Below are 72089 nucleotides of genomic sequence, written 5' to 3'. Positions count from 1 at the left end.
TGTCATTATAAATAACGCGTGGATGAACGTTGTAAAGAAGTTTTTTCCCCTTATGTAAATTCTGAACTGTTGTATTGTCACCCCACTATTTATACATGTTGCTGTTTTAATATATGAGAAGACTTTTCTGAGCTTATTCGTGTGACTACTTGTTGACCGGCTGAAGTGGCAGAGGGCCCCTGCACGCTGAAGCCTTGTAAAGTTTTCATTTGGTTTTATTATGTTCTTGTATCATTAGCTTGTACATAACACACTGTTTGATGTTTCTTAACTTACTGTTGTTTAGATTTTCACCTTTGTTTTCTTATAACTGTCAACTGATCAGTGCTTTTCTGTAGGTTTTCTTAGGCAGCCCGGGCAAATTTTCATCTTTTTGATAACTATTGGCATATGAGATCATCTTGTCCTTCCTGCTAACTTTCATTTTCTGAAGTTTAATTTTAGCACTGTCTTTTTCAAGTTGTGATTTACTTATTTTTTTTTGTTATTTAGATATCATACTGCTCATCAATTTATGGTTTCTTTCTATAGTGAAGTGACTCTATTAGCAAGAAATCACTAACTGTAGTGTGATTTAGTTATCATATTGCTTAAAATTATTCATGATTACTTCCCACAAGGTAGATTGAGTTGAAGGGTAAAGGATCAGAGAGTTGAAGTAGTGTGATTAGTTTCCTTTCTGCAATTTAATTTCTTGCAATTTAGTTATCATATTGCTTAAACTTATTCATGATTTCTTCCCACAAGGTAGATTGCGTTGAAGGGTAAAGGATCAGAAGAGTTGAAGTAGTGTGATTAGTTTCCTTTCTGCAATTTAATTTCTTGCAACTTAGTTATCATATTGCTTAAACTTATTCATGGTTGCTTCCCACAAGGTAGATTGAGTTGAAGGGTAAAGGACCAGAAGAGTTAAAGTAGTGTGACTAGTTTCTTTTATGCAATTTAACTTCTTGCCATTTAGATAGCATATTGCTTGACTTATTCATGATTACTTCCCACAAGGTAGATTGAGCTAAAGGGTAAAGGATCTGAAGAGTTTAAGTAGTGTGAATTAGTTGCTTTGCTTTTGGTTTGAGTTGCTTTAAGTTCAGTTTTTACTTTCTTTTCATTCAGCAGCAAGGATACTGGGCCATTGTCATTAGTTCACTTTTTGATGCATTTACTTTCTCTTAAGAATTGATTTCAGTTTAGTTGTTTTAAAGCTTTCTTCTTGAGAACTTTCAAGTTTGAGAAAATCACCGTAGAAACCACCATCACCATCCATACTTCATACTTCACTTTCACTCTCACCAACACACATTAGGGAAAGATAAATCAAAAAATAAACTAAAAACTCAAAAACGACAAAAGATTAAGAAAATGGTTATCTAGTACATATAGTACACTTCACTTCCTCAGTTTACGAACCCCGGGTTGACATTTTAAATAGCAATTTAGATCACACTAAATTGACCAAACATTTTGGCGCCGTTGCCGGGGAAGTGAAACTAGGTAGCCAATTTCTTTATAAAAAAAACAACAAAATTTCAAGGAAGGAAAATTGATAACCTCTCAAAGTATGCTCTCCTCTTGCACTTAGTGTGATCTGGAGGATCAGAAAAGGGAAAGTTATTGGTTTAATAGTTTCTTGAGTATGCTCTCTTCTTGCACCTAGAGTGACCTGGAAGATCAGAAAGAGAATTATTAGCCCGACTTGAAGAAAAATAAAAAATGACATGCATAGAGCAAGAGATTCTAGGGGAAGGTTTTTAGCTAGAGCCAAGAGTTCGATTTTTACAACTCCATCTACTTCAAGGAATAGACAAGAGACACCTCCATCATCTCCAACTTACACTCCTAGCCCTAGGATTCCTGGAATTCAAGAGGCAGTAGTTGACTCTCCCACACCTTCCATCGAATCTGAACTAGAAAGAGATCCTTTCCTTCCTTCTACAGAGAGACAAATTATAATTGAAGAAGTAGAATCATCTGAAGAAGAAGAGGGAGAAATTCCTTCTCGTTCACCCTTAGTAGAGGAACCAGGGGACTCTGAAGTCTCCAGGGAAACTACCATGACAGAGGAAGGAGCAAGTGGATTTGGTAGAGGAGGAGGAGGAAATAATGGAGGAGGTAGAGGTAACATTGGGGGAAATAGGGATGGAGATAACTCATTCGGATTTCCTATAGTCGATGAGGACTCCCGAGCCACAATGAAAAACATCTCACCATCTGTCCTCCCAAACTTCCATGGGTTAAGAAATGAGGACCCTGAAACATTTCTATTTGAGTTTGAGGTCGTGTGTCGAACTTATGATTATTTGGAAGACTCTCAAAAACTCAAACTGTTTCCTTCAACATTGAAAGGAGCAGCCTTGAAATTGTTCATGGGATTACTCACTCAATCCATTAGGACTTGGAATGATATGAAACAAAAATTTTTGGATATGTACCTGGACTATTGTATGCCCACCAATCACAAGGATGAGGTATTCAAAATGGTGCAAAGAGAAGATGAAAACTTGGAGGATTTACTTGAAAGATTCCAATACAATCTGAAAAGAGCAAAGATGAGTAACTTAGATGAGGAGACCCTGAAAACCCTTCTATTAAAAGCCATTAGAGATGAATGGATAGATATTTTGAAGATGATGGGGAAAGGAGACATATCTCAACTTCCACTTCATGATATAGCAGAACTATGTGTCCATCTCTCAAGGGGGAAGTCTAAAACTCAAAAGGGGCCTAGAGATCCTTCTCTCATCAGAGAAAATAAATCTGCAACTGGATCAGTAAGTAGGGCTGAGATTGGCAACATGCTTGATGAATTCAAGAATGACATCTTAGGGAGTCTTAGTGAGCAACTAGACACTCTTAAGATTCACAATAAGCAGAAAGCAGAAGCCGAAGCTTTGGCCATATTTTGCCCAAACTGTAGAAAGAAACATGCTCTAAGGGAATGTCCCTTGGATGCAAAAGTTGTAGAAACATGTGTAATTTGTTCAGAGAATCATGAGACCAAGGATTGTCCTTCAATTCCTGGGCTCAAAGCTGTCTTTCAAGAAGATCCAAATACAATCGAGTCTCTCTATTTTGTTGCAAGGAGACCTTGGCAGGGGCAACAAAATCAAGGGTTTAACAACTCTATGAATTTTCAACCCCCACCAAATTGGAATCCTTGGCAACAACCTTGGTCCCAACCTCAAAATCCTTTTCAATCATGGGTACAAGGTATGCAAAATCCTTATGGGAGATTTGCTCAATTTTATCAATATCCTCCATCTTTTCAAAACCAACAAGCTCCACAACTTCCAAATCAAAACCCACAACTATCATTGCCATTTCCACAACAACAACAACCTTCTCAACAGAATCCAAATTCTCAACTCTTGCTTCCATTCCAAGTTACAAAAGTCAAATCAACTTCCTTCTCAGCCATTGCCAAACCCCAATAACAAAAACCCTCAAAATGCTTACATGATGGAAGGTTAACAATTTCCTGCCTATATGATTGTTCCTCTCAATGATGTACAACTCAGATCAAGTAGAGTCCTAGATAAGCCTTCTATAGATGCTCAAAAGCAAAGCATTTCTGAGGAAGATTCTCTTGAAGCCAATAAGGGTTCTGAAGCATCTCTTCAAAACCCAAGCACTCAAAAAGAAAAAGAAAAAGAGTTAACCCCCACAACTCCTATAGTTGAGCAACCTGCATCTTCATTCACACCTCCTTTTCCTAAAAGATTACAAATTGACAAAGGGGTAGAAAAACAAATCTTGTTGCCTAACTATGATTTTCTAGATGAATTGAAGAATGTTTGTATCAAGATTCCCTTGTTACAAGCCATTAAAGAGATTCCTATTCTAGCAAAAACAATAAAGGAGTTGAGTCTTAAAAGACTAGGAAGGAAACAAAGAGATACAAGAAGAATCCACCTGGTAGGAAAAATTGCAGATATCATGATGGGAAAAATTACTATGCAGAAGTATGTAGATCCCGGTAGTCCAATTGTCAAAACACATATCAATGGGGTAGAAATACCAAATACTTTGATTGATTTAGGGGCTGCTATCAACATCATGAGTAGACAGACTATGGAACAGCTAAAACTTCCTAATCTTCTTTTTACACCTACTTTATTGCAACTTGCAGATCGATCAATTATTAAACCAGATGGTGTATTAGAAGACATCTCAGTCTCCTTAGACTCTTGGGAATATCCAGTAGATTTCATGATTTTAACTCCCAAGAGTAATTTAGGAGGACATCCTCTCATCTTAGGAAGACCTTGGCTAGCCACAGCTGATGCTTTTATCAGTTGTAGGTCTGGGGATATGTATATTTCTGATGGTAATTCGACAAAGAAGTTCAATATGTATCCTCCAGCAAAAGCAATTACAGAAATAGGAGATAATGAGTGGGTTGATTATGAAGATACTAGACAACCTGTCTTTACCATTTCTGAGATCAGTGAAGATAGTCAAATTCTGAACACATTAGAAAACTTTGAACCATCTTCAGAATATGACCACACACAATTTCAGTTGGATTCTGACATTGAGTGTCTATCATCTAGACAAATGTCTCTTTTCTCTATGGAAGAGTTTGGTAGTTCCACCATTGAGATTTTTCCAGGAAAAACGTTGAATATCAACAAAAACTTGGAAAAATCACAACAGGAAGAGCTAACCAAAATCTTGCAAAAACATTCTACTGCATTTGCATGGGAGTATACCGATATGAAAGGTATTGACCCTAAGACTTCCATTCATCACATCTACATTGAGGAAAACAGTAAACCAATCAGACAACCTCAAAGAAGGATGAATCCAAACCTTAGGGAGATAGTGAAAGAAGAGCTCCAAAAGTTACTTAATGTAAACTTCATTTACCCAATTTCAGATAGCCGGTGGGTTTCTCCTTTGGTTATAGTACCTAAAAAGAATGGTAAATGGAGGGTTTGCATTGATTACAGAGAATTGAACAAAGCAACTTTGAAGGATCACTTTCCTTCACCCTTTATTGATCAGGTATTAGATACTTTAGCAGGCAAAAAGTATTTCTCATTTTTGGATGGTTTTAGTGGTTACACTCAGTTCAGGTAGCACCTGAAGATCAGGACAAGACCACATTTACTTGTCCATGGGGAACTTTTTCTTACCGAGTACTTCCTTTTGGATTATGTAATGCACCCGCAACATTTCAAAGGGCAATACTAGGAATCTTTTCTGATCTAATTCATGATTGTGTAGAGGTTTATATGGATGATTTTACAGTTTATGGTAATTCATTTGAAGAGGCATTAGAGAATTTGGAAAAAGTCCTTATAAGATATAAAGAAACAAACCTTTCATTAAGTCATGAGAAATGCTTTATGATGTTTACTGAAGGGATTGTTTTAGGACATCATATTTCAGGAGATGGGATTAAAGTTGATAGATCAAAAGTTGAAGTCGTCTCCAAGTTGCCTATTCCAAATTGTGAAAAAGATGTTAGAAGTTTTCTTGGATTTACTGGATATTATAGAAGATTTATTGAAAACTTCACCAAAATAGCATCTCCACTCTTCAAATTACTTACAAAAGACTGTGAATTCAAATGGGATCCTGATTGTCAATTTGCATTTGAAACTTTAAAAACAAGAATATCTGAAGCACCCATTTTGAGAGGGCCAAATTGGAAACTTCCTTTCCATATTTCTACAGATGCTTCAGATACAGCTCTAGGAGCTGTGTTGGGTCAAAAGGATTTAGTTCCTTATGCCATTTACTACACCAGTAAAAATTTAACTCCCACTGAGTTAAATTATACTGTGACTGAGAAAGAGTTCTTAGCTGTTGTTCATGCAATCAACAAGTTTAGACATTATATAACAGGCTATGAAACTTTTGTCCATACTGATCATTCTGCAATTAGATATCTCATGAACAAACCTGTTACTAATGGCAGAGTTACAAGATGGCTTTTACTTTTACAAGAATTCAATATTACTGTGTTAGATAGACCAGGGAAACAAAATACAGTAGCTGATTTCTTGTCTAGAATCCAAAATACTAACGAAGATTCTCCTGTAGAGGATAAGTTTCCAGATGAATATTTGTTTACAGTAACTACTAAGACTCCTTGATATGTAGATATTGCTAACTATTTGGTTATAGGGAAGCTACCTCCACACTTATTTCCTAATGAGAAAAGGAAAATTATTCAGGAGAGTTCAAATTATTCATGGATTTCTAATGAATTGTTTAAGACAGGGCTAGATTGTGTGATCAGAAGATGTGTTCGGGAAGATGAAATACCTGACATCCTAAAGGAATGTCATGGTGAACCATGTGGTGGACACTTTGCTGACAAGAGGACGGGCTATAAAATCCTTTCTTTAGGATATTATTGGTCTTCTCTCTTCAAAGATGCAAAACAATATGTCAGAAGGTGTGACAGCTGCCAGAGAGTTGGGAGACCGACTCTTTCAAATGAAATGCCATTACAACCACAGGTACTCATCGAACCCTTTGAAAAATGGGCTTTAGATTTCATTGGACCCATTAATCCACCATCTAGACAAAAGAAATATATATTGGTTTGCACTGATTATGTCACTAAATGGGTAGAAGCCAAGGCATTGCCTTCTGCCACTGAAAATTCAGTTGTTCAATTTCTTTTTGAGGATATTTTTACTCGTTTTGGTGTCCCAAGAGAAATTGTGACAGATCAGGGAAGTCAATTCACATCTAACTTGATGGAGAAGCTGATGGAAGAATACAAAATCAAGCACAGAAAATCTACTCCTTACCATCCTCAAGCAAATGGTCACGTGGAATCCACAAACAAAGTTCTTGAGAGCATCATCACCAAAATTGTTCATCTCCACAGAAGAGATTGGGCAGAAAGGCTCCCTGAAGCCTTATGGGCCTACAGAACTACATGGAGGAACACAACATGACATTCTCCCTATGAACTTGTTTATGGGAAAGAAGTCCTGCTCCCCATTGAGTTTCAAGTCAAGACTTTCAAGATGGCAGTTCAGTTGGGGATGAATCTATCAGAAGCCCAAAAGCACAGAATGAAGCAACTGAATGAGCTAGAAGAGATCAGACAAGATGCAATTTTAAGGACTGATCTAGTTCAACATCAAAGAGCTAAGTGGCATGACAGATATATTAAAGAGAGAAAGTTTCAAGAGGGAGATTGGGCTTTACTGTTTGATTCCAAGTTCAAAGACTTCAAAGGGAAGTTTCAGACTCATTGGCTTGGGCCATATGAGATTGATAAAGTCTTTAACAATGGAGCAGTAAGAATCAAGACCATTGATGAATTTCAGACTCCTCTTATTGTGAATGGCCACCGATTGAAAATTTATCATAAGCCACTTTCAAAAGAGGAGTTTGTCAAAATGTTCCAAGAGAATTCTGCAATAAGGCTGGTGGAGAAGAATCCTTCTCTCCCACCAGCCTAATCTTGTTTCTTTCAGTTTTTGAGCTAAAAAAAAAAAAAAAAAAAAAGAGAGAAAAAAAATGTGTATAAGCCTGAAAACCAATCCCAGATTGGCGGTCTTATGCAGAAAATATAGAGTGAAAATTAGGGACACCTGACACTCTATATTTTCCAAAAAAAAATCTCCTCTCCTTCTCTTTCCATATTCACTTCATCTCACTTGTCATTTCACTTCACCTCCATCTCATTTTCATCTCCATTTCACCTCATTCCACTTCATTCCATTCATTCCATCTCATTTCATTAATAAAAACCCCTTTCAGGACTATTTTCATTCAGTTAGTTCTTCTCTAACTATCTTTGTGCAGTTAAAGGGGTGCTGTCTCAGTTTCCGCAGCTGGGAACCGTTTCCGCAGCCAGAAGCAGTTTCCGCAGCCAGAAACGATTTCCGCAGCCAACATCACTCTGTTTTCAAAAATACAATCAACTGTTAGTGCCATAATCATGAAATGCAGGTGTAATTGAGCTAAAGACATGGGGCATCTCCAAGATATCAAAGAAGAGCAACTGGTTAGAAGCCTTGAGCAAGAATTGACAAAGTTTCCAAAGGTATGATCAAAAATCTTTATCAAATGACAATTCAAGTCATAATTACGTATAGTTATTAAACCATAACAGGCTCTCCTATGTGCAATGATTTGATATATTAGCCCACTATCACTCTTATTCCGCGATGTCACTCCACACACCTCGCATTTATCTCCCTAACGGTCTCATGATTACTCCGAGTTTGAACTCAAATGTGACTGCACTTCTAGTTATTACCCGTACTCTTGAGACGTGACCTATTGTGCTACGGCTCTTCCCAGCTGTAATTTCCGCAGCCGTCTGTTGAGACGTGTAAGATCTCATACGCAGTCATCCAACTCGAAAGAATCCTGCCGTTACTCCACCGCTTATCACTCCACTCATACTCCACTTATATCATACTCCTTGCATGCATCCACATTTCATTTTATGAACTCGTTTATCGCTGCTCACTCACTGTTCCTCCCGTAATTCAGGTATTTCCACTCACTGTTCTCTATTTCCAACTGTCGTCACTACAGTTTGCTCTAAACCCTGACTACCGTCATTACAGTCTATCCAAAACCCTGAACAGAGCTATTTTTTCCTTAACCCTCACACGCAGAAGAACTCTCAGTGGAATTTAAAACAGAAGATGGGAAAATTACTGAGAGTTGAGCCGGAAGGACCGAAATACTTGGAGGGTTATCCTCAAGTTAAGGAATTGCTAAAGAAAGTCATATGGCTACGATTTATCCAGAATTTTAAAGGCTATAACAAGGAGGTGACCAAAGCTTTTGCAAGGTCGTTTAATGGACAAACAGTGGAGGTTGGAGATTTAAAATTCACAGTGACCGAGGCCACAGTAGCAGCTGCCACAGGCCTACCTCAAGAGGGTGAAAGGTGGTTTAAAAATAGAAGTGTGGAAGATCAAATATGGAGAACCATGCTACAAAACCAAGGTATGGATACCACCGTATTCACAAGAGGTATCCATGTTAATGTATTAAAATAGGAATGGTCTAGTCTATTGTTAGTCATTCAGAAATTTATCACATGTGAAGGTCGTTTTGGCTCTATGTATATGTATCATGTCAAACTAATGATGAATTTCATAGACGGTCACACTCTTAATTTACCTCATTTTCTGCTATCAAGTTTGAAAAAGATGAGTTTTACAGTTCAAAAACATGTAGGCAATATTGAACCTCATCTTTACCACCATGGGCTCATCAAAATTCTTATTGAGGATCAGTTGAAGAAAACTAAGGATACATGGGAGCAATTCTTAACAAGAAACTACTTCCAAGAGCCGTCTGAGGCCTCTGGAAGCAGTCCACGAAAAGTTCCAAGGAAAAGTAGGAGGAAATAAAAAAGCATTACAATCCAAGACTCCCCTACAATATAAATTCAAGAAACAGTCCAAAAAGGAAAAGAAGATAGAGCCAGAAGTAAGGAACAGAAAAAGGAAAAAGGCAAAAGAACTATCCAAGAAGTCTATCCATCCCCTGAGAAATCCATAGAAGAGGATTATCAACCTCTGTCAGAAAGATTAATAGAACTTCAAGCTGCTTCCATAGCCAAGAAAAAGCAAAAAGGAAAACAGAGTGCACAAGAGAAGAGTACTAGTTCATGCTTAAGAAGGAGCACTAGGCTAAAAGGGAAGGGGAATAAAACCAAAGAAAAACAGTCTCACTTTATTGATTTAGATAAAGAGACACTTGAGAAATCTCCAACTTAGCCAAGCATTGAGTTAAGTCCTCCACGTGAGGAAAGCCCTTTTCGGCCAGAAAGAGAGAGCAATCCTCCTTCACCAGAATTTGAGTTTAGGCCAAGAAAGACACCTGAGGTAGATTCTAATCAGCAAGAGGCATACAATTACCTGGAAACCTTAGAACAATCAGCTGCAGGACCAAGTACCTCTCTGCCACCTGATGCACAAGTTCAGTCTTTGAAACAGGAAATATTTGAGTTAGAAGTCCCAAATAGGCACATCATACAAGAAAATGAAGCACTCAAAGAGCAGAGTAAAGTAGACAAGATTTTCCATGATAATACTATGCTCCATTTAGGACTGTGGCAAAAGAAAAACAGAAAACTGAAGAAGAAGTGCAAAAAGTTAAGCAGAGCATTGATTAACCTCAAGTTTAAATGCCTAGTCAGGAAGCCAAGGATGATGATAGCATCAAGGAAGAAGAAAAGAGGGCTAGATGTCCTTGCAGAAGCATCAGAACACATGGATTAGAGGGAAATAACTCAATTTTGGTTGCATGAGGACATGCAACACCTTCACAGTGGGGGTATGTTGAGCCTCAAACCTGCACCTTCCTATACACCCTCTCAGCCTTCCTTTTCTACTTATTGCATCCACCCAGCTGTTAAATCATTGCATTATAGTTTAAAAAGAGCTCTTTACATGGTTTTCTGACTATACTTATGACTGTTGTTTGGTTTAGTTTTTTTGTTCATGCAGCTGCGGAAACTTGTCAATTTCCGCAGCCAGCACAGGTTTCCGCAGCCAGCACAGGATTCCGCAGCTATTTTGTTAAAAGCTGTGCTACAGGTGTCCTATGAAGAAACGAGCCACATGGGCAAGCTCCAGGTGACGGATACATGGAACGTGTCCCTTCGAAGCAGCCAAATCATCCATGGAAGGTCACGGTCAACGAAGGTCAAAGGTAGAGCCAACCAAAGAGTTCAGTGGTGGCACGTCTCTGTTTTGAGCACGTGAACGTTACGTGGCATAGTCCTCAGCTCACGAAGACACCAGCACACCTGGAGATCACCTCTGTAACCAGAATCTAACAGCAACCACTCCAGAGATTTAATAAACATGATGACAGTTACGCTAGATTTCGGCTCAAGGGATCTACGTGCCCTTGGCAATACAGTCAATAGCGTAGGAGTTAGTTAGACAGTTTCAATATTTTGTCATTATAAATAACGCGTCGATGAACGCTGTAAAGAAGTTTTTTTCCCCTTATGTAAATTCTAAACTGTTGTATTGTCACCACACTGTTTATACATGTTGTTGTTTTAATATATGAGAAGACTTTTCTGAGCTTATTCATGTGACTACTTGTTGACCGACTGAAGTGGCAGAGGGCCCCTGCACGCTGAAGCCTTGTAAAGTTTCCATTTGGTTTTATTATGTTCTTGTATCATTAGCTTGTACATAACACACTGTTTGATGTTTCTTAACTTACTGCTGTTTAGATTTTCACCTTTGTTTTCTTATAACTGTCAACTGATCAGTGCTTTTCTGCAGGTTTTCTTAGGCAGTCCGGGCAAATTTTCATCTTTTTGATAACTATTGGCATATGAGATCATCTTGTCCTTCCTGCTAACTTTCATTTTCTGAAGTTTAATTTCAGCACTGTCTTTTTCAAGTTGTGATTTACTTACTTATTTTTTTTTGTTATTTAGATATCATACTGCTCATTAATTTATGGTTTCTTTCTATAGTGAAGTGACTCTATTAGCAAGAAATCACTAACTGTAGTGTGATTTAGTTATCATATTGCTTAAACTTATTCATGATTACTTCCCACAAGGTAGATTGAGCTGAAGGGTAAAGGATCAGAAGAGTTGAAGTAGTGTGATTAGTTTCCCTTCTATAATTTAATTTCTTGCAATTTAGTTATCATATTGCTTAAACTTATTCATGATTGCTTCCCACAAGGTAGATTGCGCTGAAGGGTAAAGGATCAGAAGAGTTGAAGTAGTGTGATTAGTTTCCTTTCTGCAATTTAATTTCTTGAAACTTAGTTATCATATTGCTTAAACTTATTCATGGTTGCTTCCCACAAGGTAGATTGAGCTGAAGGGTAAAGGACCAGAAGAGTTAAAGTAGTGTGACTAGTTTCTTTTATGCAATTTAACTTCTTGCCATTTAGATAGCATATTGCTTGACTTATTCATGATTACTTCCCACAAGGTAGATTGAGCTGAAGGGTAAAGGATCTGAAGAGTTTAAGTAGTGTGAATTAGTTGCTTTGCTTTCGGTTTGAGTTGATTTAAGTTCAGTTTTTTACTTTCTTTTCATTCAGCAGCAAGGATACTGGGCCATTGTCATTAGTTCACTTTTTGATGCATTTACTTTCTCTTAAGAATTGATTTCAGTTTAGTTGTTTTAAAGCTTTCTTCTTGAGCACTTTCAAGTTTGAGAAAATCACCGTAGAAACCACCATCACCATCCATACTTCATACTTCACTTTCACTCTCACCAACACACATTAGGGAAATATAAATCCAAAAATAAACTAAAAACTCAAAAACGACAAAAGATTAAGGAAATGGTTATCTAGTACATATAGTACACTTCACTTCGTCAGTTTACGAACCCCGAGTTGACATTTTAAATAGCAATTTAGATCACACTAAATTGACCAAACACTAGCACAATCATATTAATAAATGTAATTGATATACACCGAAAGCATATAATTATAATTAATAATTAATATTACTACTATTATAAATTAATAATATTATTAAATATTGTTATTAAATATTATTATTAAATAATAAATGTTGTTTTATTTAATAGTATTATTAATTAATAAATATTAATATTAGTAATTAATTAATTCATTTCTATTTTATTTATTATTAATAAATTCATTGAATAATTAAGTAGTTATTCATTAAATAATAAATTCATTCATTCATTTTTATTCCATTCATTATTACTTCATTCATTCAATAATTCATTAATAACTAAGGAATTGATAAAACAATTCATTAATTCAAGAATAAAAAGATATTCATGATTAGTTTTGAAAAATATGCATTAAAACACATCACAGCATTAAAAAACAGTTGTTTTGATAATGCAATCAAGAAATAAGGAAGAATGAAAGAGTGATGTGACTTGACTCTTGATTGGAACCATCTTACAATAAGGCCATGAAATTCCTGATTCTTTTGTTGGTTTAGATCACATTGAATATCTTCCTTTAATGGTTTCTCCCCGTCAAAAGCATTACATGATTGTTTAATATCTTCAACAGATTTGCAAGAGGAATCCAATGAAACTTGAAGATCTTCTTGTGGAGGTGGAGAGATAGACAAGTTTATGTATGTAGTTAAAATAAACTCTTCCTGAGAGGCATATATCCCAACTATTGCTAAGATTCGAGAAAGTTCTTGGAATGACATTCTTCAAACCCTAAATTATTTGTGTATTACTCCAACTGGTTGATAATTCCTGTCGTCCACACAGATTAGTACAAAGTATTAAAAAAATATTGAAATCTAATATGCATCCTAAATGGTTTTATTATGCTTTTAATCATTCATCTAAGAATGAATGCAACTATAATGAGTTGTCTAAACTTTAAAATAAACACCTATGTATACCTCTTGACAACGACGCCAAAATGTTGGGTGATTTAATTGTGAGTTAAATCCTGTAATTAATTGTCAACCTGTGGTTCGTAGAACTAACAAGGTATACCTGTACTATATGTACTAGGTAGTTATTTATCAAAATAGATTAATCTAATGAAGTTAAAACTAATTACCAAACAAGTTAAATCAATTTAATCCAAACCAAAAATAAAGAAATTTAAATCACACTTGCATAAAGGAAATCACACTTGCTTGAAATTGAAATCACACATGCAAAATTGAAATCACACCACACTTGCATAAATGAAATCACACTTGCATAATTGAAATCACACCACACTTGCATAAATGAAATCACACTTGCTGAATTGAAATCAAAACACACCCGCTGAAATGAAATGAAATAAAATAACTACACTATGTTACCAATATGTACAAAGGAGTGCAAACTGTGGTTGATAGGGGCCCTCCATTCCTCATCAAGCACACTAAACAAAATATCACATCTTGGAGATCAAAATGGAAGTATGCATTTCATAAAATGAGTTACAATATATTACAAGAATTATCTATCCTCACTTTAAAAATCACATCTTGGATAGAACTTGGAACCTCCAACTAACAACTAGCAACTAGCTACTAATGACTAATTAATTAACAACCCTTTGTATGAAGGGTGCACTCCTAATTATACAAAAGTTGAGGATAACTATACAATAAATATATATCTTTAGATCTCTCATAAATCCACATTTATCTCTTGTGGTTACAACCAATCTCCTAAAAATGTAAGATACAAATGCTCTCAAAAATCCTCTCATCCATGATTCTTCTCCTTTGAATGTGCATAGTTAATGATCCATGTCTTCTACAATTATTCCACAAATCTTCATGAGTTGGAATTTAAAATTCGAATTTTTGGCTAGGTGGCCAAGTAGGACCCTTCTAGAATCTCCAAGTAGGCCTACAATATCACAAAAGTCATAAGATTTTTAGATATATATGAAAACATGTTAATTTCCTAATATTTAATCACAAATTCACTTAAAATACTTAAAATTAATGACTTGGAAAATAATAATAATAATAAACCCATATGATTATGAAAATGGTTACTAAATGTAGAGTTATGGAGTTACAGAGTTACAGAATGAGGGTAAAATGATGGAAATGAAGGTGAAAGTGGATGATATTTTGGAGACCCAACAATAATATAATGAAGCCTTGAAATCATAGACCTTATGTAATTTAGCTAAAACTAAGTTTCAACCACACTAGGATGGAATTTCAAAACAAGACAACCAATTAAATTTGATGGTTTTGACATATTTGTTAAATATTTTGCCAATTTTTTAAAAAATAATGTTAATGACTCAACAATTCTAACCATATTCAATGACCAAATCATCTGGTAACTAATGATTTTCCCATTCAATTCCATCAATACCACCCCAGGGATGGAATTTTAAATTTTGACACACTTAACATTTGTCTTTCACAACTTAAAAAAGACATTGACAATCATAAACACTTTTTAACCATATTTAATGAAGAAATAACTCCTGACCGACAATTTAACCATCCAATTTGATTCTCACAATGACTTATGATAACAATGAATAAAATTGTTTAACCAAACTAGCAATACAACTAATTAAATGAAAACCAAACTTCCCACAATTATCATTTTATAGAATTGGATATTTATGAAATAATAAAGGTTTAAATGGACTTCATTGCGAGTGTACCAAGGGCTAAATTTTAATATTCTATTACCATAAACGTTATTTTTTTTTTGGAAAATCAAATTTTTATTATTATTTTATTATTTAATTTTGATTATTGTGTTATTTAATTTTTTCTAAGTTTTATTTTTCTTTTTATTTTTTTCAAACTTTTCTATTCATATTTACTATCATCATTCTCATCTTACAAAGTTATTATCATGTTTTATAAATTGATACTAAGACAAAAATTAACATTTATAAATTTGATATGTTTTCTAAGATATTTAAAGAAATCTTTTTTTTTTTGCAAGTTGAAGACTTTTTATTAATCAAAAGGCATATAGAAGGATTTCAAAATGCATATAGTCTCTCCCCAACCAAGTTTGTTGACCAATGTGATAACCATACAACATACAAAAAGAAAAATCGTCAACTAAGAGGTCCAAATCTTGAGAGATCTAACATTCCAAAAGACTAAAAGAACAAGAAACACACCAGTGTACATAGTTACTGATCAGAGGTAATTGAAGTAGGGTTGTCTGGACCAATACCTGGGGGAGGAAGAGATTGATACATGTCGTTGACATGTTGCTCAAAGTGAGCAAAGAAAGTTTCTAGTTTTTCAAGTTTTTCCATCATCAAATGATGCCTATGCTAGACCAATACCATCCTTTTGCGAACATGGCATTGGAAGTATTGAAGCTGCTCTAATTTGGGCGTGATGGCCTTGTGCTACTCCCTACGAGCTTTATCAAGGTCTTCCAGTCGAGAAGAGATGTTGCACCAATTTAAGGATCGCCAAGGAGAGGCCTCACCTCCTAGAAGGTGCCTAACCTTAAGTCCCCGTATGTCCTTGGTTGTTGCGGCCCCAAGATGTCATAAAACATTAACATTCCTTCCCATGTCCACCTACACGTGTGCCATTAACAAGCTGAGAAACCATTTGATGATGGCTGCCCACCATGGAAGCAACTGAAGAGTTATGACCCCCATGGATTCCACAAACCCCACGACCAAAGCCTCTCGAAGGACCCGTGCCCCACCTATAATTCCCACCTCTAACGAATGTGGCACCAGCCCGAGACCTAGTGAGGGCGGGAGAGACTTCAGGCTTCACCATGACAAGGACACACAAGGAGTGGGGGATGGGCTTCATGATGGTGCTTGGAGGGAATCCACGAATTCAGAAGAAAGAGTCACCCATAACATTATCACCTACCACCTGGAACCAAATAGGACCTGGCATAGACCTTAGGAAAGACGATAACCAACACAAAAATTCCCACCACTGAGAATACACTAACCGAATAGAGACAAGCCAGACCAGAGTGGAAGTGAAAGAACCGAGAGGAGAGAGCCATATATAAAATATCAGACACCCAAAACCAAATTGAAAGGCAATGCCCCGAATTTGATACCGACACTGGAGTCGTAGTAGAACATGTTGGGTTGTGTCATATTCTTTCCACGACTAGCCTCCCTAGTTAACTGGGGGAGTTAGAGGGGGGGCAGAGCCCCCTTTTGTTGTGTTGACTACATAGCGGGGGGGTCATAGGAGGTTTGAGGGGGGAGGTTAGTCCCCCTCTACGGGGTCTGGGGAAGTGCCCCAGAGAATTTTTTTTTGAACCCTGTATTAGGTTGGGCAGACCTATCTATGGTTTTGTGCATGGTTTTCGCACATGGTTTTGGACGTGATGGTTTTCGGTCTATGGTATTGGATTCTTCAACATGTATAAATATGTATTGTAACATTGAAATGAACATAATGAAAAATCAAGCTAGTAGTCTCGGTTTGGGATCCAAGGGAAAATGTATGTGTATATGTGTTTTATGTGTTATGCTCTCGCATTGTTTATTTTCTATGTTTTAGAATTCGTATGCATGTAATTTATGTATGGGCTTAAAACCTACATTTGGTATCAGAGTTATTTTGGCTTCAAGGGTATGCCTTTGTTGCTGAGGGGTTTTGCTCGGGCCTATGGTAGACGCTGTTCAATGGGATATCTGCGGGACCGATTCTAGTGGTGAATGAAGATGACAAGAAGTGGAAAGATAGAGATTGAGAAATTTAATGTTCAGAGTCTTGAGTTATGCAAACTCAATTTGGAAGATCTGTTAGTGGATAAGGATCAGTGTATCACAGTAGATCCAGGTACTAAACCAATGGGAGTGTCCGATGAAGAATGGAAGAAGTTGGATCGGAAGGCAAAGAGCACAATACGATTGTGTGTCTCAGATTCATTATTGTTGAATGTATTAGGGGAAGCTACGGTGAAGGCTTTGTGGGACAAGTTAGGGAATTTGTACCAATCTAATTCTTTGGTGAATAAATTGTTCCTACGGAAAAAGCTATATAGCTTAAGGATCAAATATGGAGACTCGGTGATAGAGCATATGAACTCATTTAATATTGTTGTAGGTCAGTTATTATTTGTTGATATTAAAATTTCAGATGAAGATAATTGCATTAGTTTTTTGTGTTCTCTACCAGATTCGTGGGATAGTCTGGTTATTGCAATAGGTAGCAATGCAACTGCCTTGCAGTTTGATGAAATAGTCTCATCTTTTTTGACGGAGGAGATGAGACGGAAAAATATGGAGAGCGAGAATGGTGATGCCTTGTATGTACGAGGACGGTCCTAGAACAGAAACAAAAATAAGTCATTGAGTTGGAGATCTAAATCTAGAGGGAGATCTGAATCTCCAGGAAAACCTGTAAAGGTGGTGTGCCAGAAATGCGGAAAGGAAGGGCATTGCAAACGCGACTGTAAATCTATAGCTCTTGACAAAGGAAAGGGATCTGATGATGCTACTTCTGCAAAGGTGAAAACCACCTCCGATGAAGGTGGGGATGTGGACTTATCTTCTTCAAGTACACATGTAGATCATGAGGCATGGTTGATTGACTCAGGTGTATCCTTTCACTTCACTCTCGATAGAGAGTGGTTCTGCGAGTATGAGAAATATGATGGTGGTGATGTATTCTTGGGGGATGACAGGAAGGCTAGAATCGTTGGTTGCAGAAAAGCAAATTTGAATTTGCAAGGTGGAAGGGTTAGAAAACTTCCGGGTGTTCTGCATATTCCTACATTGGCCATAAATCTACTTTCTGTAAGGAAGTTGGATGATGTAGGTGTAAAAATAGTGTTCGAGAAGGATACCTGCAAGATGGTTCGGGGACCACTGGTATTGATGTGGGGAGTTCGGATTGGAACTCTGTACAAGATGCAAGGTAGCACTGTTGTTGATGGGTTAAATAGTTTTGTGGTTCCTTAAAGTGGATCAGAAAATCTAGTGGTCTTTGGAGAGAAGACCATGTTGTGGCATCAAAGGTTTGGACATATTTGAGAGAACGGCCTTTGAATACTTCATGGAAAAGGTATGGTAGAAGGTATGAGTAATAGCTCTCTAGATTTTGATTTCTGTGAAAATTGTGTATATGGGAAGCAGAATCAGGTGAGTTTCCTCTCTGGTGGTAAGAGGGCAAAACATATATTAGAACTTGTGCACAGTGGTGTGTTTGGACCTGTGAAGGTTCCATCACTGGGTAAGTCTGTGTATTATGTATCATTTATAATTGACTTCTCAAGGAATACATGGATATATTTCCTTAAGAAGAAATCTAAAGTCTTTGACATGTTTAAAGAATTTAAGGCTCTGGTGGAAAACTAGATAGAGAAGAAGATAAAGGTGTTGAGGACAGATAACAGTGGAGAGTTTTGCAGTGAGGAATTTGAAAAATTCTATAAGAAGTGTGGTATAGCACGACAGAAGACTACTCCATACACACCTAAGCAAAATGGAGTTAAAAAAATAATGAACAAGACGTTGATGGAAAGGGCAAGAAGCATGATCAGTGGTGCTGGGTTAGGACAAAGATTTTGGGCAAAGGCGGTGGAGACAGCATGTTACCTGGTCAACATATCACCCTCATCAGCGTTGGAGGATAAGACTCCACAAGAGGTATGGACTGGTAAGAAACCTTCTCTTTCACATCTGAGGGTATTTGGATGTGATGCATATGTACATGTTCCAAAGGAGAAAAGAACCAAGTTGGATAGTAAATCTGAAAAGTGCATCTTTATTGGGTATAAGGATGGTTTAAAGGGTTATAAGCTTTGGAACCCAGTAACAAGGAAGGTCGTGTACAGCTGAGATGTGGTGTTCAGATAGGTGAAAGATATTATTAAACATGAAGTCCAACCAAACGAACCTGAGAAGATAGATTTTGAGCCTAAGGAGGAAGAATCAGAGTATATAGTAGAGGAGGAATCAGAAGATGAAGAGCCGCAAACTCCGGGTGTGAGAAGATTAGTTCAAGAAAGAAGGTAGCTAGAAAGGTATAGTCCATCTGCTTTATGTTCAAATTTTGCTTTATCTGTTAATGAGAATGATCCCAAAACTATGAAGGCAACAATAGATTCAGAGGATGGAAAACTCTCGAAAGAGGCCATGGTTGATGAAATGGCATCTTTGCACAAAAATGAGGCTTGGGATCTGGTGGAGTTGCTGGTTGGAAGGAAACCCATTGGCAGCAAATGGGTGTTCAAGAAGAAGGAAAATGCATAAGGAAAGGTGGAGAAACATAAAGCTCGGTTTGTAGAGAAAGGTTACTCCTAGGTGCAGGGAATTGATATTGGTGATATTTTTTCTCCTGTTGCCAAGATAACTTCTATTAGATTACTTTTATCTGTTGTTTCTTCTTTTGATTTTAAGGTAGAACAGATGGATGTGAAGACATAATTTCTTCGCGGGGATCTGGAAGAGGAGATATACATGAAGTAACCTGAAGGCTTTACAGTGAAGAGTAAGAAATAACCGGTATGCAAGTTAAAGAAGTCTTTGTATGGGTTAAAACAGTCACCAAGGATGTGGTATCAGAAATTTGATACATTTATACGAGGACTTGGCTTCACTAGAAGCAACACAGATCACTGCGTGTATTTTAAATTAATTGGGGACTGTGTTATTTATCTGGTCCTGTATGTGGATGATATGTTGCTAGTTGGAAATGACAAAGAAATTATACAAGATTTGAAGACCCAGTTGTCCTCCAAATTCGACATGAAAGATCTTGGTGCTACAAACTATATTTTTGGCATGGAAATTAAAAGAGATCAGGCAAAGAGGAAGCTCTAGTTAAACTAGAGCAAGTGTGTCGAGACAATACTGAAAAGGTTTAATATGCAGGATAGTAAACCGGTGAAGGTCCCTATTATTATAGGTGTGAATTTATCTGCTGAAGAGTGTCCCAAGACACAAGAAGAGGAAGAAGACATGTCCCATGTTCCATATGCAAGTGCAATCAGTAGCCTGATGTATGAAATGGTCTGTTCTAAAATAGACATTACACATGCAGTGGGAGTATTGAGTAGGTTTATGTCAAAACCAGGAAAGGATCATTGGATAACAGTGAAGAAGGTTTTCAGGTATTTGCGTGGCACTAGTGATTATGGTTTGTGCTACCAAGGAAGACCAGGATTGGACAAAGTTTTGGATATCCCTGGCTTTGTTGATGCAAACTGGGCTGGAGATCTGGATCATAGAATATCTACAAGTGGGTATGTGTTTAACCTATTTGGAGGTGCATTCAGCTGGATGAGTAGGAAACAATCTATAGTGGCATTATCAACTATAGAGGGAGAATACATGGCAGCCAATCATGCAAGAAAGGAAGCAGTTTGGTTGCAGAGATTGTGTTCAAATATGGGGTTAGTATAAGGAGCTATAAGGATAGACTGTGATAGCCAAAGTGCAATTTTCTTGGCAAAGAAACCTGCTTATCATTCAAAGACAAAGCACATTTATGTTCAGTATCACTTTGTGAGGGATATGATAGAAGACAAAGAGGTGTTGCTAGTAAAGGTGGACACTTTGAAGAATATTGTAGATGCATTGAAAAAATATGTGAGCTCTGAGAAGTTCTCTTGGTGTAGAGAAACAATGGGCGTTTCAGGGTTGGATAAATGACTAAGCTCTCCTATGCCCCCCTATGGAAAGAACACAACAAGTGGGAGAATGTTGGGTTGTGTTATGTTATTTCCACAACTAGCCTCCCTAGTTAACTGGGGGTTAGAGGGGGGCCAGAGCCCTCCCTTCGTTGTGCCGATTGTGTAGCAGGGGGGTCACATGGGGTTTGAGGAGGGCGATTAGCCCCCCTCTACGGGGTCCATGGCAGCGCCCCGGGGAAATTTTTGTTTCCAGACCCTATATTAGGTTGGGCAAACCTACCTATGGTTTTGTGCATGGTTTTCGCACATGGTTTTGGATGCGATGGTTTTTGGTCTATGGTATCGGATGCTTCGACATGTATAAATATGTATTGTAACATTGAAAGGAACATAATGAAAAATCAAGTTGGTAGTCCTTGTTTTGGGATCCAGTGAAATATCTGTGTATATGTTTTTTATTTGTTATGCTCTCGCATTGTTTATTTTCTATGTTTTAGAATTTGTATGCAGGTAATCTCAATATGGTTTTAAAACCTATAGAGCATAAAAGGGTAAATTGACACCAAGGACCATAGAAAGGAAAACCAGGATGTGAGAAGACTCTAAGTCCAGTGCCACCTTGAGACTAAAACCACCACCGCGAGAGCTATAACACCTCCAGCGGACCTAGAACTAAGAATACAAGAACCAGAAGTCCAACACAAAGCACTCCAAAAGCCGCCCCTAAGAGGCCAAGGTGAGAAACCTGGGAGTAGAAGGAAATTGAAGCTAAAGCCAGAAAGAACTGAAGAAGGTGTTTCCTACAAAGAAGTTCTGAGAGGGAAAGTGTCTTAATTAGCAAGAGAAAGTGAGAGAACATCGCTAGAAGCACGCCTGAGGCACATAGGATGAACCACCACCATAGAACAGGAGAAAGAGAAGATCCAAGTAGGGATGGGAGCACATTACGTAGAAATACATTAGATAGCTAGAGAGTTTTATGATGGACGAAATAAAACTAGAGGAGGAGCAACTCCATCACATCGATGTGATTACACACATGTGAAGTTGAATAGTTTGAACATGTGAGGGAAATGATATTAATTATGGTGTGGTGGAGGGGTTATGTCATGCCCTACCCTGCCTTAAAAAATGCACAATTGGCATCCATCATGTGACGGGTGGCTTCCACAACCCGACACCCCCATCGAGGAATTTAAAGCAATCTTTTATTATGGCTTTTATCTTAAAAAATCATTATCATAGTATATAAATCAATATTTTTTTTTTCACTTGTGGTTCACGGATATCCGTGGTCACTGGGTAGCTGCTACGTCAACAGATCAACACTAGGGTGGACCCCACCTGAAGGGTGTCACACCCCTCGGTGTATTTACTGACCTGACCCCAAGAGATTTCAGGAATTGACCCTGTGACCTCCTGATTGGTGAGGCATTGATTTGACCAATTGAGCTAACTCTTGGGGCTATAATATATAATTCAATATTATTTAAATAAAAGTAATTTATAGATTTGAATTACTTTTTGGAATATTAAATTGTTTATAAATTTAATAATAATGATAAATTGCTATTATTTAGAAAGAAAAAACACTAAATATCTAAATAATTCTTTTATTATGGTTATTATCTTAAAAATTCATTATCATATTTTATAGATAGATATTATTTAATAAATAAAAATTATAAATTTGATTTATTTTTTGAAATATTTAAAATATTTATAAATTTGAAAATAAACATTATCTCATGGGACATTTGAATGGTTAGCATAATGGGATGTTATTCCGTCCACCCAAATCCAAATCCAATGGGGAGCATCTTTGGCCATTTTTGATAAGGCTCAAGGAGTAGGCTCCAAATCTTGGGCCTCCCTGAGTTTACTCTAATGAAATACTAATTCATCATAATAAAATAAATGTACAAATAAATACACAATTAGATTCATCTTATCCTTCCTCTATCATATTCATCATATCCTTCCTTTATGCTAGCGTCAAGTCTTCTTGTACTTATTTATCTCAAACCTAGATACATAGTTTCAAGGTAAATGAAAGCATACAAGTCATTAGTGATTTTAGTTAATGAAGAAAAATTTGAATGAGTTTTCTTTTTTATTTATTAAAGAAGATAAAGTTGATTTGTAAACAAGTACATTTCTTGAAGTGTTATTATTTTGGTTAAATCAATAGAAATGCTAAAGAAGGAATGAAGTGGGAATGGATAGAGTGAGCAATAACAAACTAGTTAAATAATCATCTATGTTGTTTTATGGAATAGGATCATGAAATAATTATAATAAGAGGAAATTGCATAATATAATGAAGCATTGGAATCATACAGTTTATGTGATTTAATTTGAACTGAGTTTTTTTTCTCAAGAAAAATCACAATTTTCTATTAATAAAAATAAAAAGTTATATCAATCTGTGCACAAGTGCATTTGCTTATTGTCCCAAAACACCATTTGTATATGGATGCAGCACTCATCGTAGCCTAACTACCAAAAATAACATTTACCCAGCTAAACTTGGTTTCTCTTTTTCTCCTTTTTTTCTTTGAATTTTGTGTCAAACCCTAGAATTTGGAGTGGCCATTACAATTTCCAAATATTCTCCTTTTGATTTTCCTGGCACTTCCATATTTGAATCCAAATTCATAGAAGCATGTATTCACTCTATTCCAACTATTCCTTGGCTATTTTTGTTTTCTTCATGCTGAATTCCAAGAGTCTAGATCACTACTAAATCGGTGGCTTTCTCAACATTTTTGGTAGGATGTACTTCTACTTCTCTTCTCCCTCCCCCACTTGGGAACCTTGTTGATTTTTTGCTTTTGGTTTCTAATAAATCTCGTCCATTTCTTAATATTCATCATTCGAAGAAGGAAAATCCATAAATTTCCACTGCTTTGGATTTTTAGATCTTTTCTTTGTCCTTTTTTTTCTTGAGATCATGAGTTTTGCAAGTGCCCTGTTTCATGATAGATTCAACACCTGAAAATGATTTTTTAAAAATATAACCATTGTGTCCACTTCAAGTCTTAATGAGTTAGATGGGTTCAACCTCGTAGGCATGTGCTTAGGTCTATCTCTACACAAATGCGGGAAAAGGTAAATATATCTTTGTCCATTATTTTCGATCCATGTTTAGAAATATCCCTAATGAATTTCCAATGCCTTCTAAAACTTGGTGGTGCCAAAAGGAAGAGGGAGATTATGTAACCTTACCCATACCGACATTTTCGTAACCACTAATGTTGTGGCATAAAAATCTAGAAAACATGGATTTACGAAGAGACCCAACCTTCCCTAAACCATGGTCCTTCATTTATGACATATTCCACATCTTTTTTATTGTTGAATTAAACCACAAAAATTCCCTTCACACATAGATAAATATCACAATTGTTAGTCTAGTTGAGGTATATCCACTGATGTAAATCTTCATACTTGGGCCACAAGGCATTAAATCAACATATAAGAGTTTTGGCTTGGAGAATAGTTACAACACCACTCACTTCTGGCAATTTTATTGAAAAATATGGTGCTTTCTCCACCTTCTCAACCGGGTAAGGACCTGCGATTATCGGATTTGGGGTTTGTCCATATGGTGTGACATCTTTCCCTCCCACTACATCCTTAAAAGAACTTGGACCCTTAAGAGTGCAAGTTGATCCAAGTGAAATGCTCATTCTTGGGGCTGAACCCCATAACCTCAAATTTATAATGATTTTAGAATTATGTTCAATGTCGTACTCTTTCAATTTCATGACATCTTTCAATAATTTACCCTAAAACTTTAGGTTTTGTATATTGGTCAGTATACCCAATTTTTTATGCACATTATTTTTCAAATTTGATACTAGATCCACTAACCGAGCCCCTATAAGGATTTCATTTCCATTTATGGTCTTCAATTTTTTTTTTTAAATATTCATCATAATTTGGATCTGAAACCCCATGATAACGTAGGTTTTAACCATATTTAGAAATTACCTGCAAACAAATTATTCATACAGAAAAATAAATAATGGCAAGAATATAAAAAAATATACACAAATATTTTCCTCTAGATCCCAAAATCAAGACTACCAGATTGATTTTTCAATATATTCCTTTCAATGTTACAATACATATATATACATTTCGAATCGTTCATAAACCCTAATCCATAACCCTGGATTAGAACATAATTGTAGTTCCCTTGAGCAAATCTACAAAATGTCATTGGAAGAAAACCATCATGCCAAAAACCATGTGCAAAACCCATGCACAAAACCATGGGTAGGTCTACCCACCATCCTTGGGTCCACCCCCATCCTTGGGTCCACCCAACTATTATTGAGTCTATATAATTTTTATTTTTCCCGGGGCGCTACCTCAGAGTTGTGCAAGGGGGCGGTAAACCCATAATAGGGGGGGTTTCCACTCCATTTGTGAACCCTTACTGTGCTCGACACAATGTAAAACATGTGGAGATAGTCATGGAAATATTATAACACACACCCAAAATTATCCCACTTATTGTTTTCTTTCCACACAAGGGGTCACAAGAGAGCTTCATCATTGGTCCAAGCCTGTGATGCCCATTGTTTCTCTACACCAAGAAAACTTCTCAGTCCTTACAAACTTCTTCAATGCATCTACAATATTATTGAAAGTGTCCATCTTTACCAGCAACACCTTTTTGTCCTCAACCATATCCCTCACAAATTGATAATAAATATCAATGTTCTTTGTCTTTGAATGATAAGCAAAGTTCGTTGCCAAGAAAATTGCACTTTGGCTATCAGAGTCTCTCCTTATATCTCGTTGTACCAACCCCATACTTGAAAAAAACCTCTACAACCAAACTTCTTCTTTGCTTCCATGAGTGGCTACCATGTACTCTACCTTTATAGTTGAAAATGCCACTACAAACTGTCTCTTTCTCATCCAATTGACTACTCCTCCAAATAGGTTAAACACATACTCACTTGTAGATCTTCACTGAACTAGATATCCAACCGAGTATGCAGCAACAAAGCCATGAATGTCCAAAAATATTTCCAATCAGGGTCTTCCTTGAAAACCCACTTCACTGATGTCCAATGGTCCTTCCTTGGTTTTGAAAAAAGCTTGCTCAATACTCCCACTACATGAGCAATGTCTAGTCTAGTACAAACCATTTCATACATTAGGCTACCAATTACACTCGCGTATGGAACATGATACATGTCCTCTTCCTCTTCTTGTGTCTTGGGACACTATTCAACATATAACTTCACACCTACATGAATATGAACCTTCACCGCTTTGCTATCCTACGTATTAAACATTTGCAATATTGTCTCGACATACATCCTTTATTTCAACTAGAGTTTCCTCTTTTCCCGATATTGTTTAATTTCCATGCCCAAAATGTAGTTTGCAGCACTAAGATCCTTCATATTGAAGTTGGAGGACAATTGGGTATTCAAATCCTGGATGATTTCTTTGTTATTCCAATCAACAACATATCATCCACATACAAGACCAAATAAATAACATGGTCACCAATTAATTTAAAATACACAAGTTGATCCATTATGCTCCTTCTGAAGCCAAGTCCCCATATATATGTATCAAATTTCTAACACCACATCCTTGGTGACTTTTTTAACCCATACAAAGACTATTTTAACCTGCATACACGTTCTTTCTTACCCTTCTCCGAAAAGCCTTCAAGTTTCTTCCATATCCCCGTGAAGAAATGTTGTCTTCGCATCCATATATTCTACCTCAAAATCAAACATAATAGAAACATATACAAGTAATCTAACAGAAGCTAACTTGGCAACAAGAGAAAATATATCACCAAAATCAATTCGCGACACCTAGGAATAAGCTTTTTTCTACCAACTGAGATTTGTATTTCTCCATCTTGCCTTCTGCATTCATCTTCTTCTTAAATACCCATTTGCTTCCAATGGGTTTCCTTCCAGCTGACAACTCCACTAGATCCCATGCCTCTTTTTCTCCCATAAATGTCATTTCATCAACCATGGCCTCTTTCCAGAGTTTTCTATCCTCTAAATCCACTGCCTCCCTGATAGTTATGGGATCATCATGAGTAATAGATAAAGACAATTTAAAAAAAAAAAGCATATGGACTATACCTCTCTAGCTTCCTTCTCTCTTGAACTGGTCTTCTCAAAATTGGAGTCTGTGGCTCTTCCTCTTCGTATTCTTGTTCTTCTATAGACTCTAATTCTTCCTCCTTTAGTTCAAACTCTATCTTCTCAGGTTCCTTTGGCAGGACTTCATGTTTAATAACATATTTCACCTCTCTAAACACCACATCTTGGTTGTACACAACCTTCCTTGTTTCTTGGTTTCAAAACTTATAACCTTTTAAACCATCCTTATACCCAATAAAGATGCACCTTTCATATTTACTATCCAACTTGGTTATTTTCTCCTTTGGAGCATGTACATATGCATCACAACAAATTACCCTCACATGTGAAAGAGAGGGTTTCTTACCAATCCATAGCTCATGTGGAGTCTTATCCTCCAACACTGATGAAGGCGATTTGTTAAATAGGTATCATGTAGTATCCACTTCCTCTTCCCAAAATTCTTGCCCTTTTCCAACACCACTGAGCATGCTTCTTACCTTTCCCATCAACACCATGTTCATTCTTTTTGCAACACAATTTTACTGAGGTGTGTATGGAGTAGTCTTCTATCATGTTATACCACACTTTTTACATAACTCTTCAAATTCCTTCTTGTAAAAATCTCCACCATTATCTATCCTCAACACCTTAATCTTCTTCTCTACCTGATTTTCCATCACAACTTTAAATTATTTAAACCTATCAAAGACTTCAGATTTCTTCCTAAGGAAATATAACCCTGTATTCCTAAAGAAGTCATCTATAAATGAGACATGGTACACATAAACAATGATGGAACCGACACAGATCCATACACATCACTGTGCACAAGCTCTAATGTCGTTTTCTCCCTCTTAGCACCCGAGGGAAAACTCAGCCAATTATGCTTCCCATATACACAATTTTCACCTAAATCAAAATTCAAAGAGAAGTTAGATATACCTGCTATCATATCATTACCATGAAGTATTCAAATTCCCTTCTCTCCATTATGTTTAAGCTTTTGATGCCATAACATGGTATTTTCTCCAGAGACCAATAGATTTTCTACTCTACTTTCAATAACCATAGAGTTGTTGCAACCATCAATAACAATACTACCGAGAAGCTTGTACAAACTTCCAATCCAAACTACTTGTGTCAATACTAGTGCTCCCTGAACCATCTTGTAGGTATCATTCTCAAACACTATTTTTAAACCTACATCATCCATATTTATTAAATAAATCATATTTCTAGCCAATGTAGGAATATGCAGAACACTAGGAAGTGTTCTAATAATTCCACCTTTCAAATTCAGCTTGACTTTTCCACATCCCATGATTTTCTCCTTACTTTCATCCCCTAAAAATACATCACCACCATCATATTTCTCGTACTCGTAGAACCACTCTCAATGGGGAGTGAAGTTAAAGGATGCACCTAAGTCAATCAACCATGCCTCATGATCTACATGTGTAATTGAAGATGAAACATGTACACATATCCACCTTCATATGAGGGGGTTTTCACCTCTGTAAAAGGAGCATCATTAAATAACTTTCCTTTCTCAAGAGCTTTATATATACAATAGTTTTTGTAGTTCCCTTCCTTTCTACATTTCCACCACACCTTACAGGTTTTCCTAGAGATTTATATCTCCCTCTAGATTTAGATCTCCCACTCGAGGAAATTTTTTTTGTTTCTTTTCTGGGATCATCCTTGTACAGACAAGACATCTCCATTTTGGTTCTCCATATTTTTTCGTCTCATCTCCTTCGACGAGAAGAATGAGATTATTTCATCAAACATAAATGTAGTTGTATTGCTACCTATAGCAACAACCAGAGTATCCCACGAATTTGGTAGGGAACAAAACAAACTAATGCACTTATCTTTGTCTGAAATTTTTATATCAATAGATAAAAACCGACTTAACACAGTGTTAAAGACATTCAGATGCTCTGTTACCGACTCTCCATCCTTCATCCTCAATTTATACAACTTTTTCCACAGGAACAGTTTGTTCACCAGAGACTTAGTTTGGTACAAAGTCCATAACCTTTCCCACAAATCCTTCATCATAGCTTCCCCTAATACATTCAACAATATTGAATCCGAGACACATAACTATATTGTGTCGATCTAACTTTGCCCAATCTTCTGCTCACATTGTAGTTGATTTAGTACCCAGATCTCACATAACCATATTGCGTTGATCTAACTTTGCCCAATCTCTGCTCACGTTGTAGTTGTTTTAGTACCAAAATTTACCACGATCCACTGATCTTTATCCACCAATAGATCCTCCATCTTGAGCTTCCATAACTCAAAACTTTTTCCATTGAATTTCTTGATCTCTATCTTTCCACTGTTCACCATTTTATATCACCAGAAGAATCGATCCAACAACTCTCCTACTGTAACAGGGTCTACTATAGGCCGAAGAAAAATCCATCAGTAGTAAAGGGACCCCCTTGAAGCCGAAACAACTCTGATAGAAAATGTAGATTTTAACCTGCACAAAAGTTACCTGCAAACGAACTCTTCAAACAAAAAAATAAACAATGGCGAGAACAAAGAACAAATATACACAGAGATTTCCCCTGAATCCCAAAAACGGGACTACCAGATCGATTTTTCATTATATTCCTTTCAATTTTATAATACATACATATACATACCAAAAAATTCATAAACACCAATCCATAACCTGGATTAGAACATAACCATAGTTCCCTTGACTGGATCTACAAAATACCATGGCTATAAAACCATCATTCCCAAAACCATGTGCAAAACCCAAACACAAAACCATGGGTAGGTTCGTCTACCATCCTTGGGTCCACATAAAAAAAAATTCTAAGGCTTTGCCACCCCCTTGTAACATCCCCGCTATGCCCAGTGCAATGTACAACGCGTGTAGCTAGTCATGGAAAGAATATAACACACACCCAATAGATCATGCCTCTGATGTAAACAAATTAAGGCCCACAACATAGATTTAGGGCATATTTGTTTCAAACTCCTTCTATTTGATCCATCAACTATCCACAGACAAGAGTGAATCAATACCCGAGCTTCGATAAGAAAAGTAAGTGCATGACACTAGGCATAAAACCTTGGCCTAATTCGTAGGCATTTACCTGTGGTTGTTTGTAGATCTGACATGACACCACCAATTCTATGAAATCATGTTGTAGATAGAGATCACGACTTACCGTGCCGTAATAAACCACATGTAAGATCCTGTTGAAGCCCCCAAAATTGGATCTACAACAAGGGGGATACCCACCCGGTCCGGACCTTGGTCAGCAACTCCTTTTTCGTTTGGTATAGTGGGTCTGACTGGGGATATGGGACCAGTTTCCCAATTTATTTGTGTGTGCGTTGAGAATTGATATTTCCTTTCTAATAATTTCTAAGTAAAATACTTTTATTCTAAATCTAATGTAATTGTAATCGAATGAATACAAATATCTAATTCTAAAACCAACTCGGGATTTAATCTTTTAGTTATGAGATCTAAAATGGTTTCAAATGGCAATTGGTAATAAAGATCATTCAATTGCTATGAGAAAAGAATTCAATAAAGATAAACCATTTTGTATAAAAAGTTAGACGAAACAGTTGTGGAAAACATATCGCATAATAAGTTACTCATATATTAAGCATAAATAAATATCTATCACCGTACAGAAGTGCCAAATGATAACTCAAGCATTAAAGCATTCATATATAAATAAATAAACATGAATATCACCTTAACACATAAGCAAAAATAGTTAAGAGATAAAAGTACCATTTATAACTAGTTCTACTCATGAGCTTCAGTAATAATGATCTATCTCTTCTTAATCCAACATCCACTAAGAGTACAAAAGTGCAACATCAATAGTAGATATTAAACGCAGATATATATAAATCATGTTCCATTCATTCATCAAAACCTCCTCAGAGGGTGCAAAAGTGCATGTTCTAAGGACAAGTTTTTGACAAATTTCAGGACCCTCCTCTAAATGCATGAGAAGGGTTTAAATACTACTACCTAAATCTAAAAATAATTTATTACAAAAATGTAGGATATGGTTTAAATGACCGTCCTCATTTCAGGCAAAAATAAAGCAAAATTAAAGCTAAAACTAAATCTAAAACTAAAACTAAAACTAACTATCTATGTATCTGTTCCTTATAGTCGCAAGCGTTTAGCATTTGCTTGAGGAGAGTTGGCTAGCCGACTTCGGACTTTAGCTGTCCTACGAAAACGGAATCAGCAAGTGTTGGCGCCATCTTCTCAGCAGAGTTAATGATACATTTGAGATTCATGCACTGGCTGTGTGGTTTTACCAAGTATGTCCAGTAAGAATCGCAATTTAACTTGGTTAACCTTTTGATGGACTCTGCTCTCTCTTGAGCCTTCTATCTCCAACTTGTCTGTAGGTGTTGCACATTTGGTAAATACCCTGGAGTGGTCTCCGATATTAGATTTGCTCTGTGTAAATTTTCGTTAATGTAGTCAATGACATTATTTGTTGTTGTGGCTACTTCTTCTATTGCTTGTTCTGCTTTCCTAATCTGTGCATACCACTGGTTAAAGAGAATTTCTTTGTGGGTTTCATTGATTATGGGGGCGCCTGCCTTTTTCCCTTCCTTTGATTCCTGCCAAGCCAAATATTCAGTAACTCTTCTATAAATTAAATCATAATCATGTCGCAAGTCCACGATTTGATTAGTAATTTTTTCGCTTATCTCACAATAAGAGCTCCACTGCGATATTCTTTGGCATAATGTTTCTTGCTACTGTAGGAGTTGATCATTTGAGGAAATGGATTCTGTTACAAATTCTATAAGCTTGGGATCGTCCTTGTGCATTTCTTGCATAACCTGTAACTGTTTTTCTCTGTTAGTCAAACTGTTCTGGTATCCTAGCTGCATATGTTGAAAGTCCTGCTGTAATATTTCAAGATGTTTTTGTGCTTCACTGTTGGCGCTGGCTTGTTGTAGTTGTTGCTGCAAAATCTGTATTTGATCTTCTTTTTCTTTCAGTAATTGTTGTACCTTAGATGCTCTATCAATGGTCACAGAAGCATATGCTCCTGTGATCTGAGATAATTTAGTGAGATTTTCAGTGGGATCAGTGGTAAGATCTTGCCAAAGAATGTCTAATTGTTCTGCATCATGAAAGAGCATGCTTTCCAATTTCCTTTTCTTTCTTTGTTTTCTCACCACTGCCTTATGTTGAGGATTATAAAATACATCAAGAGAAGGAATTGCGTCTATTTTGAGCATAAGTTCAGAAGATGGAGTAATGAGAATATGTTCCATTTCTAGGACATTGTTGATTGTCCCTATGGCTATATCATCCACTGTTTGTACATTACTTTCAGGTGTTTTTGTGCTTTGTCCTTCAGTATTGATTAAGTCATTGAATGTCTCCCATTCTTTATCTAGTTCAGTTTTGACTTGTGGTGGCTGGATGATGAGAGGGGGAGGATTTACCTATGGAGAGGTCAAAACCTGTTGTTCTGGGCGCTCCTTAGACTGGGCAGTATCCCTTACTGACCCTTTTCTTTTATTATGGTCATTCTCAGACCTCTTGGAGTGTTCTGACGTTTCTCTCCCAGACTTAGATTTAGACATGTCTGTGCTTGAACTTCCACTAAGACTGATGCTGGGAGTTGGTTCCCTTATGGTTTCCAAGCGTAATTTATCCAAAGGGATATTAGCTAACCTCCTTTCTCTGTACATTTTGAACTCTTGAAATTCTGCTAGAGGAAATCGCATTTGGGCCGAATGCAGAACTTCTTTAAGTGTACTTTTCTGTTGAAACATATCATCAAAAAGATCATCTTCTTTAGAAAACACTTTTATCTTGACTGTAGTAGTGAAATTATTAACAATATCAAAAGGGTCGAATGGTCTTCCTAGAAATTTGAATAATCGTAGACATAACATGTTGTTTACTTCCTTGAATGCATGGCCTACATCAAATAGTAAAAAGGCCCCACAGGCCACAGGAAATTGCGGCCAAATGGCCTTCTTCTTGTCCTTCAAATCTTTACTCATACCTCCTTCTCTGCAGGTCTGATAAGCAATCTCTTGTGTTAGTAGTTTATCAGGAACATATAAAGGTAAGACATGAGGGGAAGTGAGACTTCCAAATACCTTGACATATGTGAAAATTTCCTCTCTGAACCATCTCGTGACGGGGAGCATATCGACCTCCGCTTCGGGAGAAAATTTTGGAGCGTCTTTATCATACAACATTTTGTACAAAGGTAACATGATTACATGACAAATCTTGTGGAAATATGGAATGAACTTGGAATCCCATAATTCTTTGTGATAAATATGGATGCATAAGGGGTCTTGATTAGTCCATTTCCAACCCATTAGAGGAAACTTGGAAATATAACAGATTGCATCCATCACATATGCAGATAAGTAGAAAGGGGGATAAATCCTCTGAGTAGTGGTTCTTTTGGATCAGTAATTCAAAATGGTTGTGGTTGAATTGTCGAACAATATCTTAGCCCAATCCACAATAGTAGCATTAGTGGCAGCATCCAATAATGGTGGCCATTCAGATGAAAATTTGTTAACGTTTGGCTTTCCAAAAAGTCTACACAACATAGCAGCAGCAAAGCAATATGGGGATGTGAGAGAACCAATACTATACATATCGTGCTTATCCTTTTTTAGTGGTTCATCCCTTCTTGACCAGTCCTTGGTGCATTCTGCCAGATTTTCATTTTCTTTAGTGAACTTCTCCATGAACTATTTGTTGGTCACTTTAATTGCTTATTGAATTAAACAACAAAGTGCGACATTAATTGTCAACCCAGGGAAGTCTTGTTATTTCAAGGCAACTGCATACTATATGTACTCAATTTTAAAAGCAACAAAAGTTGTAGTACAAACAAATCATGCCTTAAATTAACAAATTGAAGCTCCAATCTGCATTACAACAATTACACTCTATTGCAGATAACTAAGGAATGCTTAATTTCATTCAAATAATCATATAATGAAAAAGAATCAATCTGCAAAGGAAAACAATGGTTGTGCTGTAACAGAGAGTCAGGACCCTATCCCCAGAGCGGGAATCTCCAGCACCTGCCTCTGATTAACTAGCTTGCTGATTCACTCTTGTAACTTAATCACCCGTGAAGCACTCATGAATTAACTTTGAATAACACAACAATCAATTGAAAAAGAAACAGTGTTTCAGCAAAAGGTATTATAAACGATATTCAGGAAACAGTACTTGTTAACAAGGCATGAATAAAAGACACAATTGACACACTGCAGAAATATAATGGGCGAATCTTGTGATGAAGGTGGGCTTTGTCCTTCTCACAAGATTCCCCAGGAAACAAGGACTAGAAAATTATGTTCAGAACAAAATTTTATTCATCCATCAATATGTCATATTACAAAAAGAATTCCAGTCATGTTCCTTCAGCTAAGCCTTTTTCCACAGTCTGTTCCCCCCTTCTAATGTGGATGTCTCCTCTTTATAAAGAGGAAACATCTATTACAAAAGATTTACATTGTTTTAACCCATTATACAAAAATAGGGAAATCAGTTTCCTGTCAACAAAATGTTGTTACAGTAATGTTGTCTTTAGATTATAAGCATTACATTCAGTGTAACAGCTTCCTCGGTGATCAGTTCTAGTTCCTTTGCTGCTGTCAAATTTAGAACGCAAATCTCAACTGTTTCAGCATCAAGATTCGCGTGCCGTTTTTACTGTTTCAGCAACTACAAAAATAGTCTCGCAAACTCCAGGCTGTTTCAGCAACGCGGACTGCACATCATTCTTTAACTGTTCAGCACTTAATAATTCAAAGATTAACTATGAAGATGTCGTGATTATATGCTAAATAATTAAACGTATAGTGATGAGAAGAATCATTACATACCTTTGAGATAATTGGGTTAAAACACTAACAAAGACTTTTAAATGTAAGTTGAAAAGGATGATATCATGGCAAAATGTATGGTCAAAAAGGGACAATATGAGGTCCTAACATCCCCCCCAACTGAAACAGTTGCATGTCCCCATGCAACATCTAATCTGATTCTGAATCGGAGTACTAGGATGTACAGTGAAAATTACTTATACAGTAAGTATAGAAGGTGCTATCAGTCAAGTCTCTGAAGCCCTGTACACTCTGTAATCTCTGGCATGCTGCAAGCTCCTCCTTTTTGGACACCTTGAAGTAGGCCTTATATTGCTGTACTGGCAACCAGAGAAGCGAGAAATGAAAATGATAACCTAGCCATTTTTCGCCACACTGCTGAACACATTTAACATAATTAGGCACTCGTGAAATTGCTGCATGAATATTAAGAGGGTTAAAGGGATGGTATTCCCTTCTCTCCTTAGGGCAATGTTCCCAGAACAAATTGTTTGCCTGCATGGAAAGAGGTCCTTTCTTTTTGACGTATTGTTGGCATTCTTCTAACACTACTGCCTGTGATTCTCTGATATGCTCAGTCATTCCTGGTTCTCTTATAACCCGACGATGTTCAACAATGAAAAAAACAACATTCTGTGGTTTAGCTCGGATCCACAGAAGGCGATTTTCTTTGTTATGTTTTGCTGAAGGAAAAGCATTTTGCCACGTGAGCTGATTGGCCATAAAAGAGACCAAGGCTCTAATCTGAATGTCACCAGCCATAGGAATAAAATTAAGCTTTCCATCTTCCGGCATGGCCTCATTATGGAGATAGAGTTCACATAAGAGATTTTGTTCACTGAATGACGCTGCTGCAAAGGTTTCAATAAACCGCTGGGGTGTATACACTTCATGAGGTCGTCCATCTTTGACTGCTTTTTCCTGAAGGAATGCTAGGCGTTCTGCTAGGAACACAGAATAATTAAGGGATGGTTTCCTGGTAGCCAGAAGTCTTTGAACTAACTCAAAGATAAGAGACAGTCTAGTTTTTAACTTTTTATTTTCCTTCTGCTGTGCATGGAACTATTCCAGGATTTCCCAATTTCTATAAACATGCTTCTGCCATATTATTTATGTTCCTGTAATGCCTTTTCTTGCGATAGGGCATACTCTTTCTTCCATATCTCCCTGAGTTCTTGAATGCTTAAGGTTTGAGTGAAGGCAGTCTCTGCACATAGAGGTTCAGTCTGGGTAAATACCGTCTTTGCAGAATTTGGTGCAAGATTCTCAGCTTTAACAACTAGGGTAGGCCGGGGTACTTGTGGTTTCTCTTCTTCTTCAGAAATCTTTGAAGGCCCTGCTGGTTCTTGTGTAACAGCAGGGCGTTCCTTTTTAACTACAATAGGAGTAAATGCAGGAGAGGGTCTAGGCAATGGGACTTTGATTACCTTATAACCAACTCGAGAATAGAGGTCACCACATTGGCTGCACATGTATTCATCATACCGATCCTTATCTGCACTTTTCTCGGCTGCAGATGCTACCTGAGCGAAAGTATATAGATCAAGTTCTTTTTCATAAGCTTCCCTTGCTATTATTAACTCCTGCTTATAAGCTTGAATCTCGGCTTTCAAAAACTCATTCTCTTGTTGAAGGGAAGCTAACGTGACAGGGCCTTATGTAGTAATTGCAGTCTCTGTAGCTGGTTCAAGAGGATGGGAGGATGGTTGTTTGGTGGCAGCTTCACTATTTATATCTCCAGCAAGTGGTTCTTGTGTGACAACTGCTGGGCCATCAGCTAGTTTTGTAATGGCTATATCCTCTTGAACATGCAAATTATGCATATCAACCAACTGAGTGGCTAGTTCTTCTGTAGCAGCTATAGTTTGTGCAGTATCCTGGGTATCTACACTTTTCTCATTGGCAGGTGGCTCTTGTGTATCAACTGTTGAGTCAGTAACAGCCAAGTCTTGCTCTGTTTCCTGGTCATGGTCATCAGTAGGTGGTTCTTATGTGACAATTGCTGAGACAATAGCTGATTCAGCTATGTGTTGATTATCCATTTCATGTTTATCAGTAGGTGGTTCCTTTGTAACACTTGCTGAATCAGTAGTTGTTGTGTCCTGATGTGTTTCCTGATCATGATCATCAGCTGCTGGTTCTTGTGTAGCACCTACTGGACTAGTAGCTGGTTCAAGTGGGACAACTACCTCTAGGTCATCTAACTTTTGCTCCTCAGCACCTGTTGAGTCAGTAGCTGGTTCTTGTGGGGCAGCTACCTCTAGGTCATCTATCTTTTGTTCCTCGGTAGGTGGTTCTTGTGTAGCACTTGTTGAGTCAGTAGATGGTTCTTGTGGGGCAGCTACCTCTAGGTCATCTATCTTTTGTTCCTCGGCAGGTGGTTCTTGTGTAGCACCTGTTGAGTCAGTAGTTGGTTCTTGTGGGGCAGCTACCTCTAGGTCGTCTATGTTTTGCTCCTCAGCAGGTGTTGAGTCAGTAGCTGGTTCTTGTGGGGCAGCTACCTCTAGGTCGTCTATCTTTAGCTCCTCAGCAGGTGGTTCTTGTGTAACACCTGTTGAGTCGGTAGTTGGTTCTTGTGTAATAGCTACATGCTGTACATCGTCTTGGGTGTCTACTTTTGATAAATTAGCAGCTGGTTCTTGTGGAGCAGCTATGTCTTCTGAAAGGAATGATGTCACAAAATCCTGGACATTTTGCATTTCGGTACCCAAGGGTGAGGAAGGTAAGGATTCGGGGTTTGGTGGGGTATGGGGTTTTAGGATAATGGGTGGGGAATTTGGGGTGGGGGTCTCTGTTTCTGCTTCAGAAGACATCCTCCTTCGTCTTCGAGGTAAGGAGGTAGGAAAAATAGTGGTTTTTCTTTTATGGGTGGCCTTCTCTGGGGTATGAGGAACATCAGAGGTAGTAGCTTGTTTAATTGAGGCCCTTGTTCGTCTTTTTGATGAAGGAATAGCCGTTTCTGGCTTTTTCCTTTTCCTTCTCAGCTTAGCCAGGGGAATGTCGTCGTCTGAATCATCGCTGGGGATATGGACAGTGGGAGTGGATGATCCAGGTAAATTATGGGACGGGGTTGATGCAATGGCGGGGTCAATTGGACTAACTGTCACGGATGGCTGGGGATTTTCAGCATTCACTTGGGGAGTTTCAGCTGCTGCTTGAGAAATTTCAGCAGTTTCTTGAGGGTTTTCGGCTGCTGGTTGAGTAACTTCAGCAGCTTCCTAGGAGTTATTAAGGGGAGGGGGATTCTGTAGGGCAAAGCCCCTCAGGATCAAAAGCTGAACGAGGCGATGGTGAGTAAGGGAGAGGAGTGGGTACTTTGCATCCTTGGAATAATGTGACATATTCTTTAGACACCCAAGCAGATAGTATGGCATATTTAATAAACGACCATGTATTAAATGATTCAACAACACAAAGTCATGCTGGTACACTACCTGATAACGTCCTTCGCAGGTGAGGTAGTGCTTGACAAACTCTGCAACCTTTGGCTATGGAGGTGGTAATAAATGCAGTGCAACACCCCTACCTTTAGGTTCAACCTGCTCCCCAAGTAGAAGAAAATCTTGTTGTGCGTTGAGAATTATGTGTTTACGGTTGAACCTGTTATCTCAAAATCAGGCCCTGGAAGGCTGCTGACCAGGAAGACTTCAAGTAACTGTTTCAAACCAATCTTTTGACTAAGGCTTAGCCTCCTTAGCCTGAGAGGGCTCTCTCAAAAAGGGTTATTGATTTTGACTATCAATAAGATGGCTAACTCTTGTGAAATGACATTGACAAATATGAAGGCTGGACAAACATTACATAAGTTTCCATTGGGCCTATGGAGTCAATCATACTTCAGTAAACAATGATACTGCCTTTACATAGAAGTCAGGGCATTTAGCATTTAGATGCTCAGAACACAACTCATATAAAACCAAAGTTTACAAATGCATACAGGAAATCAGAGCACAATCAGTGAATTCTGAGTGATTATGCATTTATACAACTGTAAAAGACATGAAGGAAAGAATAAAATCACCATTCTGAACATGGAAATCCTTTATGAATCCTGAGAAGAAAAGCAGCCAACTTATATTACTGAACTCTGTCTTTTCATAAGCCAAAACAATACTCTATTTTATAAAATATCCAACCCTTGTTACATTGTTGTTTCAGCTATATATAGAATTCTTATTCTAGTTGATCGAGATTCCTCCTCCAGTATGAAGGGAATTCGATCACTACCTCTAATGACACCTATCAACATTTAACTAACTAATAAATGCAACAAAGTGCTGACTGTAGTTTTTAAGAGTTCTAAATCTATTATGATTCTAACTCTATATTATATTCATGATGGCTTCTCTTCGTTCTTTGACATCTGGAGTTTAGCTGAGATAGCTGAGATGGATGTTTAATGCCCCACATTTACCTTGGATGCTGAATCTTTTAACTGTTCAGAAGTATTAGGAGATGTCCCTAGTTTCTCGGCTTCAGTTTTCTCCAAAGTACTCGAATGCACAGAAACATGTCTTCAGCCTTTAATTACCCAAAATAGAGCAGACTGCCACGTCCTTGATGTGCTGGCCACCATTTTCATTTACCCGTGTGATGACAAAATCTTTCAAAAAGATTTGGCGCTTTGTCAATCATAATTGATCAACTCAATTATAACATGCAGCTACAGCAGTTTCGTAGCGCGCTATGAAACTGCTGTGTAATTTCGAAAACACAATCTTAGACTCTACTCTGTTTGTATACCTTATCTTCGATTTCATTGCCTGAAAAAAGGAGCACCAGATTGTCTTGTCTTTTAATATCTGAATCAAAAGTGACACGGCTACCATTTCAATTGATGCACTCTATATTTGCTTTCTGTATCAAATTGACCATTGTTCTTGACAGTACTGTTTAGTTCATGGCATTCTTCAGACATGCTAGAATGTTCTGCATCAAGTGAAAAAAGTTGATAATCCTTTATCCAATTAATAATACCCATGGAAAGACCGAGTTCATGCAGCATAACACGTTCATGATAGCCAGCACATTCCTGTAAAAGTACTTGGGATGCATCTGCTGCTAAAGTACTCAATCCTGACAAAAATATATTTGCAGCAAAGGTGCGGAATTCTTAAGGTATACAAACAAGGCAGTCCAATATAAATTTGGCAGCAACCCTGAGAGCCTGAGTGTCTTGATCAACCTTCTGAGATCTGTCATTATAATCATGTAGAATATGTGGTTTTCCCAAAACCGATGCATGCACAGAAACATCATGAACATTCATCTTCCTCTGCTGATATTTCTTACAGTTAATGCAATTTTTTTTCTTATCCAAAGGCATAAAAGTTCTATGATCAAAACAGTCTACACAATTCTTTACCAATATATCTATCGCTTGACAAGCATGTGATTTCATGAGTGCTACAGGAGCATGATGCGTGTCACCATAAAGAGACACAATAGAAATAAGTTGCGCTACCATTTTCTTTGCGGAGCCCTTCACTGCAACTGCCAAGAAGTCTTCCATCGTGGCTGAACTATCAATACGAACAAATTTTCCACTCCTTAACATAAGACAAAGCAAATCATTACTAGCACCTTCTTTGTCCAACCAGTTCAGAATTGGACCAAGCGTAGGAGAAAATACATGATCCCAGTGTGATCACTCCTCTAGATTTGATAGCATAGGTGCTTTTAGTAGGCACTTCAAAGCATCAGCACTGGTCATGGCACCAAACACTCCAGCCATCTGTACAGGCTCAGATGTCCATTTTTCAGAAACAGCAGCACTCACACTTGATTGATCAATTATGCTGCTCCTTGCCAAGTTTTTCACCTGCATAAAAGATTGCATCTACAGTTGCTGGAAGACTACACTTCTTAGTCACCTCATTTCTGATATTTTTTATCATCACTTAGTTATGAATCTTGTCAAGGACTGCAAATCGATTGCGAGCAACAAAAACAGCAGATCCTCCAAGTCCTCTCTTTGCTTCCTGTGTTGTATCACTTCTGCCAACACTATCCTTCGGAACAAGATAAAGTTCATATGATCCACCATCAACATCTGATCATACCAGGACAACATTCTCCAAGGGACTGTAAGACAATGATCTTGGTCCTTGATTCATTCCCGTGGATCCAGGCCTTCTTATTGGTATAAGTTGAGTGTCTTTTTTGAGTTGCAAATTCATAAGCCCGCAGAAAACGATCTTTGATGTAGTATAGGTTACCCTCCTAAACAAAAAAGGCAGGTCTTTCTCTTTGCACTGTTTCCTCTGTTCCACCACACTAACTCAACTCTGCTACATTTTGATATCTTTTTAAGCCAGCCGCCAACTCATCAAAAGTTATTGAACCACTATTATCAATGTCCATTGCCTTAAACATCTCTCTCAAACCTGCAATCTCTTCCTCTGACAATCTTTCGGCTATTACCATAAGTGTCATCTTCTTCAATTTATTCATTGCGGAAAATTGCTTTAATCGAGATAATACAGCTGGATCCAAAGCTTGATCTGGAGCGACACCATTTTTACATATCCACGGATGACATAGAACCCCATGAGCAGTCAGGCGCTCAGATGGTTTTGAAGTAAGCATCTTTCTGATAAGATCCTTGGCACTCTCAGAAATTGTGGGCCAGGGTTCTGAATCAAAATCAATATGACCTCGTAGAATAGCATCGAAAATTCCCTGTTGTGTTTCGGCCCAAAATGGTGGAACACCGCTGAGTAAGATGTATAGGATGACCCCGGCTATCCACACATCTGCCTCTGGACCATAGCGTTTGCATAACACTTCCGTGTCTTTTTGCAGTGAGGTTAAACTGGAAACCAACTGCAACAGCTGGACTGGTAGGCACATCCCAACTGAAATCCAACATCCTTAGCAGAAAGCCCTTTTTTTTTAGTTCTCTTTGTATTTACAGAGTTCAGTAACAGAATTCTTTCACTGAGTGAATGATAGTGGATGAGATGACCCTTTGCTGTGGAAGATTCCAATATTGTGTTCTCCGGATCTATGCCACCAATAGCCCGATCACATAGTCGAGCCAATAAAAGTCCAACCTCTACCATGCGAAATCCCAGTTTCCTGAAACTATTCCCAAGCTTTTCAAATTCACCACCGTGATGTCCTTGTGAAAAACTACCTCAGCATATTCTCGATCAATTACCTTGGCTTCTGAATTCCCTTCTAGTGGCGAGGCTGGCCTTTTCTTATGACCTATATCACCTTTCGGTGATTCATCTTTACGTTCCAATTTAGAACAAAGATTTCTTGCAAACTTATCTTTAACGACATCAGTCAATATAACTCCTGCCCTTGTGCCACTTGGTCTCTCCACTTGCTGATTGATAAAACTTGAATCTATCAAATCAATGTTTGCTTCAACCGATTTCAAAAGGAACCGGAAATAGTCCTTATCCAAAGAGATGCATCTCGTGTACAAATATCAAATTTTTCTTTTCACACACAAAGGTCAATTGATGGGGGCATCTCTATATAAGTATTCTTTTCTATTGATTCCACTTGCTGGATCTCTTTCATCAACGCGTCTCCATCTTCATCTTTTATGCAAGAATTAGCACTTGGTGCAAGGGAATCCAAAAAGACCTCAGATCTTGCTTGTTCATACAGAAGCATATATGCACTATTCGGCTTATCATATCTTTGAGGAGAATTTGTTTTGAGGAAGTTGTCATAAACATCAACAGCAAATTTTCCTCCAAAGCAACCCTTTTCTAAATTTTCGAGATTATATGCTTGAACTTGCTTATCATCACATGACATCCACCCTCCAGTTCCTGCTCTCCGACAATTTAGAAGACCATCTCCAGGGCGTTCCTTTATATATGAATAGTAATGCCCAGCAAATGCCGTTCCAGTGTGAACAACAACACCAACAAGATCATACTGATAAAATGAATCTGGTATGGAAACACCAGGGACAATTCGATTGCCTTCACTAACAGTTGTATGCTCACTGCTAGCTTCTTTTGTTTTCCATGCCAGGTGTACCTTGCTCCAAAAATATTTCCCTTTAGATTCAGAACTGATGACAAGCAGACACGCAGGAGCTTGAGAGCATGCCTCGTGTAAAATGCATCCACCCTAGAGCTATTTTGCATGACAGTTGCTATAGATTCGAACAAATCCCCAATTTTGTAGCGCAGCCTAAAACATGTTGCGCTGCGAAACTACAAAAAGGCTTTATGCGCATCAAACTAATGTGAGTGGTTTTGAAATTTTGGCATTAGAATTTTCAGTGATAACAGTGGTTCCACTTGGGATAGTGTGCCCTTGTGGTACACTAAGAACTCGCAGGTCCAGTGCCTTATCCATTTATGACAAACAGAAATTTGCTTGACAAGCATCCCTTTCCAGCTTCTTGGGCCTTCACCTCGGGCTTAAGCTTGATGACCAATGTAGGAGAAAGAAATCTACATCTATCTACTGAAAAAATGCTCAATCAACCTTGAGCTTATTTGCATTTTCCTACCTACCTACCCTATCAGCTTCCACTTGTAGGTCAAGCAACATGATATTTCCAATAAAGCCAATCAATTGTCTTCTCTGATATTGGAGGCTCTTGACTGCACTCAACCTCAAAATAACCATGGTAGTGAGATGACCAAATCAACCCATAATATACTTGAACTTCATAATGCAAATGAAAATGAAAGACCGGAGTGCAAAGCTTGTCCATATATTCACTTATAGGGTCATAGAATACATGGTTATGTTGATGATCATCATAACATTCTACATCTTTAGAAAACTGATTCTCAACCACACAAGATTCTTTTGATATGCTATCGAACAGCTTTTCTGAATGCTGCCTATAAACAATGTAATTTTCCTCTTTCTTATGATCAGTTATTGCTGTAAGCTGCTGAGAAGTTTGACATAAAAAAACCAACCTTTTCCTCTGCCTGAGGGTCGTAAAAGCTATCTTCCAGTACTTCTTCTTGCTGTTTGCAATCTATTTCATACTCATAATGATCTGAAGCCTGACAAATCTGCTGCATCTCTACATCAATATCAGAGGATTGAACATGGTTTTCACAAGTAAACCCCTGCTGATCTTCATGCTGCGTTTCATGAGATATTATACCTTCTTCTTGGTGCTGGAATGCATTGTTATGAAGAGCCTCTAAAATTTCTTCATTCGTAAATTCATCATCATCATAACAATCTTCCAAGTACTGAATAAGACTTAAAGAATGTCTACAACAATCTTTGAGCAGCAATAAGGAGGGATGACACTCTTTATACATGTCATAGAACACATCATGGAAATCAGCAAGAGAATATAACGAACCATTTTCCAAACTTTTATACCAAGACCATGCTTTTCCTACTAAAGTCCTCATAAACATCCTCATGAGACAATCTTCAGGGAAATGAACCTTAAGACTGCGTACATGCATATGAAACCTAACCAAATGAAGAGCAGCATTGTCTTTCTTTTCATCTTTGAATATCGGAAGATCCTCTAACCAATCAACCTCTGGCATAGGATTTGGAAAACCAGGGATATGAGACCGATTCATAGGAGCATACCTGGCATTCATTCTTGTAGTGGAATTCATCTTGAAACTTCATCAAGCTACTGATCTTCTAGCAGTGGAGTCACCTTCCAATTTCTTATTTGATGTGTGGAGTCGCCAAGGTAGTTTTGCAGCCTCAAAAACCTTTTCTGAGCTCCTGCTACCTTCAGAAGTTCAGCTTCATAATTTCGGGAATGAGTAATCTTCAGACTCCCGGCAGACGCACCAAAATGTTATCTCAAAATTAGGCCCTGGAAGGCTGCTGACCAGGAAGACTTCAAGTAACTGCTTCAAACCAATCTTTTGACTAAGGCTTAGCCTCCTTAGCCTGAGAGGGCTCTCTCAAAAAGGGTTATTGATTTTGACTATTAATAAGATGGCTAACTCTTGTGAAATGACATTGACAAATATGAAGGCTGGACAAACATTACATAAGTTTCCATTGGGCCTATGGAGTCAATCATACTTCAGTAAACAATGATACTGCCTTTACATAGAAGTCAGGGCATTTAGCATTTAGATGCTCAGAACACAACTCATATAAAACCAAAGTTTACAAATGCATACAGGAAATCAGAGCACAATCAGTGAATTCTGAGTGATTATGCATTTATACAACTGTAAAAGACATGAAGGAAAAAATAAAATCACCATTCTGAACATGGAAATCCTTTATGAATCCTGAGAAGAAAAACAGCCAACTTATATTACTGAACTCTGTCTTTTCATAAGCCAAAACAACACTCTGTTTTATAAAATATACAACCCTTGTTACATTGTTGTTTCAGCTATATATAGAATTCTTATTCTAGTTGATCGAGATTCCTCCTCCAGCATGAGGGGAATTCGATCACTACCTCTAATGACACCTATCAACATTTAACTAACTAATAAATGCAACAAAGTGCTGACTGTAGTTTTTAAGAGTTCTAAATCTACTATGATTCTAACTCTATATTATATTCATGATGGCTTCTCTTCGTTCTTTGACATCTGGAGTTTAGCTGAGATAGCTGAGATGGATGTTTAATGCCCCACATTTACCTTGGATGTTGAATTTTTTAACTGTTCAGAAGTATTAGGAGATGTCCCTGGTTTCTCGGCTTCAGTTTTCTCCAAAGTACTCGAATGCACAGAAACATGTCTTCAGCCTTTAATTACCCAAAATACAGCAGACTGCCACGTCCTTGATGTGCTGGCCACCGTTTTCATTTACCCGTGTGATGACAAAATCTTTCAAAAAGATTTGGCGCTTTGTCAATCATAATTGATCAACTCAATTATAACATGCAGCTACAGCAGTTTCGTAGCGCGCTACGAAACTGCTGTGTAATTTCGAAAAAACAATCTTAGACTCTACTCTGTTTGTATACCTTATCTTCGATTTCATTGCCTGAAAAAAGGAGCACCAGATTGTCTTGTCTTTTAATATCTGAATCAGAAGTGACACGGCTACCATTTCAATTGATGCGCTCTATATTTGCTTTCTGTATCAAATTGACCATTGTTCTTGACAGTACTGTTTAGTTCATGCCATTCTTCAGACATGCTAGAATGTTCTGCATCAAGTGAAAAAAGTTGATAATCCTTTATCCAATTAATAATACCCATGGAAAGACCGAGTTCATGCAGCATAACACGTTCATGATAGCTAGCACATTCCTGTAAAAGTACTTGGGATGCATCTGCTGCTAAAGTACTCAATCCTGACAAAAATATATTTGCAGCAAAGGTGTGGAATTCTTAAGGTATACAAACAAGGCAGTCCAATATAAATGTGGCAGCAACCTTTTCCCAAAACCGATGCATGCACAGAAACATCATGAACATTCATCTTCCTCTGCTGATATTTCTTACAGTTAATGCAATTTTCTGTCTTATCCAAAGGCATAAAAGTTCTATGATCAAAACAGTCTACACAATTCTTTACCAATATATCTATCGCTTGACAAGCATGTGATTTCATGAGTGCTACAGGAGCATGATGCGTGTCACCATAAAGAGACACAATAGAAATAAGCTGCGCTACCATTTTCTTGGCGGAGCCCTTCACTGCAACTGCCAAGAAGTCTTCCATCGTGGCTGAACTATCAATACGAACAACTTTTCCACTCCTTAACACAAGACAAAGAAAATCATTACTAGCACCTTCTTTGTCCAACCAGTTCAGAATTGTACCAAGCGTAGGAGAAAATACATGATCCCAGTGTGATCACTCCTCTAGATTTGATAGCATAGGTGCTTTTAGTAGGCACTTCAAAGCATCAGCACTGGTCATGGCACCAAACACTCCAGCCATCTGTACAGGCTCAGATGTCCATTTTTCAGAAACAGCAGCACTCAGACTTGATTGATCACTTATGCTGCTCCTTGCCAAGTTTTTCACCTGCATAAAAGATTGCATCTACAGTTGCTGGAAGACTACACTTCTTAGTCACCTCATTTCTGAGATTTTTTATCATCACTTAGTTATGAATCTTGTCAAGGACTGCAAATCGATTGCGAGCAACAAAAACAGCAGATCCTCCAAGTCCTCTCTTTGCTTCCTGTGTTGTATCACTTCTGCCAACACTATCCTTCGGAACAAGATAAAGTTCATATGATCCACCATCAACATCTGATCATACCAGGACAGCATTCTCCAAGGGACTGTAAGACAATGATCTTGGTCCTTGATTCATTCCCGTGGATCCAGGCCTTCTTATTGGTATAAGTTGAGTGTCTTTTTTGAGTTGCAAATTCATAAGCCCGCAGAAAACGATCTTTGATGTAGTATAGGTTACCCTCCTAAACAACAAAGGCAGGTCTTTCTCTTTGCACTGTTTCCTTTGTTCCACCACACTAACTCAACTCTGCTACATTTTGATATCTTTTTAAGCCAGTCGTCAACTCATCAAAAGTTATTGAACCACTATTATCAATGTCCATTGCCTTAAACATCTCTCTCAAACCTGCAATCTCTTCCTCTGACAAGCTTTCGGCTATTACCTTAAGTGCCATCTTCTTCAATTTATTCATTGCGGAAAATTGCTTTAATCGAGATAATACAGCTGGATCCAAAGCTTGATCTGGAGCGACACCATTTTTACATATCCACGGATGACATAGAACCCCATGAGCAGTCAGGTGCTCAGATGGTTTTGAAGTAAGCATCTTTCTGATAAGAGCCTTGGCACTCTCAGAAATTGTGGGCCAGGGTTCTGAATCAAAATCAATATGACCTCGTAGAACAGCATCGAAAATTCCCTGTTGTGTTTCGGCCCAAAATGGTGGAACACCGCTGAGTAAGATGTATAGGATGACCCCGGCTGTCCACACATCTTCCTCTGGAGCATAGCGTTTGCATAACACTTCCGGGTCTTTTTGCAGTGAGGTTAAACTGGAAACCAACTGCAGCAGCTGGACTGGTAGGCACATCCCAACTGAAATCCAACATCCTTAGCAGAAAGCCCTTTTTTTTTAGTTCTCTTTGTATTTACAGAGTTCAGTAACAGAATTCTTTCACTGAGTGAATGATAGTGGATGAGACAACCCTTTGCTGTGGAAGATTCCAATATTGTGTTCTCCGGATCTATGCCACCAATAGCCCGATCACATAGTCGAGCCAATAAAAGTCCAACCTCTACCATGCGAAATCCCAGTTTCCTGAAACTATTCCCAAGCTTTTCAAATTCACCACCGTGATGTCCTTGTGAAAAACTACCTCAGCATATTCTCGATCAATTACCTTGGGTTCTAAATTCCCTTCTGGTGGCGAGGCTGGCCTTTTCTTATGACCTATATCACCTTTCGGTGATTCATCTTTACGTTCCAATTTAGAACAAAGATTTCTTGCAAACTTATCTTTAACGACATCAGTCAATATAACTCCTTCCCTTGTGCCACTTGGTCTCTCCACTTGCTGATTGATAAAACTTGAATCTATCAAATCAATGTTTGCTTCAACCGATTTCAAAAGGAACCAGAAATAGTCCTTATCCAAAGAGATGCATCTCGTGTACAAATTTCAAATTTTCTTTTCACACACAAAGGTGAATTGATGGGGGCATCTCTATATAAGTATTCTTTTCTATTGATTCCACTTGTTGGATCTCTTTCATCAACGCGTCTCCATCTTCATCTTTTATGCAAGAATTAGCACTTGGTGCAGGGGAATCCAAAAAGACCTCAGATCTTGCTTGTTCATACAGAAGCATATATGCACTATTCGGCTTATCATATCTTTGAGGAGAATTTGTTTTGAGGAACTTGTCATAAACATCAACAGTAAATTTTCCTCCAAAGCAACCCTTTTCTAAATTTTCGAGATTATATGCTTGAACTTGCTTATCATCACATGACATCCACCCTCCAGTTCCTACTCTCCGACAATTTAGAAGACCATCTCCAGGGCGTTCCTTTATATATGAATAGTAATGCCCAGCAAATGCCGTTCCAGTGTGAACAACAACACCAACAAGATCATACTGATAAAATGAATCTGGTATGGAAACACCAGGGACAATTCGATTGCCTTCACTAATAGTTGTATGCTCACTGCTAGCTTCTTTTGTTTTCCATGCCAGGTGTACCTTGCTCCAAAAATATTTCCCTTTAGATTCAGAATTGATGACAAGCAGACACGCAGGAGCTTGAGAGCATGCCTCGTGTAAAATGCATCCACCCCAGAGCTATTTTGCATGACAGTTGCTATGGATTCGAACAAATCCCCAATTTTGTAGCGCAGCCTAAAACATGTTGCGCTGCGAAACTACAAAAAGGCTTTATGCGCATCAAACTAATGTGAGCGGTTTTGAAATTTTGGCATTAGAATTTTCAGTGATAACAGAACCAATGGATGCCATTGGTTGGTAATCTTGAAACCTACACTATATCCTCCTCTGTCACCGGAATTCTCACTCCCCGAATAGTAGAATAACCTTCCTTTAAATTACGTGTGAATTCCAGGACTTGCTGAGAATCAAATTCCTGGAGCCTCCAAAAGTAATCTACCCAGCCCGCTTGCAGAAAAATTTGATATGCTTCTGGGTGTAGTTCCAATAGAGCCATCGAACCAGGTTCATTTCGAACAGCGTTACCTCCCATAGTTACTGGTTCAGTAAAATTCACAATACAGAGCCGAGTTACCCTAGCCGAGATAGAGTAAGATATTGCAAATGGAGTTATGACATAATAAGACAGAGACAGGGTGACGAGACTCAGTCATGATAAAAATGACGGCGATTGGCATATTAGATAATGATTGCAAAACTTTGATATTCCCCCCAACTGCGGCTAAAATGATAAGTTTTGAATGTACGACGATTTCGAAAATCATATCAGAATCTTCTCATTAAATATAGTTTAATATTTACACATAAACACGCATACCTCACATTTTACATTCGATTGTTGTGCTGAAAGTATAATTTCATCATTTAGTAGATCACCAATGGTTATGGGAAAGGGTTGTGAGATATGAGGGTATTTATATAAAAGGCTTTCTCTATTCACAAGAGGTAATGGTGAAGGAACACAATTATCAAGATGAATGGCTAATTCTCTCAATGGAAAGTGATATATATTAGTCGTTTTTTAGAGAAGTTGATGCCTCAATTACGAAAAAATGGGAAAATTGATGCTTTTTCGGAAAGATGGAAAAAGTCAGTGTTTCGACAATGGGGAAATTGGTGTATCAGCAATGGAGAGAATGGGGAAAAGTTGGTGTTTCAGCAACGGGGAAAAATGGGCAAAGATTGGTGTTTCAGCAACGGTCGAAACTGGTGTTTCAGCAACGAGAAAAAGAGATGCTATTGTTAAAGAAGAATAGGAAAATGTTGCTGAAAGGTAGTATGAGGGGATGGATTGTGAATTGCAGTGGAATGGCAATGTTTCCCAAACTGAAACCTGATCCTGTTTGTAATGGAATTGTTCCTTCAGCTAGCCATCGCATCCAAGACCTGCAAAATAAATTTTAATATGGCAGCCCTTGACAGGGATTATTAGTTAAGTAATCTAATCTAATACTAATACAAGAATAATGCAGAGATTAAGTGCAATGAGGGGCAAGAGGCTCCCCCAAAAAGATATAATGTGAATCTGTCATGCAAGTGGCCGTAAAGTCCTCCTTAGAAATTGGTTGCTGGTACAGACGAAGCCGATACCCATTTACTAACAATGGAGTTCTAGAACCATCAATTGTTAGGAGCCTTACTGTTCCATTGGGAAAAACAATATCTATCTCGTAAGGTCCCAACCACCTTGTTCGTAGTTTTCCTTGAAAATTTTTAAACCTGGAACCATATAGTAAAGCCCAATTACCTTTTTGGAACTGCTTATGCTTAATAGCTTTGTCATTCCACCTGGTTCTTTGCTACTGAATCATAGTTGTTTGATGGATAGCATCCAACTTTCTTCATCCAATTCCTGTAGCTGCTTCAACCTAGCTGTCTGTGCATCAGTCAAATCAAGGTTAACAGCTAAAGCAGTTCTTAAAGTTTTAATTTCAAATTCCACAAGAAAAACAACACTTTTACCATAAACCAATTCATAGGGTGAAAAACCTGTAGTGTTCCTCCAAGTAGTTCTGTAAGCCCATAATGCCTCAGGCAGTCTTTGAGACCAATCTTTCCTATTCTCCTTCACAGTTTTTGTTAAAATAGCTTCTATGACTTTATTTGTACTTTCCACCTAACCATTGGCCTGGGGGTGGTAAGGTGTAGTTATTTTATGATTGATATGATATTTTTGAAGCGTATCTTTGAAACCATGTGAATTGAAAGGAGGTCCTCCATCTGTGACTAATTCTCTAGGCACCCCAAATCTAACGAAGATCTCTTCAAATAAAAAGTTTAAAACAGATTCTTCATTAGCTTTAATAAGTGCCTTAGCTTCCATCCATTTAGTCATATAATCTGTACAAACCAATATGTAAACTCTTTGGTTGGATGGAGGATTGATGGGCGCAACAAAATCTAGAGCCCATCTTTCAAAGGGTTCAAGTATTACCTGAGGGTTCAGTGGCATTTCATCGCTATGGTTGGGTTGGCCCATTCTCTGACAACTATCGCAGGCCCTGACATATTTCTTTGCATCTTTGAAAAGTGAGGGCCAATAATAACCCATCCTAAGAATTTTATGTGCTGTTCCCTTATCAGCAAAATTCCCACCACAAGGGCCATCATGACAAACCTTCAATATATCATAAACCTCATCTTCTCTAATGCATCTTCGGATCTCCTGATCAAGTCCTGTATGAAAAAGGCACCCACTTATCCAACTATACCTAGCACTTTGTTGAATGATCTTTCTTTTCTCCTGGTGTGCTAGGTGTGATGGTAGCTTCCCTGCAGCCAGATAATTGGCAATGTTTGCATACCATGGTGAGTGAGCAGATACTGCAAACAAATATTCATTAGGAAAGGAATCATCTACTGGAGTATTATCATCAGTTTTTATCCAAGAAAGGAAATCAGCAACTACATTTTCTTTACCTGGTCGATCCACAATTGTAATATCAAATTCTTGTAGTAACAATAACCACCTGGTAACTCGAGCATTTGTAACAGATTTATTCATTAAATATTTGATAGCTGAGTGGTCAGTATGAACAAAAGTAGGATAACCAGTAATGTAATGTCTAAATTTATTAATAGCATAAATAACTGCTAAAACTTCTTTCTTGGTAACTATGTAATTAAGCTCAGCAAGGGTCATATTCTTACTAATGAAGTAGATAGCATAAGGAAGATTGTTTCCTTCTTGACCCAAGACAACTCCAATTGCAATATCCGAAGCATCAAAGGATATATGAAAGGGAAGTGCCCAATTAGGTCCCCTTAGAATAGGAGTTGTAGACAACTGATGCTTAAGTTCATCAAATGCATTCTGACAGGCACCAGTCCACTTAAATTTAGCATCTTTCATAAGTAACACAAACAAAGGAGAAGCTATTTTAGAAATTTTTTTGATAAATCTTCTGTAATATCCAGCATGTCCTAAAAAAATTCTTACATCAGTTTGTGTTTTAGGAATAGGAAGGGTTTTAATTACCTGCACTTTGGATGGATCCACTTGAATCCCAAGGAATGAAATGAAGTGTCCTAGCACAATTCCTTCGTTCATCGTCATATGAAATTTTTCGGTACTCAAGGAAATATTAGCTTGTATGCATCGTTTAAGTGCTTTCTTGAGGTTCTGTAGCATAAATTCAAAAGTCACACCATAGGGAGTGAAATCATCCATAAATATCTCCAAAGAATCAGTAAGCATATCAGAAAAGATTCCTATTACTGCTCTTTGAAACGTTGTTGGAGCATTACATAATCCAAATGGGAGAACTCTATAAGCAAAAGTCCCCCAAGGACTAGTAAAAGTGGCCTTGTCTTGATCTTGAGGTGCAATTCTGATTTGGTTATATCCACTAAAACCATCTAAAAAGGAAAATAATTTCTTTCCTGACAAGCTGTCCAACACCTGATCAATAAATAGCAAGGGGAAATAATCTTTTTGGGTAGCTTTATTTAAGGCTTTATAATCTACACACACTCTCCATTCCCATTTTTCTTCGGTACTATTACCAACGGAGAAACCCATTCACTGTCAGATATGGGGTATATAAACCCTACATCAAGCAACTTTTGAAGTTCTTCCTTAACAATTTCCCTCAAATTGGGATTCATTCACCGCTGGGGTTGACAGACTGGTCGGGCCCCCTCCTTAATATAGATACGATGAGTACATAATTCAGGAGAGATCCCCTTCATGTCTATGTATTCCCATGTGAATGCTTCCTTGTTCTCACGAACCAACTTCATTAGCTGTTGTGTTTCAGCATCTAATAAATTGGGGTTTATGTTCAATGTTTTGCCAGGTTCAATTTCTACTGTTATGCTTTTAGAGGAGATAGCAGTTGATGTTTGAGGTAAATTTTCAGATTTAAGCTTTTGTTGTGTTTCAGGATCCAGAATTGCAGTTAACTGATTATGCGCTTTAGAAGTAACTGAGGAAGGTTCAGAAATAAAATTACTAATTACTTCATCTTCTGTGGTATTTTTAAGAGTTAAGGCTTGTCTAATGGTCAAAATGGGTTGAGTATCATTATCCTCATAGTCTAACCATACAGAATCATCATTGTTAATCATAGGTGTAGCATGAGGGTACAACGTAAGCTGCTTATTTTCACATCCATTATAAATTGTCATTGAACCTGATCTACAGCTGATAAAAGCATCTACTATAGCCAGCCAGGGTCTCCCCAAGATCAGGGGATGCCCCCCCCAACTTTGCTTTAGTCTGTAACACAACAAAGTCAGTTGGGTAATTCCAGGATTCAACTGAAATGATCCGGTCTTCAATAAACCCCTCTGGTTTGATTGTGGAACGATCAGCTAATTCCACGATATTTGGTGTCTCTCTAATTACATTTTTCAATTGTAATAGCTGTGCAGTTTCAAGGGTCATAATATCTATAGCAGCACCTAGGTCTACCAGAACTCACAAAACAATAGTTTTTCCAACTTGTATTGTGACCATGGGGTGACCAGGGTCACCATATTTTACAGGGGGAACTTTTCTTGACATTAAAGCGGCTAGATCTCCCATCACATGAACTGTAAGAGGATCTTTAGCCTTTCTACCAGGTTTCTTGATGCAAATGTCTCTAACGGTTCTGGCATAGATTGGCACATCTCTGAGTGCTTGTAAAAGTGGAATTTTAACATACAGATTCTGCAATTCCCCTAAAAGGTTAAAAGCAGGCAGCTCAGGCATCTTAGTGAGAGCCAAACGCTCAGGGAATGGTGGTTCTGCTGTTTCAGCAGTTCCATTAGAGGATGGCTTGACTGTTTCAGCAGTTTTATTAGAGGATGGCTTGACTATTTCAGCATCTCTATTAGATGATTTACTCTTTTCTGTCTCTTCTTTATCAGAGTCAGAAGAGGTAATATCATCTATGATTGGCTCGACTACTCTCCCAGATCGTAAATGAATATCGTTACATTGCACAGGAGATGTAGTTAGGTTTTGAATGTCGATGACTTCCACAACTTTATTATTATTAGGGTTAGGGTTCGGTTGTACAGGCAGCTGAGGCTTCATGGTCTGATTATTCGGTGGGGTACCTGACGGGAGAGAAATTTTTTGTCGGAACTGAGGAAATTGGTTTGTGAATGGAGCTTGTTGAGCTCTCTAGTTTGGGTTCCATTGGTTAAAATAGGATTGTTGTAGCAGCCAGGGAGTCCACATTGCAGGGTCCATAAAGGGAGGGTTTGTTTGTTGCATGGGTGGGAAATTCATTTGATTAAAGGGTGGGTATTGCATTTGGTTAAAGGGCGGGTAATTTTCTTGATTAAAAGAAGGATAATTATTCCAACGATTAAATGGCATACTAGAGTTCGTACCTTGTCCTCGTGGTTGCCATTGCCTCCTTTGTGTCAGCAGATAGACTGCTTCAGCTTCCTCCTCAGTTGGTTGTAACGCTGCCTTTATCCCTCGTAAAGAGGGGCATTATTGAGTTTCTTGGTCCTTTTCACAAATGGTACAGATTGGTACCTTGTCCAGTGGGCATTTTGTCAATGGGTGTTTTTCTCTGCATTTAGGGAAGAAAATGGCCAAAGTAGCTTCTATCTTTGCCTGCTTCTTTTTAACCTGCAAGGTATCAATATGTGAAGAAAAAGAACTTAACATTTCAGTCTTGAATTCCTCAAGTAGATTACCTATTTCGGCTCTTGTTGCTCATCCACTGGCTGATTTCTGGACCCTTGAATAAGTACTATCCCTGCTCTTTGATTTATTTGCAGCTCCTCTTGAACACCTCTTACAGAGGTTAACAATTTCATCATATGATTCTTTAGATATATCCCCTTTACCAAGCATATTTAACATATCTAAACAATCATCCCTTACCCCTTTCAATAATATTGTTTTAAGAATATCTTTACTTACATCAGGGTGCTCAGATCTCTGCAGATTATACTGGAGTCTTTCCACAAATTCCTCCATATTTTCATCCTCCTTCTAAACCATCTTGAATAATTCCTCCCTTTTTTTCTCTCGTCCGGCTATAGTCTTAGTATTTAGCCAGAAATTTCTCCTTCATCTGATCCCATGTTGTGATCACATGACCTCCCAAGCTCATAAACCATCTTAGTGCATTTCATTTTAGTGTTGCTGGAAACAACTTTAACTTTTGAGCATTACTAACATAATCATAACTTCTGCACAATATATCAAACTCAAAAAGAAACTCATCAGGGTCTTCAAAGGATAAACCATGGAAGTTAGGTAGGCCTGAGAGTGGAATATTCTTCATAGGAGTTGTACCTCTGGGAACGTTATAGACATTTTTGGGCCCTACAACCCCAAGCATGAAATGTCCATAAACCAAGGGCTCCTAAGTCCCTAAAAGTGTTGTTCTAACCCCTAAAGGAACAAGGTCAATAGATTACAACTTCTCCCAGAAGTTCTCCATGAGAAACTGCTCAGAATTGGTCAAAACAGGATCATTGCAGCTGCTCCACTGGCTAAGTGCGTTGCATCTCACCCAAATACACTGTGAGGGTGCGTTGCATTTCAAAAGTCCCTTCTGTGGGGTGTGATGGGTGAGAAATGACAAATGGCAGTGTCATTCCGTGAGGTGGAGAGGCAATGGAAGCTTCCAGAATCTTCTCCTGTGACACTTTCCTCACTGAATTCGACCAAGGATGAGTAAGAGGCCATCAGTCTCCAAGTGGAAGCAAGAACTATCAGAGAGAAGACAATAATCAAATCACAAGCTGACTCATCCCCCTTACAGATATCTATATATGGATCCCTCATCCCAGAGATCCGGAGGCTGGAATTTTGCATATGGTAAGGAATTGTTGTTGGTTTCTTGAGACAAACATCAGATTGTTGGGTGATCTAAGCTTTGTTTAAGGTGAAGAGGGGCTTCTTTGCTGGGAGGTTGATGTTGGGTCAGAACAACTGGTTGTAACTCCTCTTAGCTCTTTTCTTATTTATCAATAAAAGCTATTTGAGCTTTCCTCCATGCTTTTGTGTCATTGATTCTTGTTACATTTGTATGGTCAATTTACATCTGATCCTAGATTGTTTATGATTATAGATCCATGTCTTTGTATAGTGCTATGCTTCTGTGATCTTACAGGCACTTTGTGAAGCTGGGCGTGCAAGGGAGCAGGTAGCTGAGGACTATCAAAGAAGAGAGGGATCAAATCAGGAGATTAGCGAAAGACAGAGGTTGGTCTTTCTGTTCCTCTCTATCTATAATTCATAAAGGAAAAATGAAAGTAGCTTTTCTCTGTTTGTTTCTAAGGCAGCTATCACACCTTAGTGGGATAGAGCAGCTCTATATAGACACTTTTCCCTGTAACAAAATTCTGCATACGTGGTTCAGTAGGTGAAGGTAAATCGAGTGCAATATACTGCGGATGCATCAGTGGTATCTTCTCCAAGGCAAAGGCGGTCAAAATAGAGCCATATCCAAAGTTCTTCAACCTCCCGCTCTTTATCTTGGTCAACTGTTCTTTCATCACAAGAAGTACTGCGTCACACCAGTTGAACACCTTCGGTTGGAGGCATTCCAAGGCATACTGCATATAAGATCGGTTGGCTACATGAAGAGCCGCACCACCGGCCATCCTACCAAAAGTAAACAGAATAGTCCTGAGGGACCTGTCAGTGACATCACGGATGATGATCTTGCCATCTTTACTCGGCTGAGATCCCTCTCTGCAGTACCGGCGAACATAATCTCTCACAGAGTCACCTCCTCGGGACGAACCTGATAAAGAGATGGGGGCACCTCGCCTCGATAAGCTAGTCAAGAAATAGATGTCTACTACAGTCAAGGGGATAGATTTGCCCCTGATCTGGAAAACCTGGTTGGTAGGATCCCAAGCATCGAGCAAATACTGCAGTAAGTTGATCTGTTGTCTCATGCTAGAAATGCGGAAGAACTTCAACAAGCCACAGTTCCGCAGTGTGTTTACTGTAACCGGATCATGTAGGGAAAGCATGTCCTCTTCTTCATGCTCACGTTCTCGCCATGTAATGGTCATCTTACTCCAAAGATCTCTGAAAAACAAACAAGAGAAGAGTTAGATCCTGATTTTGGTAAGAAACAGGCAAAATTTCCATCAAAAATTGTGCATAGAATTCCTTTTCTGCGCCCAACGCACCTACAGTAGTGTTCTGGGTGTGTTGCATGTCAGATAGCCTTTAGACAGGCCAACATTCAATGCACCTTTCGATACACAGAGGGTGCGCTGAAGGCAGAACGAGTTTTTCAAACCCCAGGGGCTCAGAAAAACTAGGAATCAAGCTCAAAATGAAAAATGGAAACCATGAAATGAAAGAGCTCAGGTTTATCTCCTACCAGGTCCAGACGGCACCGAGAATCGTCCACAGAATCTCCCGAAATCAGCTGATGAAAATCAAAGGGGGAAAGCACCTCCAAAGCTCCAACAAACCAAAGTTCAAAGGAAATGGTAAAATGAGAGGTAAAAACAATTTTTCATTACTTTTTATGTAGTTCAAAGTAAAATATTAGTGTTCTAACTCGTTTTCAAACATATATTGTTCATTTTTGACTAATTTGATGAAGCATTTGAAAATACAGTACAATATTTGAAAGAACAAACCTATTTATGGTAAAATCAAAATGGGACCATTCAATTGAGCAGTTTTAGCACATAGTTCAAGCTCGTTAAAAAATAAACATAAGCCATGAGCAAATGTTTGCCCCCGCGTTTAAGCTCATTAAAAAGTGAACTATTCCCCGGTAAATAACCATCGTGAATGTAGTACTTCAGCCATTAAAGCCTTGGTCGTGTTTGCACCGTCACCTCCACTTTTGCATTGGCCAATCATTCACCCCCATTTGATTGTTTACCCATTTTGAGGAACAGCTGCGAAGAGTGATTTCACTAGCCATCCTTGTAACACTGCCGTGATTGCAAAATTCCAAACCTTACCTGGAATCAACTGCTACCCATTTTATCACTCGTTCCTCAAAAGACGAGTCTCCTTTAAGCTCTTTTCAACTGACTCGTAAAATATGAAAAGATTGTCGAGCCATTGGCCTCTCCAGCTCGTTAAAGGGACAGGAAGTGCTATCCCTCTAAATTTTAATCTTTTTGGACCTGAGGGATTATTACACAAAAAGATCGAGCGCTTGTTTTGTTCGGCTCGTTAAAAGTATCGAAAATTCATCCCTTCTGTATTGTTTTATACTTTTTCGAACTTAAGGGATTAGATGACGAAAAAGGAATTTTGGGGTTACCTTTACGTTCCTTTTCAGACTCTCTAAAATTGAAAAGGACCGAGTTATCTTTGTCGTTAAACTCGTTAAAAAGATTAATAGCGACAAACTTGTCTATAGACGAGAACGAGTTTCACTATCGCTAGGCTCGTTAAAACATAGCGATGGGTTTGCCCGAAGGGAAAATTATAGAACAAGCATATGTTATCCTCCTCAAGCTTGACAAAAATAAAGAGGTACTGGTCAGCAATGACTGGGAAAAATTGGGAAGAAAACTTGAAGAAACTTTGTTGGTAGCAAGTCGCTCTTGAACATGACACTTCCACTCCGTGTCCGAGTCGGGTTGGGTTGTTTCATTCACCGGTCACATCACCATGGTCACGCCATACCATCCACATTTTGGGTTAATGCTACCAATCCATCACATCAGTGTCGCCGATATGTTCAAGAGAAGTCATTCAGTGAATTCACCTGTGTCTCACCCACTACCATACATTATACTCCATTCTTTCATGACCGCCACCCTGAACCTTATATCACCAGATCGTTTTCACCTCCATTAAAATCATTTGCTCCGTTCCGTGTCATTGATGTGGGATTCATTAAGGCCCTCCTGTGACAGATCACTTCTTGTTGACATCAGCTCATTATCCGAGAAGTTGATCTAGGAACACCCCATTCAGTACTTTGAAACTTGCATGCCTCAATGGCAAGTTTCTCACTTCCGGCGATAGGTTTACATCAATGGCCTTCGACCGAAAGATTTTGCATGGTGTTTGACGCCAAGTCCTTTATTCACACCATGTGAATTGTACTGCAGTACCTTGAGGGTCATTATCATTATTGGTGATTCCTCTCGCGCTTGTTAACAGTTTACATCATTGACTGGTAATCAAGCGATGTCTTTCCATGTTCGACTTTAGAGCATTTCTCACATGGATCGACTTGTACTTCGAGTGAATATCGGACGAGATTGAAGGCCCCGGATCTAGTTTCATCCATCCGGGCTGCGATATATATTCAGGGAAATAAAGACATTAAATGTACATCATTGCTGCACAGATAATCATCCACTCAAAAGGATGATGGCTCTATCAGAATCATCAGTATTGTCTGTCCTATGTACATGAAAATGAATTTATAAAGCTGAGCATGGGAATGCCCGCCTCAGCCAGATCATGAAAATATTATGAAGATAATATATTGTATTGTATCATATTATAGGTCTCCTCCTAGCATTGAAAGAACTTCGGATCCTCACAATAAAGCATTCACCTGACATCAAAAGATTAACGGCCTCATGCTTTAGGGGGCAACTGTTATAGACATTTTTGGGCCCTACAACCCCAAGCATGAAATGTCCATAAACCAAGGGCTGCTAAGTCCCTAAAAGTGTTGTTCTAACCCCTAAAGGAACAAGGTCAACAGATTACAGCTTCTCCCAGAAGTTCTCCATGAGAAACTGCTCAGAATTGGTCAAAACAAGATCATTGCAGCTGCTCCACTGGCTAAGTGCTTTACATCTCACCCAAATACACTGTGAGGGTGCGTTGCATTTCAAAAGTCCCTTCTGTGGGGTGCGATGGGCAAGAAATGACAAATGGCAGTGTCATTCGGCGAGGTGGAGAGGCAATGGAAGCTTCCAGAATCTTCTCTTGTGACACTTGCCTCACTGAATTCGACCAAGGATGAGTAAGAGGCCATCAGTCTCTAAGTGGAAGCAAGAACTATCAGAGAGAAGACACTAATCAAATCACAAGCTGACTCATCTCCCTTACAGATATCTATATATGGATCCCTCATCCCAGAGATCCGGAGGCTGGAATTTTGCATATGGTAAGGAATTGCTATTGGTTTCTTGAGACAAACATCAGATTGTTGGGTGATCTAAGCTTTGTTTGAGGTGAAGAGGGGCTTCTTTGCTGGGAGGTTGATGTTGGGTTAGAACAACTGGTTGTAACTCCTCTTGGCTCTTTTCTTGTTTATCAATAAAAGCTATTTGATTTTTCCTCCATGCTTTTGTGTCATTGATGCTTGTTACATTTGTATGGTCAATTTACATCTGATCATAGATTGTTTATGATTATAGATCCATGTCTTTGTATAGTTCTATGCTTCTGTGATTTTACAGGGACTTTGTGAAGCTGGGCGTGCAAGGGAGCAGGTAGCTGAGGACTATCAAAGAAGAGAGGGATCAAATCAGGAGATTAGCGAAAGAAAGAGGTTGGTCTTTCTGTTCCTCTCTATCTATAATTCATAAAGGAAAAATGAAAGTAGCTTTTCTCTGTTTGTTTCTAAGGCAACTATCACACCTTAGTGGGATAGAGCAGTTCTATATAGACACTTTTCCCTGTAATAGGGAAGTTCCTCAATAGGGAATTCCAAGGTGGAAAGGGAATTCTCACCTCTTCCTTCACCTCTATGTCCTCCACCAAATATTCCTTCATTGTTTCCATCCATTGGTTGCTTTCCTGATGCACTTGCCTAGTCTTCAGTGTTTTCCGTTGGACGCTCAATGTCCTGAACTGGTTCCTCAACTTCAATATCTTCTATTGGCTCTTCAATTTCAATATCTTCTATTGGTCCTTCAACTTCCTCCACTGGTTACTCGGTATGTTCTGTTGTTTCTATAATCCTTTCAGGTCCCACTACTTCCTCCGTTTGATGGTCAGTTTGGAGAGAGTGCTAAGTCTGTGGCCTCCGAGAGCTTAACCTCTGGGATGTCTCAGCTTTTGAAATAATATCATCGATGAAAGTCTTTCTTCCTCCTCTTCCTTTGCGCTTGCCACCTGTAGGATTAGTTTTCTTGCGTTCTCTCATGCATCTTGCATATCTACAAGAAAATCATCAGCACTTTTAAAATCTATAATTGCCTTCCCCAGAAACAGCGCCAAAATGTTGATCACTTTAATTTCTTATTGAATTAAACAACAAAGTGCGACATTAATTGTCAACCCATGGAAGTCTTGTTATTTCAAAGGCAACTGCGTACTATATGTACTCAATTTTAAAAGATACAAAAGTTGTAGTACAAACAAATCATGCCTTAAATTAACTACCTCTGATTAACTAGCTTGCTGATTCACTCTTGTAACTTAATCACCAGTGAAGCACTCATGAATTAACTTTGAATAACACAACAATAAATTGAAAAAGAAATAGTGTTTCAGCAAAAGGTATTATAAACTATATTCAGGAAACAGTACTTGTTAACAAGGCATGAATAAAAGACACACTTGACACACTGCAGAAACATAATGGGTGAATCTTGTGATGAAGGTGGGCCTTGTCCTTCTCACAAGATTCCCCAGGAAACAAGAACTAGAAAAAGATGTTTAGAACAAAATTTTATTCATCCATCAATATGTCGTATTACAAAAAGAATTCCAGTCCTGTTCCTTCAGCCAAGCCTTTTTCCACAGTCCGTTCCCCGCTTCTAATGTAGATGTCTCATCTTTATAAAGAGGAGACATCTATTACAAAATATTTACATTGTTTTAACCCATTATACAAAAATAGGGAAATCAGTTTCCCGTCACCAAAATGTTGTTACAGTAATGCTGTCTTTAGATTATGAGCATTACATTCAGTGTAACAGCTTCCTCGGTGATCAGTTCTGGTTCCTTTGCTGCTGTCAACTTTAGAACACAAATATCAATTGTTTCAACATCAAGATTCGCATGCTATTTTTACTGTTTCAACAACTACAAAAATAGTCCTGCAAACTCCAGGCTGTTTCAACAACGCAGACTGCACATCATTCTTTAACTATTTAGCACTTAATAATTCAAAGATTAACTATGAAGATGTTGTGATTATATGCTAAATAATTAAACGTGTAGTGATGAGAAGAACCATTACATACCTTTGAGATAATTCGGTTAAAACACTAACAAAGACTTTTAAATGTAAGTTGAAAAGGATGATATCATGGCAAAATGTATGGTCAAAAATGGACAATATGAGGTCCTAACACTATTTGTTATAAGTCACCTGTGGCTCTGGTAGATGATACATAAGCCTCAAACCTTGTGGAGTGAATGAGCCAATGAGTCCTTGACCTTGAGCCTTAAATTTTCTGTTTGTGATATCAGCGCTATCCAATGCCCATTTGACCATGTCCGTGTATGGAAGAATTTTGGGCCTCGCTGCTATCCGGTGCAAGAACGAACATGATAGTTTTGTAATTGACGCCTTAGAAGACTCGTGTGAGCCTGCACTGGCTGTAACCTCCATTATCCTCGGATTTTATTCCTCAAGTATACAGTACATGCCTTCCCAAGTAGTAATACCGGCATCTTTGTTACAAGTGGTGTCTGTGTATAAAGGTGTCATTTCTTTATCTTCAGAACTCGAGGCTTTACCTTTCTTTCCCATAAGATCCTGAACACTGCTATTTATACTTCTCTGCTCTTCGCTCCTACGATTTACAAATGAGGTAAGAGTAATGATAAGGAAAAGGTGATGGGAAAGCTTTAACTGCCGAAAACATATAAAATATATCACTCTATGTGAAATGGCTCTTCGATCAGATCAAAACCATACTTCATTAATGGTTTCCAACTAACTCATTAATTAACATTAACGCACATAACTGGGCATCGGTTTATGGAAAAATATTTTTCGAACAATGAGCTTTGTAGATCAGTGATAAGGTGATTTTGTGATTTTCTTCGCAATATTGCAGATTGCAATATCGCTACTTCATTGCGTGTGGCAATCATCCATTAACGTGTTTTCTGCAAAATGCGATTTGCGAGACTCGCTATCGCATATCAGTGGTTTGAGGCATTTCACCTTAAGTGATATTTGAGGCATGCGATGCGATGAGTATCTTTTAGTGCATGATTTTGTATCGCGATTTCGCAATCTTAGAATTCCACTTGTAGGAAAGCATCCGTTACCTTTTTGCGATGCGATGTTCTTTATTGAGAAAGTGGATTTATTCGAACTTATCATAAAAATTAACTATTTTTAGATTCGTCGGGTATTCTCCTAAGTTTATGATAGTAAGTTTTATTCAAAAAGGGAATATAAGCGCTAATTTTTTTTGAATAAGGGTCCCCACTTATTTAGTATTAGTAATAAAACTAAATAAGAAGGGGGGTTGTTGCTGGCAACAACACTTGGCGATTCACTTGGAAGAACCAGTTATCTCTGCTTTTCTTTTGAATTTTCTAAACTTCCAAAACAGAAAACTTTTCCAGAAAATTAAACTTTATTATAAAAAGATAAAGTACATCATGCTTGCGGCTGTCAATGATAGTTTGTTTCTTCTATGTTAACTTTGGTTATTTACTTCCTAAAGCTAGTCATTGTATCTACATCAGTCACTACTTGGTTTATAAAGATAAAAACAAAGACTTCTATGTAAATCAGTTTTAAATATGCCCATTTGTTATAGGTAGATCCTCTGCTATCAGCAGACATTTATAGCCTCGACAGGGTTACCTGTTACCCAGCAATAATCTTGTATCCTACTTGGAGAAATATATGATTTTCAAAGAGAAATCCATATCCACACTTATTGCTTTCATTTTCTTTTAATCCTTAAAGAACAATGCCTTGGTTTGGTAGCCAAATTATGACAGTCCCACTCACTTGATTTATAACTTTGTTGAACAAGCTAGCTCGTGATGAGACCCCTTGTCTTTTGATTGTTACAATCTCGAGTCATTTACCTGTTGTGGTATGCAGTTTTGGCAAAGTCAGCAAGCTATAATATCTATGATCATGATAAGTCGGCTCGTGAGGAGACCTCTTATTCTTTAAGTTTAAAGTGTATTGCTGGATTATTCCTTGAAGCTCGTAATTTCCTAAGTGGGGAGGAAGTCATTGTTTCTTTAAGAATAGCTCTGGACGACAATGGTAGAGTTTTTGGAAAGAGCTTTTCTACAGAGAATCTTTGTTTTGTTATTGATACTTTTCATTTGACTGATGTAAAACAAATTCCCACTAAAAGTCGCTTTTTATCAAAATTTACAAGGTTGAAACTAGTATCATTTTTAGGCTTATAGCCTTTGACTGTATCTTTCAATAATAATGACCAATTTTCTAAAACGATTCTATTTATACAAGCGAAAAAACAAAATCTAAAAGAAATACTTGTCTTTTTCTTGAATTTCAAATGTAACCATTTACAATTGGTTTTATTGTGAAAATAAGAAAAAACTAATCTATAAAAATAGAAGAATGATCTCCTATGGAAAGTATTTTTTGAGGGTCTGCCCGTTAACAGGTAAAGATTCTCTTTTTCCTGTTAAATATTGTAACATAAAAGTAGATGGACCTATTTTTTTTGCAATTTGGAAAGGGCCAAGCCACATTCGTTGAAATTTCGTATGTTTACCCTTTTCCTCATGAACCTTGTCCCATTTTAAAACTAGATCTCCAATCTGAAAGTCCTTTCTGGATATCATGTTTGAATCGAAAGAAGCTTTTACTAATGCTTGGTGATGAGCATGAGTTATTTTGGCCTGTTCTCGTTGTTCTTCCAGCTTAAGAATTTGCAACTTCCTTAGTTGTAAGGAAGAAGTTGGTGTTTCATCAATATATTGAACTAAAGCCAAAGAGGGAATTGCTAGATGAGTTGGAAGGACCACTTCTTTCCCATAAACTAAATTAAAGGGTGAAGTGCCAATAGAGGCTTTCTGCGTTATTCGTCCTACCCATAGAGCAAATATTAGAGATTTGTGCCAATTCTTATGAGTTTGATCAATGGTTCGCTTAATGATTCTGATTAAGTTTTTATTCGTTGATTCAGCTAACCCATTCCCTTGTGGGTAATAAATGGAATAGTATTTAAGTTTAAAACCTCTTTTGAGTGCAAATTCAGTCATAGCATTGCCAGAGAAATACAATGCATTATCAAACATTAAAGCAGAGGGTAAACCAAACCTGGTGATTATGAACTGATCTATGAAATCAATGATGTGTTCGGCATTAGCTGTCTTGAGAGGAACTACTTCTACCCATTTAGTAAAATAATCTGTAGTCATAAGGATATGCCTATGCTATTTAGAAGAGTGAGGAACGATCTCACCTAATATATCCAGTCCCCATTGATCAAAAGGTTGCTAATTATTAGCTGGTTGCAAAGGCAATGATGGTTTGTTTTGTCTCCCAACAACAATTTGACAAACTTGACATTTCCTTACGTAGCTATGTGCGTCTTTGAATAGTGTAGGCCAATAATAGCCTGCGCGCAAGATTTTATGCGCAGTAGCATCTCTAGCATAATGTCCACCCGCTGGTCCATTGTGAAGTCTCTGCAATACCTTTTCAACTTCAAATTTCTCTAGACATATAAGGAGAACAGAATCATAATTCATCCTAAAAAGTACATCGTTTATGAGCTGATATTATTTAGACTTCAACCTTAGGGCTCTTTTCTTTGTATAATTGAGGTTTGAAGGAGCATATCCATTCTTTAGATAAAATATGATATCACCGTATAATGATTCAACATCGTTTAGGCTTACCTCATACGTTTGTATTTCTGCAAATGGAATTTTGGAAATAAGCGATGCTCCAGCTAGCATTTTTCAAAAGCCTTGACCTTTTACAATATTTGCTGGTTTAATTTCAGCGTCATATTGTTGTAAGGCAGTAACCCAATTGGCTCTTCTCTCACCCACGTCTTTCTGTACCAAGATTTTCTTACGGCTGGAAATGGCACTATGATTTTTGTATGGGTTTTAAGCAGAAAGGGGTCTGAAATGTTTGATCTCTTTGAAAACAACATAAGCTTCTTTCTCGACATCTGAAGAATTTAATTCAGCCCCTTGTAGATTTGAACTGAAAAACGCAATTGGGGCTTCCTCCTTGTCTTGATTTGATTGAGTGAGTATCACAGCATATGATCTGTCAGAGGCAAATGTATATAAAATGAAAGGATCGGAAAAATTTGGAGTTGCTAAAGATGGAGTGTTAATAATTGCTTGTTTAATCAGATTGAATGCTTCATATTCGTCTTGGCCCCATTTGAAGATTGAGTTCATTTTAATCATTGCTTGTAAGGGAGATACGATTCTTGAAAAATATGGAACAAATCTCTTTACAAAATTAATCTGGCCAAGGAAAGATTGCATAGCTTTCTTGTTGTGAGGTAAAGGTATTTCAGAAATCTCCTTGATTCTGTCGGGAACAATATGGATCCCAGATTTTGACACTATAAATCCAAGAAGGTTTCCTTCACATAATGCAAAAAAGGACTGTTTTGGGTTAAGTGAAATTCCATACCTTTGGCAACGGTGGAAGATATGTTTTAAATCCCTGAGATGATTGCCTCATTTTTTGGAATATACAGTTATATCATCCAAGTAGATTACTACTGATTTGTTTACTAATCCCTTAAATGCGACGTCCATGGCCCTTTGAAAAGTGGCCCCAGCATTGATCAAACCAAAAGGCATCTTTTGATATGCATAGGTACCCCATTTGGTTCTAAATGTGGTTTTTAATTGATCGTTAGGATGGACCAAAACTTGGTTGTAGCCAGAGAAACCATCCAAAAAGGACATTAATTCTAATCCTGCAACTTCCTGTAATATTTGCTCCATAGGAGGCAAAGGAAAATTATCCTTTGGCAGGCTTTGTTAAGATTTCGAAAGTCAATGCAAATTCTAATGTCTCCATTTTTCTTTCTAACGGGAACCATATTGGAAACCCATTTAGAATGTCGAATGGGAAAAGTGATTTTGGCTTTCAATAACTTATTGAGCTAAGATTTGATCTGGTTTTCTAAATTAGGATGGATCTTTCTCAGCTTTTGCTGGACAGGTTTTCCATCATTTATGATTAGGATAGTATGTTGGATGATAGAAGTGTCTTAAGTCTTAAGTTGATCGTAGTTCTAGGCAAAGACACTTTTGTATTGTTTCAGGAGACGAACATACGCTAATCTTTCTTCAGGGGCTAGGCCATGACCTAGATTGATATTTTGCAGCTTGGTATCAGATCCTAGATTTACTAATTCATAGTTCAGAGTTGAACTTTGAAGTTTTGAATTGGTAGATCTTTTAAATCGATCTTTCAAATTATATAGATCTTCTAATTTGACTACTGACTTTGGCACAACATTATTAGTGCTATCTTGTTGTAATTGTCTATCATGTTAGTCCTCATCTATTATCTGATTAGTGTAAAATCCCTCTGATGTGAGGAAGCTTACAATATCAGGATCATCATTGAAAATTCTCCAATTGGTAATGTTATCAGGAATCGAGGGTCTAAAGATTAATTCAATTGAAAATCTATCAAGGCTATAGTCTTCTGAGGGAATGAGCTTGGAAGCTACATTTGCCAAGAGGTCAGCACTAGCATTCTGGAGTCTGGGAATTGATGAAATATTGAATGCTATAAAATGTTCAGTCAGATCTTGTACTAAAGATTGATAATTCTTTAAATGACTTGATAGACAATGTATAGTATTTCGTACCTGTTTGATAACAATTTCAAAATCTCTAAAGACTTGTAGATATTTGATATCTAATCCAATTGCTTTGTATAATCCTTGGACTAAAGCCTCGTATTCTGTAGTATTATTGGTGCAATCGAACTCGCGTCTACAAGTTAGCATAGTTTTGTTTCCCTCTGGACTGATTAATACGCATCTTGCTCCTGCTCCCTCGTTAGACTTAGAACCGTCAAAAAATAACTTCCAAAATAAAGATTTATTTACAGGAGTATCTACGAAATTAATACATTTAGAACTATCTGTTTGAGAAAAAATTTCTACTTGAGATAAAACATAATGTTCTAAGTAAGGTGAAGTATGAGCATTAAAATTTCCTAAGAAAGAATCAACAGAATAGTTGCCAATTATATTGTTGTTGTATGCTACCGGTTCATTTTCTCCTTCCAATTCTGTTACTATGTATTTCTGATGTCTTTCTCGTTCGACCTTTATTTGATTTGGTTTACCATTGTAAGGGAGCCACATATGCGACCAATCAGTTGCAAAGTATCCATGAAGTTTTTCAGACCAATCTCTGCTAAGAATTAAGCCATAAAATTCTGGAATATCTGCAACTAAAATGTCGATAACTTGACATACCTTTGGATTAGATGACAGCCTTATGGTAACCTGATTTAATTCGTCGATCACTTCAACTTGCGACCGATCCAGCTGAAATATGCGTACATCAGATTTTTGAGGTTGAACGTTCAACTTTGCACATATTGAGTTAGGTAAGATATTAGATGAAGCTCCTGAACCAACTAAACAATTATGCAATTTTTTGTTGAAAACTTCATAAGTAAGAAGAAATGGGGGAGTATGAGATCTTGACCTTCCTCCAATTAAAGTGATATCGTTTGGATCAACTTTATTAGTTACATTAGTTGGAGGTCTTCCCATCTCGTGAGAAGCTTGTGAGATTACAGCAGTTGCAGAGGTATAACTGGTACTGCTTGTAATTCTTTCAAAAGAATATTTTGTTGATGTTTTAACTTGCTCAACTTATAAAAAGTAATGTTAGCCCTTGTCTAATATTATACTCCATCTCATCAGAAACAATCAACGTTTTAGATTGAGTTGGTGAATCTGTTTGGACTGGGCTTGTTTGAGACGCTTTAGGTGTTGTCTTCTTTGCTGCAACTTTGTTTGTAGGCGTTGAGATTGCGCTCTTTGGCTTAGGAGAAGTTTGACGAGGATCGAGTTGATTTCTACTTCTAGTACTGACCGGTGATGCATCTTGATCCTTTTCATCTGGGAGGATGAAATCATACATACCCTGTACTTCTACAACTTCTTCTTCATCGGTAGGTTCTTCGTTGGAAATTTCCTCTTCCTCTTCTTTTGATTCAACATTTGTAATAGCATTGGGAAGCTTTGAATCAGTCGAAGGATTTCTTCTATAAGGCTTGTATGGTTTTCTAGAAGAAGTTTCTGCTACTTCTTTTTTTATATCAACCATTTCGTTAGACATGGTTTTCAAAACTTTCTACAATCCTTCTAAATCAAATGGGTCTTTCAATTTTTTCTTTGGATCTTCCTTAAAAGTAACCTTCTTAGATTTTTGTTCCTCAACAACGTTTTTCTTTTCTAAGGCTATGATACATTTCTCTACCGCTATTACTTCCTTCATTTTGTCAGCTAAAGTTTTTTTTTTAGCCCTATCGACGAAGATTGCTATGTTTGATGGTAGAGCCAATATGTACCATTCACTTCGAACTTCTTCGCTAGGCTTGGAAGCCGTAGGAATTTTGTTCAATAGTTTATTGAAATGTGAGTTGAAATCTTTGATAGGTTCTTTTGACTCAGCCCTAAGGTTAGACAGGTCGTTGATCAGTGTCGTAGTAGACTTGTCATCACCGAACTTAGTCAGGAATTGTTCTTGGAAAATATCCCAACTAGTGATAGATCCGGATGGTAATGAAAAATACCATGATCCGGCTGCTCCTTGCAAGGTGTAAGGAAAGAATCGAAAAACAATGTTTTCATTAGTAACCCCATTGATATTTATAGATAACATAAAGTTATTTATATGTTCTTCTGCTAGCATGCCTGTTTCAGGATTGAACTTAGGCAGCCATTTTTCAGGATGGGCTGGTATTTGACTCAAGGGAGTAGGCATTAAGACTGCCCCTGGGTTATTCCATGGAGATTGGGCCATCGTCGAACTACTAACAGAGGAAAGCGCAGAAAATGATCCCTGTGATTGGGAAGATGAGGATATTACAGTTCCAGATGATTGAGAAGGGGATGTGGAAGTCCCAGTGGACTGGTGGATAATAATCTGAAGTGGAGGGCTGGATGGTTGACTTCGCGATGGAGAGGTTGAGATGGATGATGATGACGAAAGAGTCTCGCTATCACACCCTTTAGGTGATTTCCTTGCTCTCTTCCTTGTAGGTAGAGGTAACTCAGTTGGTTCAATACGAAACCTTTTGCTCTTCAATCTTATAAGAGGGTGAGCAGGGTTATATTGAGAAGTCACACTACCTTGAGATTTTTTAGATCTTTGAGGTGATATAGAAAATCGCTAAAGTTTATGGATCAAAGATTCAACTTCAGGAGGTTCAATAGTAGATTTCTCTGAAATGTCAGGGTTTATGGTAGTGGTTGTTGTTTTTTCGACTTCTTGCTCAAGATTTAAAGATTCTAAATGCGATGGAGAAGTCGAGGGAGATGGTGAGGGTGATTTACTCTCAGAATGGTATTTAGATTTAGACTTACTTGCCATTCACAGTTTGGTGCCCTCCTTCTAGCGCCAAATATTTTGAAGCCCCGAAAATCGAGTCTACAACAAGGGGGATACTGACCCGGTCCGGACCTTGGTTAGTAGCTCCTTTTCTGTTTGGCATAGTGGATCCAACTGGGGATATGGGACCAATTTCCCAATTTTTGTGTGTGTGTGTTGAGAATTGATATTTCCTTTCTAATAATTTCTAAGTAAAATACTTTTATTCTAAATCTAATGTAATTGTAATCTAATGAATAGAAATATCTAATTCTAAAACTAAACCAGGATTTAATCTTTTACTTATGCGATCTAAAATTATTTCAAATGGCAATTGGTAATAAAGATAATTCAATTGCTATGAGAAAAGAATTCAATAAATATAAACCATTTTTTATAAAAAGTTAGACGAAAGAGTTGCGGAAAACATATCGCGTAATAAGTTACTAAGATATTAAGCATAAATAAATAGCTATCACCGTACTGAAGTGCCAAATGATAACTTAAGCATTCAAGCATTCATATATAAATAACTGAACATGAATATCACCTTAACACATAAGCAGAAATAGTTAAGAGATAAAAGTACCATTTATAACTAGTTCTACTCATGAGCTTCAGCAATAATGATCTATCTCTTCTTAATCCAACATCCATTAAGAGTACAAAAGTGCAACATCAGTAGTAGATATTAAATGCAGATATCAATAACTCATGTTCCATTCATTCATCAAAACCTCCTCAGAGGGTGCAAAAGTGCATGTTATGAGGACAAGTTTTTGACAAATTTTGGGACCCTTCTCTAAATGCACGAGAAGGGTTTAAATACTACTACCTAAATCTAAAAATAATTTATTAAAAAAATGTAGGATATGGTTTAAATGACCGTCCTCATTTCAGGAAAAAATAAAGCAAAATTAAAACTAAAACTGAATCTAAAGCTAAAACTAACAACTAACTATCTATGTATCTGTTCCTTATAGTTGCAAGCGTTCAGCATTTGCTTGAGGAAAGTTGGCTGGCTGACTTCCGACTTTAGTTGTCCTGCGAAAATGGAATCGGCAAGTGTTGGCACC

At 37.8% G+C, this 72089-nt stretch overlaps 2 pseudogenes; both read right to left on the bottom strand.

Moving 5' to 3' along the window:
• Positions 1-41326: 41326 nt before the first annotated feature.
• Positions 41327-41902, bottom strand: LOC149186778 (calcium-dependent protein kinase 4 pseudogene; annotated as a pseudogene).
• Positions 41903-47430: 5528 nt separating this feature from the next.
• Positions 47431-48006, bottom strand: LOC149186777 (calcium-dependent protein kinase 4 pseudogene; annotated as a pseudogene).
• Between the last annotated feature and the right edge of the window lie 24083 nt (positions 48007-72089).

The sequence above is a fragment of the Pinus tabuliformis genome, chromosome 3_1 (genome assembly GCF_031772625.1).
Source record: "Pinus tabuliformis cultivar Carrire ecotype Pingquan chromosome 3_1, CPIR1, whole genome shotgun sequence".
Classification (NCBI taxonomy): domain Eukaryota; kingdom Viridiplantae; phylum Streptophyta; class Pinopsida; order Pinales; family Pinaceae; genus Pinus; species Pinus tabuliformis.
Note: the sequence above shows the minus strand (reverse complement) of the source record. Positions and strands in the feature narration are given on the sequence as shown.